Source organism: Schistocerca nitens, unplaced genomic scaffold (assembly GCF_023898315.1).
Source record: "Schistocerca nitens isolate TAMUIC-IGC-003100 unplaced genomic scaffold, iqSchNite1.1 HiC_scaffold_468, whole genome shotgun sequence".
Taxonomy (NCBI): Eukaryota; Metazoa; Arthropoda; class Insecta; order Orthoptera; family Acrididae; genus Schistocerca; species Schistocerca nitens.
Window position 1 is genome coordinate 8,210,295 of NW_026046001.1, and position 68,401 is coordinate 8,278,695.

At 61.6% G+C, this 68,401-nt stretch overlaps 1 protein-coding gene across 1 annotated transcript; it reads left to right on the forward strand.

Annotated features, from left to right (window-relative positions):
- Positions 1 to 36,902: 36,902 nt before the first annotated feature.
- On the forward strand, positions 36,903 to 49,010 carry LOC126232346 (uncharacterized). The gene is made up of 4 exons (XM_049942622.1): positions 36,903 to 40,780; positions 40,935 to 44,156; positions 44,361 to 48,146; positions 48,203 to 49,010. Exons 1-4 carry the CDS (start codon positions 36,903 to 36,905, stop codon positions 49,008 to 49,010), a joined length of 11,694 nt encoding a protein of 3,897 aa, XP_049798579.1.
- The last annotated feature ends 19,391 nt before the right edge of the window (positions 49,011 to 68,401 follow it).

A 68,401-nucleotide genomic window follows, 5' to 3' on the forward strand; every position in this document is an offset into this window, starting at 1 on the left:
AACAGCTGCGCAGGAACAGCTGCGCAGAAACAGCTGCGCAGAAACAGCTGCGCAGAAACAGCTGCGCAGAAACAGCTTCGCAGAAACAGCTGCGCAGGAACAGCTACGCAGAAACAGCTGCGCAGAAACAGCTGCGCAGAAACAGCTGCGCAGAAACAGCTGCGCAGAAACAGCTGCGCAGAAACAGCTGCGCAGAAACAGCTGCGCAGAAACAGCTGCGCAGAGACAGCTGCGCAGAGACAGCTGCGCAGAAACAGCTGCGAAGAAACAGCTGCGCAGAAACAGCTGCGCAGAAACAGCTGCGCAGAAAAAGCTGCGCAGAAACAGCTGCGCAGAAACAGCTGCGCAGAAACAGCTGCGCAGAAACAGCTGCGCAGAAACAGCTGCGCAGAAACAGCTGCGCAGAAACAGCTGCGCAGAAACAGCGGCGCAGAAACAGCGGCGCAGAAACACTCTATAGCCTCCGGTTACAGGAGCGTACCTCCATGTTCAATGTTTTTTGGGCAGTTGAACATGTAAAGTTGAATCCCGTACGCGCGTGGTAGGATCTCTAGGCCACGCGCGCGTACGGAGTTCGTCACCCATGCTGTTGCAGTGAGTCTCATCAGAAAATCAGAAACAGCTGCGCGGAGACGGCTGCGCAGAAGCGGCTGCGCGGAAGCGGCTGCGCGGAAACGGCTGCGCGGAAACGGCTGCGCGGAAACGGCTGCGCGGAAACGGCTGCGCGAGAACAGCTGCGCGAGAACAGGTGCGCGGGAACAGCTGCGCGGGAACAGCTGCGCAGGAACAGCTGCGCAGGAACAGCTGCGCAGGAACAGCTGCGCAGGAACAGGTGCGCAAAAACAGGTGCGCAGGAACAGGTGCGCAGGAACAGCTGCGCAGGAACAGCTGCGCAGAAACAGCTGCGCAGAAACAGCTGCGCAGAAACAGCTTCGCAGAAACGGCTGCGCTGGAACGGCTGCGCAGAAACGGCTGCGCAGAAACGGCTGCGCAGAAACGGCTGCGCAGAAACGGCTGCGCAGAAACGGCTGCGCAGAAACGGCTGCGCAGAAACGGCTGCGCAGAAAAGGCTGCGCAGAAACGGCTGCGCAGAAACAGCTGCGCAGAAACAGCTGCGCAGAAGCAGCTGCGCAGAAGCAGCTGCGCAGAAGCAGCTGCGCAGAGGCAGCTGCGCAGAAGCAGCTGCGCAGAAGCAGCTGCGCAGAAGCAGCTGCGCAGAAGCAGCTGCGCAGAAGCAGCTGCGCAGAAGCAGCTGCGCAGAAGCAGCTGCGCAGAAGCAGCTGCGCAGAAGCAGCTGCGCAGAGGCAGCTGCGCAGAGGCAGCTGCGCAGAAGCAGCTGCGCAGAAGCAGCTGCGCAGAAGCAGCTGCGCAGAAGCAGCTGCGCAGAAGCAGCTGCGCAGAAACAGCTGCGCAGAAACAGCTGCGCAGATACAGCTGCGCAGATACAGCTGCGCAGAAACAGCTGCGCAGAAACAGCTGCGCAGAAACAGCTGCGCAGGAACAGCTGCGCAGGAACAGCTGCGCAGGAACAGCTGCGCAGGAACAGCTGCGCAGGAACAGCTGCGCAGGAACAGCTGCGCAGGAACAGCTGCGCAGGAACAGCTGCGCAGGAACAGCTGCGCAGGAACAGCTGCGCAGGTACAGCTGCGCAGGAACAGCTGCGCAGGAACAGCTGCGCAGAAACAGCTGCGCAGGAACAGCTGCGCAGGAACAGCTGCGCAGGAACAGCTGCGCAGGAACAGCTGCGCAGGTACAACTGCGCAGGAACAGCTGCGCAGAAACAGCTGCGCAGAAACAGCTGCGCAGAAACAGCTGCGCAGAAACAGCTGCGCAGGAACAGCTGCGCAGAAACAGCTGCGCAGGAACAGCTGCGCAGGAACAGCTGCGCAGGAACAGCTGCGCAGGAACAGGTGCGCAGGAACAGGTGCGCAGGAACAGGTGCGGAGGAACAGGTGCGCAGGAACAGCTGCGCAGGAACAGGTGCGCAGGAACAGCTGCGCAGGAACAGCTGCGCAGGAACAGCTGCGCAGGAACAGCTGCGCAGAAACTGCTGCGCAGAAACTGCTGCGCAGAAACAGCTGCGCAGAAACAGCTGCGCAGGAACAGCTGCGCAGGAACAGCTGCGCAGAAACTGCTGCGCAGAAACTGCTGCGCAGAAACTGCTGCGCAGAAACTGCTGCGCAGAAACTGCTGCGCAGAAACAGCTGCGCAGGAACAGCTGCGCAGGAACAGCTGCGCAGAAACTGCTGCGCAGAAACTGCTGCGCAGAAACTGCTGCGCAGAAACTGCTGCGCAGAAACTGCTGCGCAGAAACAGCTGCGCAGGAACAGCTGCGCAGGAACAGCTGCGCAGGAACAGCTGCGCAGAAACAGCTGCGCAGGAACAGCTGCGCAGGAACAGCTGCGCAGGAACAGCTGCGCAGGAACAGCTGCGCAGAAACAGCTGCGCAGGAACAGCTGCGCAGAAACAGCTGCGCAGAAACTGCTGCGCAGAAACAGCTGCGCAGAAACAGCTGCGCAGAAACAGCTGCGCAGGAACAGCTGCGCAGAAACAGCTGCGCAGGAACAGCTGCGCAGGAACAGCTGCGCAGGAACAGCTGCGCAGGAACAGGTGCGCAGGAACAGGTGCGCAGGAACAGGTGCGGAGGAACAGGTGCGCAGGAACAGCTGCGCAGGAACAGGTGCGCAGGAACAGCTGCGCAGGAACAGCTGCGCAGGAACAGCTGCGCAGGAACAGAAGCGCAGAAACTGCTGCGCAGAAACTGCTGCGCAGAAACTGCTGCGCAGAAACAGCTGCGCAGGAACAGCTGCGCAGGAACAGCTGCGCAGAAACTGCTGCGCAGAAACTGCTGCGCAGAAACTGCTGCGCAGAAACTGCTGCGCAGAAACAGCTGCGCAGGAACAGCTGCGCAGGAACAGCTGCGCAGGAACAGCTGCGCAGGAACAGTTGCGCAGGAGCAGCTGCGCAGGAACAGCTGCGCAGGAACAGCTGCGCAGAAACAGCTGCGCAGGAACAGCTGCGCAGAAACAGCTGCGCAGAAACAGCTGCGCAGGAACAGCTGCGCAGGAACAGCTGCGCAGGAACAGCTGCGCAGGAACAGCTGCGCAGAAACAGCTGCGCAGAAACAGCTGCGCAGAAACAGCTGCGCAGGAACAGCTGCGCAGGAACAGCTGCGCAGGAACAGCTGCGCAGGAACAGCTGCGCAGAAACTGCTGCGCAGAAACAGCTGCGCAGAAACAGCTGCGCAGGAACAGCTGCGCAGAAACAGCTGCGCAGAAACAGCTGCGCAGAAACAGCTTCGCAGAAACAGCTGCGCAGAAACAGCTGCGCAGAAACAGCTGCGCAGGAACAGCTGCGCAGAAACAGCTGCGCAGAAACTGCTGCGCAGAAACAGCTGCGCAGAAACAGCTGCGCAGAAACAGCTGCGCAGGAACAGCTGCGCAGAAACAGCTGCGCAGGAACAGCTGCGCAGGAACAGCTGCGCAGGAACAGCTGCGCAGGAACAGCTGCGCAGGAACAGCTGCGCAGGAACAGCTGCGCAGAAACAGCTGCGCAGGAACAGCTGCGCAGAAACAGCTGCGCAGAAACTGCTGCGCAGAAACAGCTGCGCAGAAACAGCTGCGCAGAAACAGCTGCGCAGGAACAGCTGCGCAGAAACAGCTGCGCAGGAACAGCTGCGCAGGAACAGCTGCGCAGGAACAGCTGCGCAGGAACAGGTGCGCAGGAACAGGTGCGCAGGAACAGGTGCGGAGGAACAGGTGCGCAGGAACAGCTGCGCAGGAACAGGTGCGCAGGAACAGCTGCGCAGGAACAGCTGCGCAGGAACAGCTGCGCAGGAACAGAAGCGCAGAAACTGCTGCGCAGAAACTGCTGCGCAGAAACTGCTGCGCAGAAACAGCTGCGCAGGAACAGCTGCGCAGGAACAGCTGCGCAGAAACTGCTGCGCAGAAACTGCTGCGCAGAAACTGCTGCGCAGAAACTGCTGCGCAGAAACAGCTGCGCAGGAACAGCTGCGCAGGAACAGCTGCGCAGGAACAGCTGCGCAGGAACAGCTGCGCAGGAGCAGCTGCGCAGGAACAGCTGCGCAGGAACAGCTGCGCAGAAACAGCTGCGCAGGAACAGCTGCGCAGAAACAGCTGCGCAGAAACAGCTGCGCAGGAACAGCTGCGCAGGAACAGCTGCGCAGGAACAGCTGCGCAGGAACAGCTGCGCAGAAACAGCTGCGCAGAAACAGCTGCGCAGAAACAGCTGCGCAGGAACAGCTGCGCAGGAACAGCTGCGCAGGAACAGCTGCGCAGGAACAGCTGCGCAGAAACTGCTGCGCAGAAACTGCTGCGCAGAAACAGCTGCGCAGAAACAGCTGCGCAGGAACAGCTGCGCAGAAACAGCTGCGCAGAAACAGCTGCGCAGAAACAGCTTCGCAGAAACAGCTGCGCAGAAACAGCTGCGCAGAAACAGCTGCGCAGGAACAGCTGCGCAGAAACAGCTGCGCAGAAACAGCTGCGCAGGAACAGCTGCGCAGGAACAGCTGCGCAGGAACAGCTGCGCAGAAACAGCTGCGCAGGAACAGCTGCGCAGAAACAGCTGCGCAGGAACAGCTGCGCAGGAACAGCTGCGCAGGAACAGCTGCGCAGGAACAGCTGCGCAGGAACAGCTGCGCAGAAACAGCTGCGCAGAAACAGCTGCGCAGAAACAGCTGCGCAGAAACAGCTGCGCAGAAACAGCTGCGCAGGAACAGCTGCGCAGGAACAGCTGCGCAGGAACAGCTGCGCAGGAACAGCTGCGCAGGAACAGCTGCGCAGGAACAGCTGCGCAGGAACAGCTGCGCAGGTACAGCTGCGCAGGAACAGCTGCGCAGGAACAGCTGCGCAGGAACAGCTGCGCAGGAACAGCTGCGCAGGTACAGCTGCGCAGGAACAGTTGCGCAGGAGCAGCTGCGCAGGAACAGCTGCGCAGGAACAGCTGCGCAGAAACAGCTGCGCAGGAACAGCTGCGCAGAAACAGCTGCGCAGAAACAGCTGCGCAGGAACAGCTGCGCAGGAACAGCTGCGCAGGAGCAGCTGTGCAGGAACAGCTGCGCAGGAACAGCTGCGCAGAAACAGCTGCGCAGAAACAGCTGCGCAGAAACAGCTGCGCGGGAACAGCTGCGCAGGAACAGCTGCGCAGGAACAGCTGTGCAGGAACAGCTGCGCAGGAACAGCTGTGCAGAAACTGCTGCGCAGAAACTGCTGCGCAGAAACAGCTGCGCAGAAACAGCTGCGCAGGAACAGCTGCGCAGGAACAGCTGCGCAGGAACAGCTGCGCAGGAACAGCTGCGCAGGAACAGCTGCGCAGGAACAGCTGCGCAGGAACAGCTGCGCTGGAACAGCTGCGCAGAAACAGCTGCGCAGGAACAGCTGCGCAGAAACAGCTGCGCAGGAACAGCTGCGCAGAAACAACTGCGCAGAAACAACTGCGCAGAAACAGCTGCGCAGAAACAGCTGCGCAGAAACAGCTGCGCAGAAACAGCTTCGCAGAAACAGCTTCGCAGAAACAGCTGCGCAGAAACAGCTGCGCAGGAACAGCTGCGCAGAAACAGCTGCGCAGAAACAGCTGCGCAGAAACAGCTGCGCAGAAACAGCTGCGCAGAAACAGCTGCGCAGAAACAGCTGCGCAGAAACAGCTGCGCAGGAACAGCTGCGCAGAAACAGCTGCGCAGGAGCAGCTGCGCATGAACAGCTGCGCAGGAACAGCTGCGCAGGAACAGCTGCGCAGGAACAGCTGCGCAGGAACAGGTGCGCAGGAACAGGTGCGCAGGAACAGGTGCGGAGGAACAGGTGCGCAGGAACAGCTGCGCAGGAACAGGTGCGCAGGAGCAGGTGCGCAGGAACAGCTGCGCAGGAACAGCTGCGCAGGAACAGCTGCGCAGGAACAGGTGCGCAGGAACAGGTGCGCAGGAACAGGTGCGCAGGAACAGGTGCGCAGGAACAGGTGCGCAGAAACAGCTGCGCAGAAACAGCTGCGCAGAAACAGCTGCGCAGAAACAGCTGCGCAGAAACAGCTGCGCAGAAACAGCTGTGCAGAAACAGCTGCGCAGAAACAGCTGCGCAGAAACAGCTCCGCAGAAACAGCTGCGCAGAGACAGCTGCGCAGAGACAGCTGCGCAGAGACATCTGCGCAGTTACAGCTGCGCATAAACAGCTGCGCAGAAACAGCTGCGCAGAAACAGCTGCGCAGAAACAGCTGCGCAGAAACAGCTGCGCAGAAACAGCTGCGCAGAAACAGCTGCGCAGAAACAGCTGCGCAGAAACAGATGCGAAGAAACAGCTGCGCAGAAACAGCTGCGCAGAAACAGCGGCGCAGAAACAGCGGCGCAGAAACAGCTGCGCAGGAACAGCTGCGCAGGAACAGCTGCGCAGAAACAGCTGCGCAGAAACAGCTGCGCAGGAACAGCTGCGCAGAAACAGCTGCGCAGAAACAGCTGCGCAGAAACAGCTGCGCAGGAACAGCTGCGCAGGAACAGCTGCGCAGAAACAGCTGCGCAGAAACAGCTGCGCAGAAACAGCTGCGCAGAAACAGCTGCGCAGAAACAGCTGCGCAGGAACAGCTACGCAGAAACAGCTGCGCAGAAACAGCTGCGCAGAAACAGCTGCGCAGAAACAGCTGCGCAGAAACAGCTGCGCAGAAACAGCTGCGCAGAAACAGCTGCGCAGAAACAGCTGCGCAGAGACAGCTGCGCAGAAACAGCTGCGAAGAAACAGGTTCGCAGAAACAGCTGCGCAGAAACAGCTGCGCAGAAAAAGCTGCGCAGAAACAGCTGCGCAGAAACAGCTGCGCAGAAACAGCTGCGCAGAAACAGCTGCGCAGAAACAGCTGCGCAGAAACAGCTGCGCAGAAACAGCGGCGCAGAAACAGCGGCGCAGAAACACTCTATAGCCTCCGGTTACAGGAGCGTACCTCCATGTTCAATGTTTTTTGGGCAGTTGAACATGTAAAGTTGAATCCCGTACGCGCGTGGTAGGATCTCTAGACCACGCGCGCGTACGGAGTTCGTCACCCATGCTGTTGCAGTGAAGTCTCATCAGAAAATCAGAAACAGCTGCGCGGAGACGGCTGCGCCGAAGCGGCTGCGCGGAAGCGGCTGCGCGGAAACGGCTGCGCGGAAACGGCTGCGCGGAAACGGCTGCGCGGAAACGGCTGCGCGAGAACAGCTGCGCGAGAATAGGTGCGCGGGAACAGCTGCGCAGGAACAGCTGCGCAGGAACAGCTGCGCAGGAACAGCTGCGCAAAAACAGGTGCGCAGGAACAGCTGCGCAGGAACAGCTGCGCAGAAACAGCTGCGCAGAAACAGCTGCGCAGGAACAGCTGCGCAGAAACAGCTGCGCAGAAACAGCTGCGCAGAAACAGCTTCGCAGAAACAGCTGCGCAGGAACAGCTGCGCAGAAACAGCTGCGCAGAAACAGCTGCGCAGGAACAGCTGCGCAGAAAAAGCTGCGCAGAAACAGCTGCGCAGAAACAGCTGCGCAGGAACAGCTGCGCAGAAACAGCTGCGCAGAAACAGCTGCGCAGGAACAGCTGCGCAGAAACAGCTGCGCAGAAGCAGCTGCGCAGAAGCAGCTGCGCAGAAGCAGCTGCGCAGAAGCAGCTGCGCAGAAGCAGCTGCGCAGAAACAGCTGCGCAGAAACAGCTGCGCAGATACAGCTGCGCAGATACAGCTGCGCTGAAACAGCTGCGCAGGAACAGCTGCGCAGGAACAGCTGCGCAGGAACAGCTGCGCAGGAACAGCTGCGCAGGAACAGCTGCGCAGGAACAGCTGCGCAGGAACAGCTGCGCAGGAACAGCTGCGCAGGAACAGCTGCGCAGGAACAGCTGCGCAGAAACAGCTGCGCAGAAACAGCTGCGCAGAAACAGCTGCGCAGGAACAGCTGCGCAGGAACAGCTGCGCAGGAACAGCTGCGCATGAACAGCTGCGCAGGAACAGCTGCGCAGGAACAGCTGCGCAGGAACAGCTGCGCAGGTACAGCTGCGCAGGAACAGCTGCGCAGGAACAGCTGCGCAGGAACAGCTGCGCAGGAACAGCTGCGCAGGAACAGCTGCGCAGGTACAGCTGCGCAGGAACAGCTGCGCAGGAACAGCTGCGCAGGAACAGCTGCGCAGAAACAGCTGCGCAGGAACAGCTGCGCAGAAACAGCTGCGCAGAAACAGCTGCGCAGGAACAGCTGCGCAGGAACAGCTGCGCAGGAACAGCTGCGCAGGAACAGCTGCGCAGGAACAGCTGCGCAGGAACAGCTGCGCAGAAACAGCTGCGCAGAAACAGCTGCGCAGGAACAGCTGCGCAGAAACAGCTGCGCAGAAACAGCTGCGCAGAAACAGCTGCGCAGGAACAGCTGCGCAGGAACAGCTGCGCAGGAACAGCTGCGCAGGAACAGCTGCGCAGAAACTGCTGCGCAGAAACTGCTGCGCAGAAACAGCTGCGCAGAAACAGCTGCGAAGGAACAGCTGCGCAGAAACAGCTGCGCAGAAACAGCTGCGCAGAAACAGCTGCGCAGAAACAGCTGCGCAGAAACAGCTGCGCAGAAACAGCTGCGCAGGAACAGCTGCGCTGAAACAGCTGCGCAGAAACAGCTGCGCAGGAACAGCTGCGCAGGAACAGCTGCGCAGGAACAGCTGCGCAGGAACAGCTGCGCAGGAACAGCTGCGCAGGAACAGCTGCGCAGAAACAGCTGCGCAGGAACAGCTGCGCAGAAACAACTGCGCAGAAACAACTGCGCAGAAACAGCTGCGCAGAAACAGCTGCGCAGAAACAGCTTCGCAGAAACAGCTGCGCAGAAACAGCTGCGCAGAAACAGCTGCGCAGGAACAGCTGCGCAGGAACAGCTGCGCAGAAACAGCTGCGCAGAAACAGCTGCGCAGGAACAGCTGCGCAGAAACAGCTGCGCAGAAACAGCTGCGCAGGAACAGCTGCGCAGAAACAGCTGCGCAGAAACAGCTGCGCAGAAACAGCTGCGCAGAAACAGCTGCGCAGAAACAGCTGCGCAGAAACAGCTGCGCAGGAACAGCTGCGCAGAAACAGCTGCGCAGGAGCAGCTGCGCAGGAACAGCTGCGCAGGAACAGCTGCGCAGGTACAGCTGCGCAGGAACAGCTGCGCAGGAACAGCTGCGCAGGAACAGGTGCGCAGGAACAGGTGCGCAGGAACAGGTGCGGAGGAACAGGTGCGCAGGAACAGCTGCGCAGGAACAGGTGCGCAGGAACAGCTGCGCAGGAACAGCTGCGCAGGAACAGCTGCGCAGGAACAGCTGCGCAGGAACAGGTGCGCAGGAACAGGTGCGCAGGAACAGGTGCGCAGGAACAGCTGCGCAGAAACAGCTGCGCAGAAACAGCTGCGCAGAAACAGCTGCGCAGAAACAGCTGCGCAGAAACAGCTGCGCAGAAACAGCTGCGCAGAAACAGCTGCGCAGAAACAGCTGCGCAGAAACAGCTGCGCAGAAACAGCTCCGCAGAAACAGCTGCGCAGAGACAGCTGCGCAGAGACAGCTGCGCAGAGACATCTGCGCAGTTACAGCTGCGCAGAAACAGCTGCGCAGAAACAGCTGCGCAGAAACAGCTGCGCAGAAACAGCTGCGCAGAAACAGCTGCGCAGAAACAGCTGCGCAGAAACAGCTGCGCAGAAACAGCTGCGCAGAAACAGCTGCGCAGAAACAGATGCGAAGAAACAGCTGCGCAGAAACAGCTGCGCAGAAACAGCTGCGCAGAAACAGCGGCGCAGAAACAGCGGCGCAGAAACAGCTGCGCAGGAACAGCTGCGCAGGAACAGCTGCGCAGAAACAGCTGCGCAGAAACAGCTGCGCAGGAACAGCTGCGCAGAAACAGCTGCGCAGAAACAGCTGCGCAGAAACAGCTACGCAGGAACAGCTGCGCAGGAACAGCTGCGCAGGAACAGCTGCGCAGAAACAGCTGCGCAGAAACAGCTGCGCAGAAACAGCTGCGCAGAAACAGCTTCGCAGAAACAGCTGCGCAGGAACAGCTACGCAGAAACAGCTGCGCAGAAACAGCTGCGCAGAAACAGCTGCGCAGAAACAGCTGCGCAGAAACAGCTGCGCAGAAACAGCTGCGCAGAAACAGCTGCGCAGAGACAGCTGCGCAGAGACAGCTGCGCAGAAACAGCTGCGAAGAAACAGCTGCGCAGAAACAGCTGCGCAGAAACAGCTGCGCAGAAAAAGCTGCGCAGAAACAGCTGCGCAGAAACAGCTGCGCAGAAACAGCTGCGCAGAAACAGCTGCGCAGAAACAGCTGCGCAGAAACAGCTGCGCAGAAACAGCGGCGCAGAAACAGCGGCGCAGAAACACTCTATAGCCTCCGGTTACAGGAGCGTACCTCCATGTTCAATGTTTTTTGGGCAGTTGAACATGTAAAGTTGAATCCCGTACGCGCGTGGTAGGATCTCTAGACCACGCGCGCGTACGGAGTTCGTCACCCATGCTGTTGCAGTGAAGTCTCATCAGAAAATCAGAAACAGCTGCGCGGAGACGGCTGCGCAGAAGCGGCTGCGCGGAAGCGGCTGCGCGGAAACGGCTGCGCGGAAACGGCTGCGCGGAAACGGCTGCGCGAGAACAGCTGCGCGAGAACAGGTGCGCGGGAACAGCTGCGCGGGAACAGCTGCGCAGGAACAGCTGCGCAGGAACAGCTGCGCAGGAACAGCTGCGCAAAAACAGGTGCGCAGGAACAGGTGCGCAGGAACAGCTGCGCAGGAACAGCTGCGCAGGAACAGCTGCGCAGGAACAGCTGCGCAGGAACAGCTGCGCAGGAACAGCTGCGCAGGAACAGCTGCGCAGGAACAGCTGCGCAGAAACAGCTGCGCAGAAACAGCTGCGCAGAAACAGCTTCGCAGAAACAGCTGCGCTGGAACAGCTGCGCAGAAACGGCTGCGCAGAAACGGCTGCGCAGAAACGACTGCGCAGAAACGGCTGCGCAGAAACGGCTGCGCAGAAACGGCTGCGCAGAAACGGCTGCGCAGAAAAGGCTGCGCAGAAACGGCTGCGCAGAAACAGCTGCGCAGAAACGGCTGCGCAGAAGCGGCTGCGCAGAAGCAGCTGCGCAGAAACAGCTGCGCAGAAGCAGCTGCGCAGAAGCAGCTGCGCAGAAGCAGCTGCGCAGAAGCAGCTGCGCAGAAGCAGCTGCGCAGAAGCAGCTGCGCAGAAACAGCTGCGCAGAAACAGCTGCGCGGATACAGCTGCGCAGATACAGCTGCGCAGAAACAGCTGCGCAGAAACAGCTGCGCAGAAACAGCTGCGCAGAAACAGCTGCGCAGGAACAGCTGCGCAGGAACAGCTGCGCAGGAACAGCTGCGCAGGAACAGCTGCGCAGGAACAGCTGCGCAGGAACAGCTGCGCAGGACCAGCTGCGCAGGAACAGCTGCGCAGGAACAGCTGCGCAGGTACAGCTGCGCAGGAACAGCTGCGCAGAAACAGCTGCGCAGGAACAGCTGCGCAGGAACAGCTGCGCAGGAACAGCTGCGCAGGAACAGCTGCGCAGGTACAGCTGCGCAGGAACAGCTGCGCAGGAACAGCTGCGCAGGAACAGCTGCGCAGGAACAGCTGCGCAGAAACAGCTGCGCAGGAACAGCTGCGCAGAAACAGCTGCGCAGGAACAGCTGCGCAGAAACAGCTGCGCAGGAACAGCAGCGCAGGAACAGCTGCGCAGGAACAGCTGCGCAGGAACAGCTGCGCAGAAACAGCTGCGCAGAAACAGCTGCGCAGGAACAGCTGCGCAGAAACAGCTGCGCAGAAACAGCTGCGCAGGAACAGCTGCGCAGGAACAGCTGCGCAGGAACAGCTGCGCAGGAACAGCTGCGCAGAAACAGCTGCGCAGGAACAGCTGCGCAGAAACAGCTGCGCAGAAACAGCTGCGCAGAAACAGCTGCACAGAAACAGCTGCGCAGAAACAGCTGCACAGAAACAGCTTCGCAGAAACAGCTGCGCAGGAACAGCTGCGCAGAAACAGCTGCGCAGAAACAGCTGCGCAGGAACAGCTGCGCAGAAAAAGCTGCGCAGAAACAGCTGCGCAGAAACAGCTGCGCAGGAACAGCTGCGCAGAAACAGCTGCGCAGAAACAGCTGCGCAGGAACAGCTGCGCAGAAACAGCTGCGCAGAAACAGCTGCGCAGAAACAGCTGCGCAGAAACAGCTGCGCAGAAACAGCTGCGCAGAAACAGCTGCGCAGAAACAGCTGCGCAGGAACAGCTGCGCAGAAACAGCTGCGCAGGAGCAGCTGCGCAGGAACAGCTGCGCAGGAACAGCTGCGTAGGAACAGCTGCGCAGGAACAGCTGCGCAGGAACAGGTGCGCAGGAACAGCTGCGCAGGAACAGGTGCGGAGGAACAGGTGCGCAGGAACAGCTGCGCAGGAACAGGTGCGCAGGAGCAGGTGCGCAGGAACAGCTGCGCAGGAACAGCTGCGCAGGAACAGCTGCGCAGGAACAGGTGCGCAGGAACAGGTGCGCAGGAACAGCTGCGCAGAAACAGCTGCGCAGAAACAGCTGCGCAGAAACAGCTGCGCAGGAACAGCTGCGCAGAAACAGCTGCGCAGAAACAGCTGCGCAGAAACAGCTGCGCAGAAACAGCTGCGCAGAAACAGCTGCGCAGAAACAGCTGCGCAGAAACAGCTGCGCAGAGACAGCTGCGCAGAGACAGCTGCACAGAGACAGCTGCGCAGAAACAGCTGCGCAGATACAGCTGCGCAGAAACAGCTGCGCAGAAACAGCTGCGCAGAAACAGCTGCGCAGAAACAGCTGCGCAGAAACAGCTGCGCAGAAACAGCTGCGCAGAAACAGCTGCGCAGAAACAGATGCGCAGAAACAGCTGCGCAGAAACAGCTGCACAGAAACAGCTGCGCAGAAACAGCTGCGCAGAAACAGCTGCGCAGAAACAGCTGCGCAGAAACAGCTGCGCAGAAACAGCTGCGCAGAAACATCTGCGCAGAAACAGCTGCGCAGAAACAGCTGCGCAGAAACAGCTGCGCAGAAACAGCTGCGCAGAAACAGCGGCGCAGAAACAGCGGCGCAGAAACACTCTATAGCCTCCGGTTACAGGAGCGTACCTCCATGTTCAATGATTTTTGGGCAGTTGAACATGTAAAGTTGAATCCCGTACGCGCGTGGTAGGATCTCTAGACCACGCGCGCGTACGGAGTTCGTCACCCATGCTGTTGCAGTGAAGTCTCTTCAGAAAATCAGAAACAGCTGCGCGGAGACGGCTGCGCAGAAGCGGCTGCGCGGAAGCGGCTGCGCGGAAGCGGCTGCCCGGAAGCGGCTGCGCGGAAACGGCTGCGCGGAAACGGCTGCGCGGAAACGGCTGCGCGGAAACGGCTGCGCGGAAACGGCCGCGCGGGAACAGGTGCGGGGGAACAGGTGCGCAGGAACAGCTGCGCAGGAACAGCTGCGCAGGAACAGCTGCGCAGGAACAGGTGCGCAGGAGCAGGTGCGCAAAAACAGGTGCGCAAAAACAGGTGCGCAGGAATAGGTGCGCAGGAACAGCTGCGCAGGAACAGCTGCGCAGGAACAGCTGCGCAGGAACAGCTGCGCAGGAACAGCTGCGCAGGAACAGCTGCGCAGGGACAGCTGCGCAGGAACAGGTGCGCAGGAACAGCTGCGCAGGAACAGCTGCGCAGGAACAGCTGCGCAGGAACAGCTGCGCAGAAACAGCTGCGCAGAAACAGCAGCGCAGAAACAGCTGCGCAGAAACAGCCGCGCAGAAACAGCCTCGCAGAAACAGCCGCGCAGAAACAGCCGCGCAGAAACAGCCGCGCAGCAACAGCCGCGCAGCAACAGCCGCGCAGGAACAGCCATGCAGGAACAGCCGCGCAGGAACAGCCGCGCAGGAACAGCTGCGCAGGAACAGCTGCGCAGAAACAGCTGCGCAGAAACAGCTGCGCAGGAACAGCTGCGCAGGAACAGCTGCGCAGGATCAGCTGCGCAGAAACAGCTGCGCAGAAACAGCTGCGCAGGAACAGCTGCGCAGGAACAGCTGCGCAGAAACAGCTGCGCAGAAACAGCTGCGCAGAAACAGCTGCGCAGAAACAGCTGCGCAGGAACAGCTGCGCAGAAACAGCTGCAAAGAAACAGCTGCGCAGAAACAGCTGCGCAGAAACAGCTGCGCAGAAACGGCTGCGCAGAAACAGCTGCGCAGAAACAGCTGCGCAGAAACAGCTTCGCAGAAACAGCTGCGCAGGAACAGCTGCGCAGAAACAGCTGCGCAGAAGCAGCTGCGCAGAAACAGCTGCGCAGAAACAGCTGCGCAGAAACAGCTGCGCAGAAACAGCTGCGCAGAAACAGCTGCGCAGGAACAGCTGCGCAGAAACAGCTGCGCAGGAGCTGCTGCGCAGGAACAGCTGTGCAGGAGCAGCTGCGCAGGAACAGCTGCGCAGGAACAGCTGCGCAGGAACAGCTGCGCAGGAACAGCTGCGCAGGAACAGCTGCGCAGGAACAGGTGCGCAGGAACAGGTGCGCAGGAACAGCTGCGCAGGAACAGCTGCGCAGGAACAGGTGCGCACGAACAGCTGCGCAGGAACAGGTGCGCAGGAACAGGTGCGCAGGAACAGGTGCGCAGGAACAGCTGCGCAGGAACAGGTGCGCAGGAACAGCTGCGCAGGAACAGCTGCGCAGGGACAGCTGCGCAGGAACAGGTGCGCAGGAACAGGTGCGCAGGAACAGCTGCGCAGTAACAGCTGCGCAGAAACAGCTGCGCAGAAACAGCCGCGCAGAAACAGCTGCGCAGAAACAGCTGCGCAGAAACAGCTGCGCAGAAACAGCTGCGCAGAAACAGCTGCGCAGAAACAGCTGCGCAGAAACAGCTGCGCAGAAACAGCGGCGCAGAAACAGCGGCGCAGAAACAGCGGCGCAGAAACAGCGGCGCAGAAACACTCTATAGCCTCCGGTTACAGGAGCGTACCTCCATGTTCAATGTTTTTTGGGCAGTTGAACATGTAAAGTTGAATCCCGTACGCGCGTGGTAGGATCTCTAGACCACGGGCGCGTACGGAGTTCGTCACCCATGCTGTTGCAGTGAAGTCTCATCAGAAAATCAGAAACAGCTGCGCGGAGACGGCTGCGCAGAAGCGGCTGCGCAGAAGCGGCTGCGCAGAAGCGGCTGCGCGGAAGCGGCTGCGCGGAAGCGGCTGCGCGAAAGCGGCTGCGCGGAAACGGCTGCGCGGAAACGGCTGCGCGGAAACGGCTGCGAGGGAACGGCTGCGCGGGAACAGGTGCGCGGGAACAGGTGCGCGGGAACAGGTGCGCGGGAACAGGTGCGCGGGAACAGCTGCGCAGGAACAGCTGCGCAGGAACAGCTGCGCAGGAACAGGTGCGCAGGAACAGCTGCGCAGGAACAGCTGCGCAGGAACAGGTGCGCAGGAACAGGTGCGCAGGAACAGGTGCGCAGAAACAGCTGCGCAGAAACAGCTGCGCAGAAACAGCGGCGCAGAAACAGCGGCGCAGAAACAGCGGCGCAGAAACACTCTATAGCCTCCGGTTACAGGAGCGTACCTCCATGTTCAATGTTTTTTGGGCAGTTGAACATGTAAAGTTGAATCCCGTACGCGCGTGGTAGGATCTCTAGACCACGCGCGCGTACGGAGTTCGTCACCCATGCTGTTGCAGTGAAGTCTCATCAGAAAATTAGAAACAGCTGCGCAGAAGCGGCTGCGCAGAAGCGGCTGCGCGGAAGCGGCTGCGCGGAAGCGGCTGCGCGTAAGCGGCTGCGCGGAAGCAGCTGCGCGGAAGCGGCTGCGCGGAAGCGGCTGCGCGGAAGCGGCTGCGCGGAAGCGGCTGCGCGGAAGCGGCTGCGCGGAAACGGCTGCGCGGAAACGGCTGCGCAGAAACGGCTGCGCAGAAACGGCTGCGCAGAAACGGCTGCGCAGAAACGGCTGCGCAGAAACGGCTGCGCAGAAACGGCTGCGCAGAAACGGCTGCGCAGAAACGGCTGCGCAGAAACGGCTGCGCAGAAACGGCTGCGCAGAAACGGCAGCGCAGAAACGGCTGCGCAGAAACGGCTGCGCAGAAACAGCTGCGCAGAAACAGCTGCGCAGAAACAGCTGCGCAGAAACAGCTGCGCAGAAACAGCTGCGCAGAAGCAGCTGCGCAGAAGCAGCTGCGCAGAAACAGCTGCGCAGAAACAGCTGCGCAGAAACAGCTGCGCAGAAACAGTGCGCAGAAACAGCTGCGCAGAAACAGCTGCGCAGATACAGCTGCGCAGATACAGCTGCGCAGATACAGCTGCGCAGATACAGCTGCGCAGAAACAGCTGCGCAGATACAGCTGCGCAGAAACAGCTGCGCAGAAACAGCTGCGCAGAAACAGCTGCGCAGAAACAGCTGCGCAGAAACAGCTGCGCAGAAACAGCTGCGCAGGAACAGCTGCGCAGAAACAGCTGCGCAGAAACAGCTGCGCAGGAACAGCTGCGCAGGAACAGCTGCGCAGAAACAGCTGCGCAGAAACAGCTGCGCAGAAACAGCTGCGCAGGAACAGCTGCGCAGGAACAGCTGCGCAGGAACAGCTGCGCAGGAACAGCTGCGCAGAAACAGCTGCACAGGAACAGCTGCGCAGGAACAGCTGCGCAGGAACAGCTGCGCAGCAACAGCTGCGCAGAAACAGCTGCGCAGAAACAGCTGCGCAGAAACAGCTGCGCAGAAACAGCTGCGCAGAAACAGCGGCGCAGAAACAGCGGCGCAGAAACAGCGGCGCAGAAACACTCTATAGCCTCCGGTTACAGGAGCGTACCTCCATGTTCAATGTTTTTTGGGCAGTTGAACATGTAAAGTTGAATCCCGTACGCACGTGGTAGGATCTCTAGACCACGCGCGCGTACGGAGTTCGTCACCCATGCTGTTGCAGTGAAATCTCATCAGAAAATCAGAAACAGCTGCGCAGAAGCGGCTGCGCAGAAGCGGCTGCGCAGAAACGGCTTCGCAGAAACGGCTGCGCAGGAACAGCTGCGCAGGAACAGCTGCGCATAAGCGGCTGCGCAGAAGCGGCTGCGCAGAAGCGGCTGCGCAGAAGCGGCTGCGCAGAAGCGGCTGCGCAGAAGCGGCTGCGCAGAAGCGGCTGCGCAGAAGCGGCTGCGCAGAAGCGGCTGCGCAGAAGCGGCTGCGCAGAAGCGGCTGCGCAGAAGCGGCTGCGCAGAAACGGCTGCGCAGAAACGGATGCGCAGAAACGGATGCGCAGATACGGCTGCGCAGAAACGGCTGCGCAGAAACGGCTGCGCAGGAACGGCTGCGCAGGAACGGCTGCGCAGGAACGGCTGCGCAGGAACGGCTGCGCAGGAACGGCTGCGCAGGAACGGCTGCGCAGGAACGGCTGCGCAGGAACGGCTTCGCAGGAACGGCTGCGCAGAAGCGGCTGCGCAGAAGCGGCTGCGCAGAAGCGGCTGCGCAGAAGCGGCTGCGCAGAAGCGGCTGCGCAGAAGCGGCTGCGCAGAAGCGGCTGCGCAGAAGCGGCTGCGCAGAAGCGGCTGCGCAGAAGCGGCTGCGCAGAAGCGGCTGCGCAGAAGCGGCTGCGCAGAAGCGGCTGCGCAGAAGCGGCTGCGCAGAAGCGGCTGCGCAGAAGCGGCTGCGCAGAAGCGGCTGCGCAGAAGCGGCTGCGCAGAAGCGGCTGCGCAGAAGCGGCTGCGCAGAAACGGCTGCGCAGGAACGGCTGCGCAGAAACGGCTGCGCAGAAACGGCTGCGCAGAAACGGCTGCGCAGAAACGGCTGCGCAGAAACGGCTGCGCAGAAACGGCTGCGCAGAAACGGCTGCGCAGAAACGACTGCGCAGAAACAGCTGCGCAGAAACAGCTGCGCAGAAACAGCTGCGCAGAAACGGCTGCGCAGAAACGGCTGCGCAGAAGCGGCTGCGCAGAAGCGGCTGCGCAGAAACGGCTGCGCAGAAACGGCTGCGCAGAAGCGGCTGCGCAGAAGCGGCTGCGCAGAAGCGGCTGCGCAGAAGCGGCTGCGCAGAAGCGGCTGCGCAGAAGCGGCTGCGCAGAAGCGGCTGCGCAGAAGCGGCTGCGCAGAAGCGGCTGCGCAGAAACGGCTGCGCAGAAACGGCTGCGCAGTAACGGCTGCGCAGAAACGGCTGCGCAGAAACGGCTGCGCAGAAACGGCTGCGCAGATACGGCTGCGCAGAAACGGCTGCGCAGAAGCGGCTGCGCAGAAGCGGCTGCGCAGAAGCGGCTGCGCAGAAGCGGCTGCGCACAAGCGGCTGCGCAGAAGCGGCTGCGCAGAAGCGGCTGCGCAGAAGCGACTGCGCAGAAGCGGCTGCGCAGAAGCGGCTGCGCAGAAGCGGCTGCGCAGAAGCGGCTGCGCAGAAGCGGCTGCGCAGAAGCGGCTGCGCAGAAGCGGCTGCGCAGAAGCGGCTGCGCAGAAGCGGCTGCGCAGAAGCGGCTGCGCAGAAACGGCTGCGCAGAAACGGCTGCGCAGGAACGGCTGCGCAGCAGCAGCTGCGCAGAAGCAGCTGCGCAGAAACAGCTGCGCAGATGCAGCTGCGCAGAAACAGCTGCGCAGAAACAGCTGCGCAGAAACGGCTGCGCAGAAGCGGCTGCGCAGAAGCGGCTGCGCAGAAGCGGCTGCGCAGAAGCGGCTGCGCGGAAGCGGCTGCGCGGAAGCGGCTGCGCGGAAGCGGCTGCGCGGAAACGGCTGCGCAGAAGCGGCTGCGCAGAAGCGGCTGCGCAGAAGCGGCTGCGCAGAAGCGGCTGCGCAGAAGCGGCTGCGCAGAAACGGCTGCGCAGAAACGGCTGCGCAGAAACGGCTGCCCAGAAACGGCTGCGCAGAAACGTATGCGCAGAAACGGCTGCGCAGAAACGGCTGCGCAGAAACGGCTGCGCAGAAACGGCTGCGCAGAAACGGCTGCGCAGAAACGGCTGCGCAGAAACGGCTGCGCAGAAACGGCTGCGCAGAAACGGCTGCGCAGAAACGGCTGCGCAGAAACGGCTGCGCAGAAACGGCTGCGCAGAAACGGCTGCGCAGAAACGGCTGCGCAGAAACAGCTGCGCAGAAACAGCTGCGCAGAAACAGCTGCGCAGAAACAGCTGCGCAGAAACAGCTGCGCAGAAACAGCTGCGCAGAAGCAGCTGCGCAGAAGCAGCTGCGCAGAAACAGCTGCGCAGAAACAGCTGCGCAGAAACAGCTGCGCAGAAACAGGGCGCAGAAACAGCTGCGCAGAAACAGCTGCGCAGAAACAGCTGGGCAGATACAGCTGCGCAGATACAGCTGCGCAGATACAGCTGCGCAGATACAGCTGCGCAGATACAGCTGCGCAGAAACAGCTGCGCAGATACAGCTGCGCAGAAACAGCTGCGCAGAAACAGCTGCGCAGAAACAGCTGCGCAGAAACAGCTGCGCAGAAACAGCTGCGCAGGAACAGCTGCGCAGAAACAGCTGCGCAGAAACAGCTGCGCAGGAACAGCTGCGCAGGAACAGCTGCGCAGAAACAGCTGCGCAGAAACAGCTGCGCAGAAACAGCTGCGCAGGAACAGCTGCGCAGGAACAGCTGCGCAGGAACAGCTGCGCAGGAACAGCTGCGCAGAAACAGCTGCGCAGGAACAGCTGCGCAGGAACAGCTGCGCAGCAACAGCTGCGCAGAAACAGCTGCGCAGAAACAGCTGCGCAGAAACAGCTGCAGAAACAGCTGCGCAGAAACAGCGGCGCAGAAACAGCGGCGCAGATACAGCGGCGCAGAAACACTCTATAGCCTCCGGTTACAGGAGCGTACCTCCATGTTCAATGTTTTTTGGGCAGTTGAACATGTAAAGTTGAATCCCGTACGCACGTGGTAGGATCTCTAGACCACGCGCGCGTACGGAGTTCGTCACCCATGCTGTTGCAGTGAAGTCTCATCAGAAAATCAGAAACAGCTGCGCAGAAGCGGCTGCGCAAGAAACGGCCTGCGCAGGAACAGCTGCGCAGGAACAGCTGCGCATAAGCGGCTGCGCATAAGCGGCTGCGCAGAAGCGGCTGCGCAGAAGCGGCTGCGCAGAAGCGGCTGCGCAGAAGCGGCTGCGCAGAAGCGGCTGCGCAGAAGCGGCTGCGCAGAAGCGGCTGCGCAGAAGCGGCTGCGCAGAAGCGGCTGCGCAGAAGTGGCTGCGCAGAAGCGGCTGCGCAGAAGCGGCTGCGCAGTAGCGGCTGCGCAGTAGCGGCTGCGCAGTAGCGGCTGCGCAGAAGCGGCTGCGCAGAAGCGGCTGCGCAGAAACGGCTGCGCAGAAACGGCTGCGCAGAAACGGCTGCGCAGAAACCGCTGCGCAGAAACGGCTGCGCAGAAACGGCTGCGCAGAAGCGGCTGCGCAGAAGCGGCTGCGCAGAAGCGGCTGCGCAGAAGCGGCTGCGCAGAAGCGGCTGCGCAGAAGCGGCTGCGCAGAAGCGGCTGCGCAGAAGCGGCTGCGCAGAAGCGGCTGCGCAGAAGCGGCTGCGCAGAAGCGGCTGCGCAGAACCGGCTGCGCAGAAACGGCTGCGCAGAAACGGCTGCGCAGAAACGGCTGCGCAGATACGGCTGCGCAGGAACGGCTGCGCAGGAACGGCTGCGCAGGAACGGCTGCGCAGGAACGGCTGCGCAGGAACGGCTGCGCAGGAACGGCTGCGCAGGAACGGCTGCGCAGGAACGGCTTCGCAGGAACGGCTGCGCAGCAGCGGCTGCGCAGAAGCGGCTGCGCAGAAGCGGCTGCGCAGAAGCGGCTGCTTAGTAGCGGCTGCGCAGAAGCGGCTGCGCAGAAGCGGCTGCGCAGAAGCGGCTGCGCAGAAGCGGCTGCGCAGAAGCGGCTGCGCAGAAGCGGCTGCGCAGAAGCGGCTGCGCAGAAGCGGCTGCGCAGAAGCGGCTGCGCAGAAGCGGCTGCGCAGAAACGGCTGCGCAGAAACGGCTGCGCAGAAACGGCTGCGCAGGAACGGCTGCGCAGAAACGGCTGCGCAGAAACGGCTGCGCAGAAACGGCTGCGCAGAAACGGCTGCGCAGAAACGGCTGCGCAGAAACGACTGCGCAGAAACAGCTGCGCAGAAGCAGCTGCGCAGAATCAGCTGCGCAGAAGCAGCTGCGCAGAAGCAGCTGCGCAGAAGCAGCTGCGCAGAAGCAGCTGCGCAGAAACAGCTGCGCAGAAACAGCTGCGCAGATACAGCTGCGCAGATACGGCTGCGCAGATACGGCTGCGCAGAAACGGCTGCGCAGAAACGGCTGCGCAGAAACGGCTGCGCAGAAACGGCTGCGCAGAAACGGCTGCGCTGATACGGCTGCGCAGAAACGGCTGCGCAGAAACGGCTGCGCAGAAACGGCTGCGCAGAAACGGCTGCGCAGAAACGAATGCGCAGAAGCGGCTGCGCAGAAGCGGCTGCGCAGAAGCGGCTGCGCAGAAGCGGCTGCGCAGAAGCGGCTGCGCAGAAGCGGCTGCGCAGAAACGGCTGCGCAGATACGGCTGCGCAGAAACGGCTGCGCAGAAACGGCTGCGCAGAAACGGCTGCGCAGAAACGGCTGCGCAGAAACGGCTGCGCAGAAACGGCTGCGCAGTAACGGCTGCGCAGAAACGGCTGCGCAGAAACGGCTGCGCAGAAACGTATGCGCAAAAACGGCTGCGCAGAAACGGCTGCGCAGAAACGGCTGCGCAGAAACGGCTGCGCAGAAACGGCTGCGCAGAAACGGCTGCGCAGAAACGGCTGCGCAGAAACGGCTGCGCAGAAACGGCTGCGCAGAAACGGCTGCGCAGAAACGGCTGCGCAGAAGCGGCTGCGCAGAAGCAGCTGCGCAGAATCAGCTGCGCAGAATCAGCTGCGCAGAAGCAGCTGCGCAGAAGCAGCTGCGCAGAAGCAGCTGCGCAGAAACAGCTGCGCAGAAGCAGCTGCGCAGATACAGCTGCGCAGATACAGCTGCGCAGAAACGGCTGCGCAGAAACGGCTGCGCAGAAACGGCTGCGCTGATACGGCTGCGCAGAAACGGCTGCGCAGAAACGGCTGCGCAGAAACGGCTGCGCAGAAGCGGCTGCGCAGAAGCGGCTGCGCAGAAGCGGCTGCGCAGAAGCGGCTGCGCAGAAGCGGCTGCGCAGAAACGGCTGCGCAGATACGGCTGCGCAGAAACGGCTGCGCAGAAACGGCTGCGCAGAAACGGCTGCGCAGAAACGGCTGCGCAGAAACGGCTGCGCAGAAACGGCTGCGCAGAAACGTATGCGCAGAAACGGCTGCGCAGAAACGGCTGCGCAGAAACGGCTGCGCAGAAACGGCTGCGCAGAAACGGCTGCGCAGAAACGGCTGCGCAGAAACGGCTGCGCAGAAACGGCTGCGCAGAAACGGCTGCGCAGAAACGGCTGCGCAGAAACGGCTGCGCAGAAACGGCTGCGCAGAAACGGCTGCGCAGAAACGGCTGCGCAGAAACAGCTGCGCAGAAACAGCTGCGCAGAAACAGCTGCGCAGAAACAGTGCGCAGAAACAGCTGCGCAGAAACAGCTGCGCAGAAACAGCTGCGCAGATACAGCTGCGCAGATACAGCTGCGCAGATACAGCTGCGCAGAAACAGCTGCGCAGAAACAGCTGCGCAGATACAGCTGCGCAGATACAGCTGCGCAGAAACAGCTGCGCAGAAACAGCTGCGCAGAAACAGCTGCGCAGAAACAGCTGCGCAGAAACAGCTGCGCAGAAACAGCTGCGCAGGAACAGCTGCTCAGAAACAGCTGTGCAGAAACAGCTGCGCAGAAACAGCTGCGCAGGAACAGCTGCGCAGGAACAGCTGCGCAGAAACAGCTGCGCAGGAACAGCTGCGCAGGAACAGCTGCGCAGGAACAGCTACGCAGGAACAGCTGCGCAGGAACAGCTGCGCAGGAACAGCTGCGCAGGAACAGCTGCGCAGGAACAGCTGCGCAGGAACAGCTGCGCAGGAACAGCTGCGCAGAAACAGCTGCGCAGAAACAGCTGCGCAGAAACAGCGGCGCAGAAACAGCGGCGCAGAAACACTCTATAGCCTCCGGTTACAGGAGCGTACCTCCATGTTCAATGTTTTTTGGGCAGTTGAACATGTAAAGTTGAATCCCGTACGCGCATGGTAGGATCTCTAGACCACGCGCGCGTACGGAGTTCGTCACCCATGCTGTTGCAGTGAAGTCTCATCAGAAAATCAGAAACAGCTGCGCAGAAGCGGCTGCGCAGGAACAGCTGCGCAGAAGCGGCTGCGCAGAAGCGGCTGCGCAGAAGCGGCTGCGCAGAAGCGGCTGCGCAGAAGCGGCTGCGCAGAAGCGGCTGCGCAGAAGCGGCTGCGCAGAAACGGCTGCGCAGAAACGGCTGCGCAGAAGCGGCTGCGCAGAAGCGGCTGCGCAGAAGCGGCTGCGCAGAAGCGGCTGCGCAGAAGCGGCTGCGCAGAAGCGGCTGCGCAGAAGCGGCTGCGCAGAAGCGGCTGCGCAGAAACGGCTGCGCAGAAACGGCTGCGCAGTAACGGCTGCGCAGAAACGGCTGCGCAGAAACGGCTGCGCAGAAACGGCTGCGCAGATACGGCTGCGCAGAAACGGCTGCGCAGAAGCGGCTGCGCAGAAGCGGCTGCGCAGAAGCGGCTGCGCAGAAGCGGCTGCGCACAAGCGGCTGCGCAGAAGCGGCTGCGCAGAAGCGGCTGCGCAGAAGCGGCTGCGCAGAAGCGGCTGCGCAGAAGCGGCTGCGCAGAAGCGGCTGCGCAGAAGCGGCTGCGCAGAAGCGGCTGCGCAGAAGCGGCTGCGCAGAAACGGCTGCGCAGAAACGGCTGCGCAGAAACGGCTGCGCAGCAGCAGCTGCGCAGAAGCAGCTGCGCAGAAGCAGCTGCGCAGAAACAGCTGCGCAGATGCAGCTGCGCAGAAACAGCTGCGCAGAAACAGCTGCGCAGAAACAGCTGCGCAGAAACAGCTGCGCAGAAGCGGCTGCGCAGAAGCGGCTGCGCAGAAGCGGCTGCGCAGAAGCGGCTGCGCAGAAGCGGCTGCGCAGAAGCGGCTGCGCGGAAGCGGCTGCGCGGAAGCGGCTGCGCGGAAACGGCTGCGCAGAAGCGGCTGCGCAGAAGCGGCTGCGCAGAAGCGGCTGCGCAGAAGCGGCTGCGCAGAAGCGGCTGCGCAGAAGCGGCTGCGCAGAAACGGCTGCGCAGAAACGGCTGCGCAGAAACGGCTGCGCAGAAACGGCTGCGCAGAAACGTATGCGCAGAAACGGCTGCGCAGAAACGGCTGCGCAGAAACGGCTGCGCAGAAACGGCTGCGCAGAAACGGCTGCGCAGAAACGGCTGTGCAGAAACGGCTGCGCAGAAACGGCTGCGCAGATACGGCTGCGCAGATACAGCTGCGCAGATACAGCTGCGCAGAAACAGCTGCGCAGATACAGCTGCGCAGAAACAGCTGCGCAGGAACAGCTGCGCAGAAACAGCTGCGCAGAAACAGCTGCGCAGAAACAGCTGCGCAGGAACAGCTGCGCAGGAACAGCTGCGCAGGAACAGCTGCGCAGGAACAGCTGCGCAGAAACAGCTGCGCAGGAACAGCTGCGCAGGAACAGCTGCGCAGGAACAGCTGCGCAGCAACAGCTGCGCAGAAACAGCTGCGCAGAAACAGCTGCGCAGAAACAGCTGCAGAAACAGCTGCGCAGAAACAGCGGCGCAGAAACAGCGGCGCAGAAACAGCGGCGCAGAAACAGCGGCGCAGAAACACTCTATAGCCTCCGGTTACAGGAGCGTACCTCCATGTTCAATGTTTTTTGGGCAGTTGAACATGTAAAGTTGAATCCCGTACGCACGTGGTAGGATCTCTAGACCACGCGCGCGTACGGAGTTCGTCACCCATGCTGTTGCAGTGAAGTCTCATCAGAAAATCAGAAACAGCTGCGCAGAAGCGGCTGCGCAGAAACGGCTGCGCAGGAACAGCTGCGCAGGAACAGCTGCGCATAAGCGGCTGCGCAGAAGCGGCTGCGCAGAAGCGGCTGCGCAGAAGCGGCTGCGCAGAAGCGGCTGCGCAGAAGCGGCTGCGCAGAAGCGGCTGCGCAGAAGCGGCTGCGCAGAAGCGGCTGCGCAGAAGCGGCTGCGCAGAAGCGGCTGCGCAGTAGCGGCTGCGCAGTAGCGGCTGCGCAGAAGCGGCTGCGCAGAAGCGGCTGCGCAGAAACGGCTGCGCAGAAACGGCTGCGCAGAAACGGCTGCGCAGAAACGGCTGCGCAGAAACGGCTGCGCAGAAGCGGCTGCGCAGAAGCGGCTGCGCAGAAGCGGCTGCGCAGAAGCGGCTGCGCAGAAGCGGCTGCGCAGAAGCGGCTGCGCAGAAGCGGCTGCGCAGAAGCGGCTGCGCAGAAGCGGCTGCGCAGAAGCGGCTGCGCAGAAGCGGCTGCGCAGAAGCGGCTGCGCAGAAGCGGCTGCGCAGAAACGGCTGCGCAGAAACGGCTGCGCAGAAACGGCTGCGCAGAAACGGCTGCGCAGAAACGGCTGCGCAGAAACGGCTGCGCAGATACGGCTGCGCAGGAACGGCTGCGCAGGAACGGCTGCGCAGGAACGGCTGCGCAGGAACGGCTGCGCAGGAACGGCTGCGCAGGAACGGCTGCGCAGGAACGGCTTCGCAGGAACGGCTGCGCAGCAGCGGCTGCGCAGAAGCGGCTGCGCAGAAGCGGCTGCGCAGAAGCGGCTGCGCAGTAGCGGCTGCGCAGAAGCGGCTGCGCAGAAGCGGCTGCGCAGAAGCGGCTGCGCAGAAGCGGCTGCGCAGAAGCGGCTGCGCAGAAGCGGCTGCGCAGAAGCGGCTGCGCGGAAGCGGCTGCGCAGAAGCGGCTGCGCAGAAGCGGCTGCGCAGAAGCGGCTGCGCAGAAACGGCTGCGCAGAAACGGCTGCGCAGAAACGGCTGCGCAGAAACGGCTGCGCAGGAACGGCTGCGCAGAAACGGCTGCGCAGAAACGGCTGCGCAGAAACGGCTGCGCAGAAACGGCTGCGCAGAAACGACTGCGCAGAAACAGCTGCGCAGAAGCAGCTGCGCAGAAGCAGCTGCGCAGAATCAGCTGCGCAGAAGCAGCTGCGCAGAAGCAGCTGCGCAGAAGCAGCTGCGCAGAAGCAGCTGCGCAGAAACAGCTGCGCAGAAACAGCTGCGCAGATACAGCTGCGCAGATACAGCTGCGCAGAAACGGCTGCGCAGAAACGGCTGCGCAGAAACGGCTGCGCAGAAACGGCTGCGCAGAAACGGCTGCGCAGAAACGGCTGCGCTGATACGGCTGCGCAGAAACGGCTGCGCAGAAACGGCTGCGCAGAAACGAATGCGCAGAAGCGGCTGCGCAGAAGCGGCTGCGCAGAAGCGGCTGCGCAGAAGCGGCTGCGCAGAAGCGGCTGCGCAGAAGCGGCTGCGCAGAAACGGCTGCGCAGATACGGCTGCGCAGAAACGGCTGCGCAGAAACGGCTGCGCAGAAACGGCTGCGCAGAAACGGCTGCGCAGAAACGGCTGCGCAGAAACGGCTGCGCAGTAACGGCTGCGCAGAAACGGCTGCGCAGAAACGGCTGCGCAGAAACGTATGCGCAAAAACGGCTGCGCAGAAACGGCTGCGCAGAAACGGCTGCGCAGAAACGGCTGCGCAGAAACGGCTGCGCAGAAACGGCTGCGCAGAAACGGCTGCGCAGAAACGGCTGCGCAGAAACGGCTGCGCAGAAACGGCTGCGCAGAAACGGCTGCGCAGAAACGGCTGCGCAGAAACGGCTGCGCAGAAACGGCTGCGCAGAAACAGCTGCGCAGAAACAGCTGCGCAGAAACAGCTGCGCAGAAACAGCTGCGCAGAAGCAGCTGCGCAGAAACAGCTGCGCAGAAGCAGCTGCGCAGAAACAGCTGCGCAGAAACAGCTGCGCAGAAACAGCTGCGCAGAAACAGTGCGCAGAAACAGCTGCGCAGAAACAGCTGCGCAGAAACAGCTGCGCAGATACAGCTGCGCAGATACAGCTGCGCAGATACAGCTGCGCAGAAACAGCTGCGCAGAAACAGCTGCGCAGATACAGCTGCGCAGATACAGCTGCGCAGAAACAGCTGCGCAGAAACAGCTGCGCAGAAACAGCTGCGCAGAAACAGCTGCGCAGAAACAGCTGCGCAGGAACAGCTGCACAGAAACAGCTGCGCAGAAACAGCTGCGCAGAAACAGCTGCGCAGGAACAGCTGCGCAGGAACAGCTGCGCAGAAACAGCTGCGCAGGAACAGCTGCGCAGGAACAGCTACGCAGGAACAGCTGCGCAGGAACAGCTGCGCAGGAACAGCTGCACAGGAACAGCTGCGCAGGAACAGCTGCGCAGGAACAGCTGCGCAGGAACAGCTGCGCAGAAACAGCTGCGCAGAAACAGCTGCGCAGAAACAGCGGCGCAGAAACAGCGGCGCAGAAACACTCTATAGCCTCCGGTTACAGGAGCGTACCTCCATGTTCAATGTTTTTTGGGCAGTTGAACATGTAAAGTTGAATCCCGTACGCGCGTGGTAGGATCTCTAGACCACGCGCGCGTACGGAGTTCGTCACCCATGCTGTTGCAGTGGAGTCTCATCAGAAAATCAGAAACAGCTGCGCAGAAGCGGCTGCGCAGGAACAGCTGCGCAGAAGCGGCTGCGCAGAAGCGGCTGCGCAGAAGCGGCTGCGCACAAGCGGCTGCGCACAAGCGGCTGCGCAGAAGCGGCTGCGCAGAAGCGGCTGCGCAGAAGCGGCTGCGCAGAAGCGGCTGCGCAGAAGCGGCTGCGCAGAAGCGGCTGCGCAGAAACGGCTGCGCAGAAACGGCTGCGCAGAAACGGCTGCGCAGAAACGGCTGCGCAGAAACGGCTGCGCAGAAACGGCTGCGCAGAAGCGGCTGCGCAGAAGCGGCTGCGCAGAAGCGGCTGCGCAGAAGCGGCTGCGCACAAGCGGCTGCGCAGAAGCGGCTGCGCAGAAGCGGCTGCGCAGAAGCGGCTGCGCAGAAGCGGCTGCGCAGAAGCGGCTGCGCAGAAGCGGCTGCGCAGAAGCGGCAGCGCAGAAGCGGCTGCGCAGAAGCGGCTGCGCAGAAGCGGCTGCGCAGAAACGGCTGCGCAGAAACAGCTGCGCAGGAACAGCTGCGCAGGAACAGCTGCGCAGGAACAGCTGCGCAGAAACAGCTGCGCAGGAACAGCTGCGCAGGAACAGCTGCGCAGGAACAGCTGCGCAGGAACAGTTGCGCAGGAACAGCTGCGCAGGAACAGCTGCGCAGGAACAGCTGCGCAGGAACAGCTGCGCAGGAACAGCTGCGCAGGTACAGCTGCGCAGAAACAGCTGCGCAGAAACAGCTGCGCAGGAACAGCTGCGCAGGAACAGCTGCGCAAGAACAGCTGCGCAGGTACAGCTGCGCAGGAGCAGCTGCGCAGGAACAACTGCGCAGAAACAACTGCGCAGAAACAGCTGCGCTGGAACAGCTGCGCAGAAACAGCTGCGCAGAAACAGCTGCGCAGAAACAGCTTCGCAGAAACAGCTGCGCAGAAACAGCTGCGCAGAAACAGCTGCGCAGGAACAGCTGCGCAGGAACAGCTGCGCAGAAGCAGCTGCGCAGAAACAGCTGCGCAGAAACAGCTGCGCAGAAACAGCTGCGCAGAAACAGCTGCGCAGAAACAGCTGCGCAGAAACAGCTGCGCAGAAACAGCTGCGCAGAAACAGCTGCGCAGAAACAGCTGCGCAGAAACAGCTGCGCAGAAACAGCTGCGCAGAAACAGCTGCGCAGGAACAGCTGCGCAGGAACAGCTGCGCAGGAACAGGTGCGCAGGAACAGGTGCGCAGGAACAGGTGCGCAGGAACAGGTGCGGAGGAACAGGTGCGCAGGAACAGCTGCGCAGGAACAGGTGCGCAGGAGCAGGTGCGCAGGAACAGCTGCGCAGGAACAGCTGCGCAGGAACAGCTGCGCAGGAACAGCTGCGCAGGAACAGGTGCGCAGGAAAAGCTGCGCAGAAACAGCTGCACAGAAACAGCTGCGCAGAAACAGCTGCGCAGAAACAGCTGCGCAGAAACAGCTGCGCAGAAACAGCTGCGCAGAAACAGCTGCGCAGAAACAGCTCCGCAGAAACAGCTGCGCAGAGACAGCTGCGCAGAGACAGCTGCGCAGAAACAGCTGCGCAGAAACAGCAGCGCAGAAACAGCTGCGCAGAAACAGCTGCGCAGAAACAGCTGCGCAGAAACAGCTGCGCAGAAACAGCTGCGCAGAAACAGCTGCGCAGAAACAGATGCGAAGAAACAGCTGCGCAGAAACAGCTGCGCAGAAACAGCTGCGCAGAAACAGCGGCGCAGAAACAGCGGCGCAGAAACAGCTGCGCAGGAACAGCTGCGCAGAAACAGCTGCGCAGAAACAGCTGCGCAGGAACAGCTGCGCAGGAACAGCTGCTTAGAAACAGCTGCGCAGAAACAGCTGCGCAGAAACAGCTGCGCAGGAACAGCTGCGCAGGAACAGCTGCGCAGAAACAGCTGCGCAGAAACAGCTGCGCAGAAACAGCTGCGCAGAAACAGCTGCGCAGGAACAGCTACGCAGAAACAGCTGCGCAGAAACAGCTGCGCAGAAACAGCTGCGCAGAAACAGCTGCGCAGAAACAGCTGCGCAGAAACAGCTGCGCAGAAACAGCTGCGCAGAGACAGCTGCGCAGAAACAGCTGCGCAGAGACAGCTGCGCAGAAACAGCTGCGCAGAAACAGCTGCGCAGAAACAGCTGCGCAGAAACAGCTGCGCAGAAACAGCTGCGCAGAAACAGCTGCGCAGAAACAGCTGCGCAGATACAGCGGCGCAGAAACAGCGGCGCAGAAACACTCTATAGCCTCTGGTTACAGGAGCGTACCTCCATGTTCAATGTTTTTTGGGCAGTTGAACATGTAAAGTTGAATCCCGTACGCGCGTGGTAGGATCTCTAGACCACGCGCGCGTACGGAGTTCGTCACCCATGCTGTTGCAGTGAAGTCTCATCAGAAAATCAGAAACAGCTGCGCGGAGACGGCTGCGCAGAAGCGGCTGCGCGGAAGCGGCTGCGCGGAAACGGCTGCGCGGAAACGGCTGCGCGGAAACGGCTGCGCGAGAACAGCTGCGCGAGAACAGGTGCGCGGGAACAGGTGCGCGGGAACAGCTGCGCAGGAACAGCTGCGCAGGAACAGCTGCGCAGGAACAGGTGCGCAAAAACAGGTGCGCAAAAACAGGTGCGCAGGAACAGCTGCGCAGGAACAGCTGCGCAGGAACAGCTGCGCAGGAACAGCTGCGCAGGAACAGCTGCGCAGGAACAGCTGCGCAGAAACAGCTGCGCAGGAACAGCTGCGCAGGAACAGCTGCGCAGAAACAGCTGCGCAGAAACAGCTGCGCAGAAACAGCTGCGCAGAAACAGCTGCGCAGAAACAGCTTCGCAGAAACAGCTGCGCAGAAACAGCAGCGCAGGAACGGCTGCGCAGAAACGGCTGCGCAGAAACGGCTGCGCAGAAACGGCTGCGCAGAAACGGCTGCGCAGAAACGGCTGCGCAGAAACGGCTGCGCAGAAACGGCTGCGCAGAAGCGGCTGCGCGGAAGCGGCTGCGCGGAAACGGCTGCGCGGAAACGGCTGCGCGGAAACGGCTGCGCGAGAACAGCTGCGCGAGAACAGGTGCGCGGGAACAGCTGCGCGGGAACAGCTGCGCGGGAACAGCTGCGCAGGAACAGCTGCGCAGGAACAGGTGCGCAAAAACAGGTGCGCAGGAACAGGTGCGCAGGAACAGCTGCGCAGGAACAGCTGCGCAGGAACAGCTGCGCAGTAACAGCTGCGCAGGAACAGCTGCGCAGAAACAGCTGCACAGAAACAGCTGCGCAGAAACAGCTGCGCAGAAACAGCTTCGCAGAAACGGCTGCGCTGGAACGGCTGCGCAGAAACGGCTGCGCAGAAACGGCTGCGCAGAAACGGCTGCGCAGAAACGGCTGCGCAGAAACGGCTGCGCAGAAACGGCTGCGCAGAAAAGGCTGCGCAGAAACGGCTGCGCAGAAACAGCTGCACAGAAACAGCTGCGCAGAAGCAGCTGCGCAGAAGCAGCTGCGCAGAAGCAGCTGCGCAGAAGCAGCTGCGCAGAAGCAGCTGCGCAGAAGCAGCTGCGCAGAAGCAGCTGCGCAGAAGCAGCTGCGCAGAAACAGCTGCGCAGATACAGCTGCGCAGATACAGCTGCGCAGAAACAGCTGCGCAGAAACAGCTGCGCAGAAACAGCTGCGCAGGAACAGCTGCGCAGGAACAGCTGCGCAGGAACAGCTGCGCAGGAACAGCTGCGCAGGAACAGCTGCGCAGGAACAGCTGCGCAGGAACAGCTGCGCAGGAACAGCTGCGCAGGAACAGCTGCGCAGGTACAGCTGCGCAGGAACAGCTGCGCAGGAACAGCTGCGCAGGAACAGCTGCGCAGGAACAGCTGCGCAGGAACAGCTGCGCAGGAACAGCTGCGCAGGTACAGCTGCGCAGGAACAGCTGCGCAGGAACAGCTGCGCAGGAACAGCTGCGCAGGAACAGCTGCGCAGAAACAGCTGCGCAGGAACAGCTGCGCAGAAACAGCTGCGCAGGAACAGCTGCGCAGAAACAGCTGCGCAGGAACAGCAGCGCAGGAACAGCTGCGCAGGAACAGCTGCGCAGGAACAGCTGCGCAGGAACAGCTGCGCAGGAACAGCTGCGCAGAAACAGCTGCGCAGAAACAGCTGCGCAGGAACAGCTGCGCAGAAACAGCTGCGCAGAAACAGCTGCGCAGGAACAGCTGCGCAGAAACAGCTGCGCAGAAACAGCTGCGCAGGAACAGCTGCGCAGGAACAGCTGCGCAGGAACAGCTGCGCAGGAACAGCTGCGCAGAAACAGCTGCGCAGGAACAGCTGCGCAGAAACAGCTGCGCAGAAACAGCTGCGCAGAAACAGCTTCGCAGAAACAGCTGCGCAGGAACAGCTGCGCAGAAACAGCTGCGCAGAAACAGCTGCGCAGGAACAGCTGCGCAGAAAAAGCTGCGCAGAAACAGCTGCGCAGAAACAGCTGCGCAGGAACAGCTGCGCAGAAACAGCTGCGCAGGAACAGCTGCGCAGAAACCGCTGCGCAGAAGCAGCTGCGCAGAAGCAGCTGCGCAGAAGCAGCTGCGCAGAAGCAGCTGCGCAGAAGCAGCTGCGCAGAAACAGCTGCGCAGAAACAGCTGCGCAGATACAGCTGCGCAGATACAGCTGCGCTGAAACAGCTGCGCAGAAACAGCTGCGCAGAAACAGCTGCGCAGAAACAGCTGCGCAGGAACAGCTGCGCAGGAACAGCTGCGCAGGAACAGCTGCGCAGGAACAGCTGCGCAGGAACAGCTGCGCAGGAACAGCTGCGCAGAAACAGCTGCGCAGAAACAGCTGCGCAGAAACAGCGGCGCAGAAACAGCGGCGCAGAAACACTCTATAGCCTCCGGTTACAGGAGCGTACCTCCATGTTCAATGTTTTTTGGGCAGTTGAACATGTAAAGTTGAATCCCGTACGCGCGTGGTAGGATCTCTAGACCACGCGCGCGTACGGAGTTCGTCACCCATGCTGTTGCAGTGAAGTCTCATCAGAAAATCAGAAACAGCTGCGCAGAAGCGGCTGCGCAGGAACAGCTGCGCAGAAGCGGCTGCGCAGAAGCGGCTGCGCAGAAGCGGCTGCGCAGAAGCGGCTGCGCAGAAGCGGCTGCGCAGAAGCGGCTGCGCAGAAGCGGCTGCGCAGAAACGGCTGCGCAGAAACGGCTGCGCAGAAGCGGCTGCGCAGAAGCGGCTGCGCAGAAGCGGCTGCGCAGAAGCGGCTGCGCAGAAGCGGCTGCGCAGAAGCGGCTGCGCAGAAGCGGCTGCGCAGAAACGGCTGCGCAGAAACGGCTGCGCAGAAACGGCTGCGCAGAAACGGCTGCGCAGAAACGGCTGCGCAGAAACGGCTGCGCAGATACGGCTGCGCAGAAACGGCTGCGCAGAAGCGGCTGCGCAGAAGCGGCTGCGCAGAAGCGGCTGCGCAGAAGCGGCTGCGCACAAGCGGCTGCGCAGAAGCGGCTGCGCAGAAGCGGCTGCGCAGAAGCGGCTGCGCAGAAGCGGCTGCGCAGAAGCGGCGGCGCAGAAGCGGCTGCGCAGAAGCGGCTGCGCAGAAGCGGCTGCGCAGAAGCGGCTGCGCAGAAGCGGCTGCGCAGAAGCGGCTGCGCAGAAGCGGCTGCGCAGAAGCGGCTGCGCAGAAGCGGCTGCGCAGAAGCGGCTGCGCAGAAGCGGCTGCGCAGAAACGGCTGCGCAGAAACGGCTGCGCAGAAACGGCTGCGCAGAAACGGCTGCGCAGCAGCAGCTGCGCAGAAGCAGCTGCGCAGAAGCAGCTGCGCAGAAACAGCTGCGCAGATGCAGCTGCGCAGAAACAGCTGCGCAGAAACAGCTGCGCAGAAGCGGCTGCGCAGAAGCGGCTGCGCAGAAGCGGCTGCGCAGAAGCGGCTGCGCAGAAGCGGCTGCGCAGAAGCGGCTGCGCAGAAGCGGCTGCGCGGAAGCGGCTGCGCGGAAGCGGCTGCGCGGAAACGGCTGCGCAGAAGCGGCTGCGCAGAAGCGGCTGCGCAGAAGCGGCTGCGCAGAAGCGGCTGCGCAGAAACGGCTGCGCAGAAACGGCTGCGCAGAAACGGCTGCGCAGAAACGGCTGCGCAGAAACGGCTGCGCAGAAACGTATGCGCAGAAACGGCTGCGCAGAAACGGCTGCGCAGAAACGGCTGCGCAGAAACGGCTGCGCAGAAACGGCTGCGCAGAAACGGCTGCGCAGAAACGGCTGCGCAGAAACGGCTGCGCAGAAACGGCTGCGCAGAAACGGCTGCGCAGAAACGGCTGCGCAGAAACGGCTGCGCAGAAACGGCTGCGCAGAAACGGCTGCGCAGAAACGGCTGCGCAGAAACAGCTGCGCAGAAACAGCTGCGCAGAAACAGCTGCGCAGAAACAGCTGCGCAGAAACAGCTGCGCAGAAGCAGCTGCGCAGAAGCAGCTGCGCAGAAACAGCTGCGCAGAAACAGCTGCGCAGAAACAGCTGCGCAGAAACAGGGCGCAGAAACAGCTGCGCAGAAACAGCTGCGCAGAAACAGCTGCGCAGATACAGCTGCGCAGATACAGCTGCGCAGATACAGCTGCGCAGATACAGCTGCGCAGAAACAGCTGCGCAGATACAGCTGCGCAGAAAGAGCTGCGCAGAAACAGCTGCGCAGAAACAGCTGCGCAGAAACAGCTGCGCAGAAACAGCTGCACAGAAACAGCTGCGCAGGAACAGCTGCGCAGAAACAGCTGCGCAGAAACAGCTGCGCAGGAACAGCTGCGCAGGAACAGCTGCGCAGAAACAGGTGCGCAGAAACAGCTGCGCAGAAACAGCTGCGCAGGAACAGCTGCGCAGGAACAGCTGCGCAGGAACAGCTGCGCAGGAACAGCTGCGCAGAAACAGCTGCGCAGGAACAGCTGCGCAGGAACAGCTGCGCAGGAACAGCTGCGCAGCAACAGCTGCGCAGAAACAGCTGCGCAGAAACAGCTGCGCAGAAACAGCTGCAGAAACAGCTGCGCAGAAACAGCGGCGCAGAAACAGCGGCGCAGAAACAGCGGCGCAGAAACACTCTATAGCCTCCGGTTACAGGAGCGTACCTCCATGTTCAATGTTTTTTGGGCAGTTGAACATGTAAAGTTAAATCCCGTACGCACGTGGTAGGATCTCTAGACCACGCGCGCGTACGGAGTTCGTCACCCATGCTGTTGCAGTGAAGTCTCATCAGAAAATCAGAAACAGCTGCGCAGAAGCGGCTGCGCAGAAACGGCTTCGCAGAAACGGCTGCGCAGGAACGGCTGCGCAGGAACAGCTGCGCATAAGCGGCTGCGCAGAAGCGGCTGCGCAGAAGCGGCTGCGCAGAAGCGGCTGCGCAGAAGCGGCTGCGCAGAAGCGGCTGCGCAGAAGCGGCTGCGCAGAAGCGGCTGCGCAGAAGCGGCTGCGCAGAAGCGGCTGCGCAGAAGCGGCTGCGCAGAAGCGGCTGCGCAGAAGCGGCTGCGCAGAAGCGGCTGCGCAGTAGCGGCTGCGCAGTAGCGGCTGCGCAGAAGCGGCTGCGCAGAAGCGGCTGCGCAGAAACGGCTGCGCAGTAACGGCTGCGCAGAAACGGCTGCGCAGAAACGGCTGCGCAGAAACGGCTGCGCAGAAGCGGCTGCGCAGAAGCGGCTGCGCAGAAGCGGCTGCGCAGAAGCGGCTGCGCAGAAGCGGCTGCGCAGAAGCGGCTGCGCAGAAGCGGCTGCGCAGAAGCGGCTGCGCAGAAGCGGCTGCGCAGAAACGGCTGCGCAGAAACGGCTGCGCAGAAACGGCTGCGCAGAAACGGCTGCGCAGAAACGTCTGCGCAGATACGGCTGCGCAGGAACGGCTGCGCAGGAACGGCTGCGCAGGAACGGCTGCGCAGGAACGGCTGCGCAGGAACGGCTGCGCAGGAACGGCTGCGCAGGAACGGCTGCGCAGGAACGGCTTCGCAGGAACGGCTGCGCAGAAGCGGCTGCGCAGAAGCGGCTGCGCAGAAGCGGCTGCGCAGAAGCGGCTGCGCAGAAGCGGCTGCGCAGAAGCGGCTGCGCAGAAGCGGCTGCGCAGAAGCGGCTGCGCAGAAGCGGCTGCGCAGAAGCGGCTGCGCAGAAGCGGCTGCGCAGAAGCGGCTGCGCAGAAACGGCTGCGCAGAAACGGCTGCGCAGAAACGGCTGCGCAGGAACGGCTGCGCAGAAACGGCTGCGCAGAAACGGCTGCGCAGAAACGGCTGCGCAGAAACGGCTGCGCAGAAACGGCTGCGCAGAAACGACTGCGCAGAAACAGCTGCGCAGAAGCAGCTGCGCAGAAGCAGCTGCGCAGAATCAGCTGCGCAGAAGCAGCTGCGCAGAAGCAGCTGCGCAGAAGCAGCTGCGCAGAAGCAGCTGCGCAGAAACAGCTGCGCAGAAACAGCTGCGCAGATACAGCTGCGCAGATACAGCTGCGCAGATACAGCTGCGCAGAAACGGCTGCGCAGAAACGGCTGCGGAGAAACGGCTGCGCAGAAACGGCTGCGCAGAAACGTATGCGCAGAAACGGCTGCGCAGAAACGGCTGCGCAGAAACGGCTGCGCAGAAACGGCTGCGCAGAAACGGCTGCGCAGAAACGGCTGCGCAGAAACGGCTGCGCAGAAACGGCTGCGCAGAAACGGCTGCGCAGAAACGGCTGCGCAGAAACGGCTGCGCAGAAACGGCTGCGCAGAAACGGCTGCGCAGAAACAGCTGCGCAGAAACAGCTGCGCAGAAACAGCTGCGCAGAAACAGCTGCGCAGAAACAGCTGCGCAGAAGCAGCTGCGCAGAAACAGCTGCGCTGAAGCAGCTGCGCAGAAACAGCTGCGCAGAAACAGCTGCGCAGAAACAGCTGCGCAGAAACAGTGCGCAGAAACAGCTGCGCAGAAACAGCTGCGCAGAAACAGCTGCGCAGAAACAGCTGCGCAGATACAGCTGCGCAGATACAGCTGCGCAGAAACAGCTGCGCAGAAACAGCTGCGCAGATACAGCTGCGCAGATACAGCTGCGCAGAAACAGCTGCGCAGAAACAGCTGCGCAGAAACAGCTGCGCAGAAACAGCTGCGCAGAAACAGCTGCGCAGGAACAGCTGCACAGAAACAGCTGCGCAGAAACAGCTGCGCAGAAACAGCTGCGCAGGAACAGCTGCGCAGGAACAGCTGCGCAGAAACAGCTGCGCAGGAACAGCTGCGCAGGAACAGCTACGCAGGAACAGCTGCGCAGGAACAGCTGCGCAGGAACAGCTGCACAGGAACAGCTGCGCAGGAACAGCTGCGCAGGAACAGCTGCGCAGGAACAGCTGCGCAGGAACAGCTGCGCAGAAACAGCTGCGCAGAAACAGCGGCGCAGAAACAGCGGCGCAGAAACACTCTATAGCCTCCGGTTACAGGAGCGTACCTCCATGTTCAATGTTTTTTGGGCAGTTGAACATGTAAAGTTGAATCCCGTACGCGCGTGGTAGGATCTCTAGACCACGCGCGCGTACGGAGTTCGTCACCCATGCTGTTGCAGTGGAGTCTCATCAGAAAATCAGAAACAGCTGCGCAGAAGCGGCTGCGCAGGAACAGCTGCGCAGAAGCGGCTGCGCAGAAGCGGCTGCGCAGAAGCGGCTGCGCAGAAGCGGCTGCGCAGAAGCGGCTGCGCAGAAGCGGCTGCGCAGAAGCGGCTGCGCAGAAGCGGCTGCGCAGAAGCGGCTGCGCAGAAGCGGCTGCGCAGAAGCGGCTGCGCAGAAGCGGCTGCGCAGAAACGGCTGCGCAGAAACGGCTGCGCAGAAACGGCTGCGCAGAAGCGGCTGCGCAGAAGCGGCTGCGCAGAAGCGGCTGCGCAGAAGCGGCTGCGCAGAAGCGGCTGCGCAGAAGCGGCTGCGCAGAAGCGGCTGCGCAGAAGCGGCTGCGCAGAAGCGGCTGCGCAGAAGCGGCTGCGCAGAAGCGGCTGCGCAGAAGCGGCTGCGCAGAAGCGGCTGCGCAGAAGCGGCTGCGCAGAAACGGCTGCGCAGAAACGGCTGCGCAGGAACGGCTGCGCAGGAACAGCTGCGCAGAAACAGCTGCGCAGGAACAGCTGCGCAGGAACAGCTGCGCAGGAACAGCTGCGCAGGAACAGTTGCGCAGGAACAGCTGCGCAGGAACAGCTGCGCAGGAACAGCTGCGCAGGAACAGCTGCGCAGGAACAGCTGCGCAGGAACAGCTGCGCAGGTACAGCTGCGCAGGAACAGCTGCGCAGAAACAGCTGCGCAGGAACAGCTGCGCAGGAACAGCTGCGCAGGAACAGCTGCGCAGGAACAGCTGCGCAGAAACAGCTGCGCAGAAACAGCTGCGCAGGAACAGCTGCGCAGGAACAGCTGCGCAGGAACAGCTGCGCAGAAACTGCTGCGCAGAAACTGCTGCGCAGAAACTGCTGCGCAGAAACAGCTGCGCAGGAACAGCTGCGCAGGAACAGCTGCGCAGGAACAGCTGCGCAGGAACAGCTGCGCAGGAACAGCTGCGCAGGAACAGCTGCGCAGGAACAGCTGCGCAGAAACAGCTGCGCAGGAACAGCTGCGCAGAAACAGCTGCGCAGGAACAGCTGCGCAGAAACAACTGCGCAGAAACAACTGTTCAGAAACAGCTGCGCAGGAACAGCTGCGCAGAAACAGCTGCGCAGAAACAGCTGCGCAGAAACAGCTTCGCAGAAACAGCTGCGCAGAAACAGCTGCGCAGAAACAGCTGCGCAGAAACAGCTGCGCAGGAACAGCTGCGCAGAAACAGCTGCGCAGAAACAGCTGCGCAGAAACAGCTGCGCAGAAACAGCTGCGCAGAAACAGCTGCGCAGAAACAGCTGCGCAGAAACAGCTGCGCAGAAACAGCTGCGCAGAAACAGCTGCGCAGAAACAGCTGCGCAGAAACAGCTGCGCAGAAACAGCTGCGCAGGAACAGCTGCGCAGGAACAGCTGCGCAGGAACAGCTGCGCAGAAACTGCTGCGCAGAAACTGCTGCGCAGAAACTGCTGCGCAGAAACTGCTGCGCAGAAACAGCTGCGCAGGAACAGCTGCGCAGGAACAGCTGCGCAGGAACAGCTGCGCAGGAACAGCTGCGCAGGAACAGCTGCGCAGGAACAGCTGCGCAGGAACAGCTGCGCAGAAACAGCTGCGCAGGAACAGCTGCGCAGAAACAGCTGCGCAGGAACAGCTGCGCAGAAACAACTGCGCAGAAACAACTGTTCAGAAACAGCTGCGCAGGAACAGCTGCGCAGAAACAGCTGCGCAGAAACAGCTGCGCAGAAACAGCTTCGCAGAAACAGCTGCGCAGAAACAGCTGCGCAGAAACAGCTGCGCAGAAACAGCTGCGCAGGAACAGCTGCGCAGAAACAGCTGCGCAGAAACAGCTGCGCAGAAACAGCTGCGCAGAAACAGCTGCGCAGAAACAGCTGCGCAGAAACAGCTGCGCAGAAACAGCTGCGCAGAAACAGCTGCGCAGAAACAGCTGCGCAGAAACAGCTGCGCAGAAACAGCTGCGCAGAAACAGCTGCGCAGAAACAGCTGCGCAGAAACAGCTGCGCAGGAGCAGCTGCGCAGGAACAGCTGCGCAGGAACAGCTGCGCAGGAACAGCTGCGCAGGAACAGCTGCACAGGAACAGGTGCGCAGGAACAGGTGCGCAGGAACAGGTGCGGAGGAACAGGTGCGCAGGAACAGCTGCGCAGGAACAGGTGCGCAGGAGCAGGTGCGCAGGAACAGCTGCGCAGGAACAGCTGCGCAGGAACAGCTGCGCAGGAACAGCTGCGCAGGAACAGCTGCGCAGGAACAGCTGCGCAGGAACAGCTGCGCAGGAACAGGTGCGCAGGAACAGCTGCGCAGGAACAGCTGCGCAGAAACAGCTGCGCAGAAACAGCTGCGCAGGAACAGCTGCGCAGAAACAGCTGCGCAGAAACAGCTGCGCAGAAACAGCTTCGCAGAAACAGCTGCGCAGAAACAGCTGCGCAGAAACAGCTGCGCAGAAACAGCTGCGCAGGAACAGCTGCGCAGAAACAGCTGCGCAGAAACAGCTGCGCAGAAACAGCTGCGCAGAAACAGCTGCGCAGAAACAGCTGCGCAGAAACAGCTGCGCAGAAACAGCTGCGCAGAAACAGCTGCGCAGAAACAGCTGCGCAGAAACAGCTGCGCAGAAACAGCTGCGCAGAAACAGCTGCGCAGAAACAGCTGCGCAGAAACAGCTGCGCAGAAACAGCTGCGCAGGAGCAGCTGCGCAGGAACAGCTGCACAGGAACAGCTGCACAGGAACAGCTGCGCAGGAACAGCTGCGCAGGAACAGGTGCGCAGGAACAGGTGCGCAGGAACAGGTGCGGAGGAACAGGTGCGCAGGAACAGCTGCGCAGGAACAGGTGCGCAGGAGCAGGTGCGCAGGAACAGCTGCGCAGGAACAGCTGCGCAGGAACAGCTGCGCAGGAACAGCTGCGCAGGAACAGCTGCGCAGGAACAGCTGCGCAGGAACAGCTGCGCAGGAACAGGTGCGCAGGAACAGCTGCGCAGGAACAGCTGCGCAGAAACAGCTGCGCAGAAACAGCTGCGCAGAAACAGCTGCGCAGAAACAGCTGCGCAGAAACAGCTGCGCAGAAACAGCTGCGCAGAAACAGCTCCGCAGAAACAGCTGCGCAGAGACAGCTGCGCAGAGACAGCTGCGCAGATACAGCTGCGCAGAAACAGCTGCGCAGAAACAGCTGCGCAGAAACAGCTGCGCAGAAACAGTTGCGCAGAAACAGCTGCGCAGAAACAGCTGCGCAGAAACAGCTGCGCAGAAACAGCTGCGCAGAAACAGATGCGAAGAAACAGCTGCGCAGAAACAGCTGCGCAGAAACAGCTGCGCAGAAACAGCGGCGCAGAAACAGCGGCGCAGAAACAGCTGCGCAGGAACAGCTGCGCAGAAACAGCTGCGCAGAAACAGCTGCGCAGGAACAGCTGCGCAGGAACAGCTGCGCAGAAACAGCTGCGCAGAAACAGCTGCGCAGAAACAGCTGCGCAGAAACAGCTGCGCAGGAACAGCTGCGCAGGAACAGCTGCGCAGAAACAGCTGCGCAGAAACAGCTGCACAGAAACAGCTGCGCAGAAACAGCTGCGCAGGAACAGCTACGCAGAAACAGCTGCGCAGAAACAGCCGCGCAGAAACAGCTGCGCAGAAACAGCTGCGCAGAAACAGCTGCGCAGAAACAGCTGCGCAGAGACAGCTGCGCAGAAACAGCTGCGCAGAGACAGCTGCGCAGAAACAGCTGCGCAGAAACAGCTGCGCAGAAACAGCTGCGCAGAAACAGCTGCGCAGAAACAGCTGCGCAGAAACAGCTGCGCAGAAACAGCTGCGCAGAAACAGCTGCGCAGAAACAGCGGCGCAGAAACAGCGGCGCAGAAACAGCGGCGCAGAAACACTCTATAGCCTCTGGTTACAGGAGCGTACCTCCATGTTCAATGTTTTTTGGGCAGTTGAACATGTAAAGTTGAATCCCGTACGCGCGTGGTAGGATCTCTAGACCACGCGCGCGTACGGAGTTCGTCACCCATGCTGTTGCAGTGAAGTCTCATCAGAAAATCAGAAACAGCTGCGCGGAGACGGCTGCGCAGAAGCGGCTGCGCGGAAGCGGCTGCGCGGAAACGGCTGCGCGGAAACGGCTGCGCGGAAACGGCTGCGCGAGAACAGCTGCGCGAGAACAGGTGCGCGGGAACAGGTGCGCGGGAACAGCTGCGCAGGAACAGCTGCGCAGGAACAGCTGCGCAGGAACAGCTGCGCAGGAACAGGTGCGCAGGAACAGGTGCGCAAAAACAGGTGCGCAAAAACAGGTGCGCAGGAACAGGTGCGCAGGAACAGCTGCGCAGGAACAGCTGCGCAGGAACAGCTGCGCAGGAACAGCTGCGCAGGAACAGCTGCGCAGAAACAGCTGCGCAGGAACAGCTGCGCAGAAACAGCTGCGCAGAAACAGCTTCGCAGAAACAGCTGCGCAGAAACAGCAGCGCAGGAACGGCTGCGCAGAAACGGCTGCGCAGAAACGGCTGCGCAGAAACGGCTGCGCAGAAACGGCTGCGCAGAAACGGCTGCGCAGAAACGGCTGCGCAGAAACGGCTGCGCAGAAACGGCTGCGCAGAAACGGCTGCGCAGAAACGGCTGCGCAGAAACGGCTGCGCAGAAACGGCTGCGCAGAAACAGCTGCGCAGAAACAGCTGCGCAGAAACAGCTGCGCAGAAACAGCTGCGCAGAAGCAGCTGCGCAGAAGCAGCTGCGCAGAAGCAGCTGCGCAGAAGCAGCTGCGCAGAAGCAGCTGCGCAGAAACAGCTGCGCAGAGACAGCTGCGCAGAAACAGCTGCGCAGGAACAGCTGCGCAGGAACAGCTGCGCAGGAACAGCTGCGCAGGAACAGCTGCGCAGGAACAGCTGCGCAGGAACAGCTGAACAGGAACAGCTGCGCAGGAACAGCTGCGCAGGAACAGCTGCGCAGAAACAGCTGCGCAGGAACAGCTGCGCAGGAACAGCTGCGCAGGAACAGCTGCGCAGAAACAGCTGCGCAGAAACAGCTTCGCAGAAACAGCTGCGCAGAAACAGCTGCGCAGGAACAGCTGCGCAGGAACAGCTGCGCAGGAACAGCTGCGCAGGAACAGCTGCGCAGGAACAGCTGCGCAGGTACAGCTGCGCAGGAACAGCTGCGCAGGAACAGCTGCGCAGGAACAGCTGCGCAGGTACAGCTGCGCAGGAACAGTTGCGCAGGAGCAGCTGCGCAGGAACAGCTGCGCAGGAACAGCTGCGCAGAAACAGCTGCGCAGGAACAGCTGCGCAGAAACAGCTGCGCAGAAACAGCTGCGCAGGAACAGCTGCGCAGGAACAGCTGTGCAGGAACAGCTGCGCAGGAACAGCTGCGCAGGAACAGCTGCGCAGAAACAGCTGCGCAGAAACAGCTGCGCAGGAACAGCTGCGCAGGAACAGCTGCGCAGGAACAGCTGCGCAGGAACAGCTGCGCAGAAACTGCTGCGCAGAAACTGCTGCGCAGAAACAGCTGCGCAATAACAGCTGCGCAGGAACAGCTGCGCAGGAACAGCTGCGCAGGAACAGCTGCGCAGGAACAGCTGCGCAGGAACAGCTGCGCAGGAACAGCTGCGCAGGAACAGCTGCGCAGGAACAGCTGCGCAGAAACAGCTGCGCAGGAACAGCTGCGCAGAAACAGCTGCGCAGGAACAGCTGCACAGAAACAACTGCACAGAAACAACTGCGCAGAAACAGCTGCGCAGGAACAGCTGCGCAGAAACAGCTGCGCAGAAACAGCTGCGCAGAAACAGCTTCGCAGAAACAGCTGCGCAGAAACAGCTGCGCAGAAACAGCTGCGCAGGAACAGCTGCGCAGGAACAGCTGCGCAGAAACAGCTGCGCAGAAACAGCTGCGCAGGAACAGCTGCGCAGAAACAGCTGCGCAGAAACAGCTGCGCAGGAACAGCTGCGCAGAAACAGCTGCGCAGAAACAGCTGCGCAGAAACAGCTGCGCAGAAACAGCTGCGCAGAAACAGCTGCGCAGAAACAGCTGCGCAGGAACAGCTGCGCAGGAACAGCTGCGCAGAAACAGCTGCGCAGGAGCAGCTGCGCAGGAACGGCTGCGCAGGAACAGCTGCGCAGGAACAGCTGCGCAGGAACAGCTGCGCAGGAACAGGTGCGCAGGAACAGGTGCGCAGGAACAGGTGCGGAGGAACAGGTGCGCAGGAACAGCTGCGCAGGAACAGGTGCGCAGGAGCAGGTGCGCAGGAACAGCTGCGCAGGAACAGCTGCGCAGGAACAGCTGCGCAGGAACAGGTGCGCAGGAACAGGTGCGCAGGAACAGGTGCGCAGGAACAGCTGCGCAGAAACAGCTGCGCAGAAACAGCTGCGCAGAAACAGCTGCGCAGAAACAGCTGCGCAGAAACAGCTGCCCAGAAACAGCTGCGCAGAAACAGCTGCGCAGAAACAGCTGCGCAGAAACAGCTCCGCAGAGACAGCTGCGCAGAGACAGCTGCGCAGAGACAGCTGCGCAGAGACATCTGCGCAGTTACAGCTGCGCAGAAACAGCTGCGCAGAAACAGCTGCGCAGAAACAGCTGCGCAGAAACAGCTGCGCAGAAACAGCTGCGCAGAAACAGCTGCGCAGAAACAGCTGCGCAGAAACAGCTGCGCAGAAACAGCTGCGCAGAAACAGCTGCGCAGAAACAGATGCGAAGAAACAGCTGCGCAGAAACAGCTGCGCAGAAACAGCGGTGCAGAAACAGCGGCGCAGAAACAGCTGCGCAGGAACAGCTGCGCAGGAACAGCTGCGCAGAAACAGCTGCGCAGAAACAGCTGCGCAGGAACAGCTGCGCAGAAACAGCTGCGCAGAAACAGCTGCGCAGAAACAGCTGCGCAGGAACAGCTGCGCAGGAACAGCTGCGCAGAAACAGCTGCGCAGAAACAGCTGCGCAGAAACAGCTGCGCAGAAACAGCTTCGCAGAAACAGCTGCGCAGGAACAGCTACGCAGAAACAGCTGCGCAGAAACAGCTGCGCAGAAACAGCTGCGCAGAAACAGCTGCGCAGAAACAGCTGCGCAGAAACAGCTGCGAAGAAACAGCTGCGCAGAGACAGCTGCGCAGAGACAGCTGCGCAGAAACAGCTGCGAAGAAACAGCTGCGCAGAAACAGCTGCGCAGAAACAGCTGCGCAGAAACAGCTGCGCAGAAACAGCTGCGCAGAAACAGCTGCGCAGAAACAGCTGCGCAGAAACAGCTGCGCAGAAACAGCGGCGCAGAAACAGCGGCGCAGAAACACTCTATAGCCTCCGGTTACAGGAGCGTACCTCCATGTTCAATGTTTTTTGGGCAGTTGAACATGTAAAGTTGAATCCCGTACGCGCGTGGTAGGATCTCTAGACCACGCGCGCGTACGGAGTTCGTCACCCATGCTGTTGCAGTGAAGTCTCATCAGAAAATCAGAAACAGCTGCGCGGAGACGGCTGCGCAGAAGCGGCTGCGCGGAAGCGGCTGCGCGGAAACGGCTGCGCGGAAACGGCTGCGCGGAAACGGCTGCGCGAGAACAGCTGCGCGAGAACAGGTGCGCGGGAACAGCTGCGCGGGAACAGCTGCGCAGGAACAGCTGCGCAGGAACAGCTGCGCAGGAACAGGTGCGCAAAAACAGGTGCGCAGGAACAGCTGCGCAGGAACAGCTGCGCAGGAACAGCTGCGCAGGAACAGCTGCGCAGAAACAGCTGCGCAGAAGCAGCTGCGCAGAAGCAGCTGCGCAGAAGCAGCTGCGCAGAAACAGCTGCGCAGAAACAGCTGCGCAGATACAGCTGCGCAGATACAGCTGCGCTGAAACAGCTGCGCAGAAACAGCTGCGCAGGAACAGCTGCGCAGAAACAGCTGCGCAGGAACAGCTGCGCAGGAACAGCTGCGCAGGAACAGCTGCGCAGGAACAGCTGCGCAGGAACAGCTGCGCAGGAACAGCTGCGCAGAAACAGCTGCGCAGGAACAGCTGCACAGGAACAGCTGCGCAGGAACAGCTGCGCAGGAACAGCTGCGCAGGAACAGCTGCGCAGGAACAGCTGCGCAGAAACAGCTGCGCAGAAACAGCTGCGCAGAAACAGCTGCGCAGAAACAGCTGCGCAGAAACAGCTGCGCAGGAACAGCTGCGCAGGAACAGCTGCGCAGGAACAGCTGCGCAGGAACAGCTGCGCAGGAACAGCTGCGCAGGTACAGCTGCGCAGGAACAGCTGCGCAGGAACAGCTGCGCAGGAACAGCTGCGCAGGAACAGCTGCGCAGGAACAGTTGCGCAGGAGCAGCTGCGCAGGAACAGCTGCGCAGGAACAGCTGCGCAGAAACAGCTGTGCAGGAACAGCTGCGCAGAAACAGCTGCGCAGAAACAGCTGCGCAGGAACAGCTGCGCAGGAACAGCTGCGCAGGAACAGCTGCGCAGGAACAGCTGCGCAGAAACAGCTGCGCAGAAACAGCTGCGCAGAAACAGCTGCGCAGGAACAGCTGCGCAGGAACAGCTGCGCAGGAACAGCTGCGCAGGAACAGCTGCGCAGAAACTGCTGCGCAGAAACTGCTGCGCAGAAACAGCTGCGCAGAAACAGCTGCGCAGGAACAGCTGCGCAGAAACAGCTGCGCAGAAACAGCTGCGCAGAAACAGCTTCGCAGAAACAGCTGCGCAGAAACAGCTGCGCAGAAACAGCTGCGCAGGAACAGCTGCGCAGAAACAGCTGCGCAGAAACAGCTGCGCAGGAACAGCTGCGCAGGAACAGCTGCGCAGAAACAGCTGCGCAGGAACAGCTGCGCAGAAACAGCTGCGCAGGAACAGCTGCGCAGGAACAGCTGCGCAGGAACAGCTGCGCAGGAACAGCTGCGCAGGAACAGCTGCGCAGGAACAGCTGCGCAGAAACAGCTGCGCAGAAACAGCTGCGCAGAAACAGCTGCGCAGAAACAGCTGCGCAGGAACAGCTGCGCAGGAACAGCTGCGCAGGAACAGCTGCGCAGGAACAGCTGCGCAGGAACAGCTGCGCAGGAACAGCTGCGCAGGTACAGCTGCGCAGGAACAGCTGCGCAGGAACAGCTGCGCAGGAACAGCTGCGCAGGAACAGCTGCGCAGGTACAGCTGCGCAGGAACAGTTGCGCAGGAGCAGCTGCGCAGGAACAGCTGCGCAGGAACAGCTGCGCAGAAACAGCTGCGCAGGAACAGCTGCGCAGAAACAGCTGCGCAGAAACAGCTGCGCAGGAACAGCTGCGCAGGAACAGCTGCGCAGGAGCAGCTGTGCAGGAACAGCTGCGCAGGAACAGCTGCGCAGAAACAGCTGCGCAGAAACAGCTGCGCAGAAACAGCTGCGCAGAAACAGCTGCGCGGGAACAGCTGCGCAGGAACAGCTGCGCAGGAACAGCTGCGCAGGAACAGCTGCGCAGGAACAGCTGCGCAGAAACTGCTGCGCAGAAACTGCTGCGCAGAAACAGCTGCGCAGAAACAGCTGCGCAGGAACAGCTGCGCAGGAACAGCTGCGCAGGAACAGCTGCGCAGGAACAGCTGCGCAGGAACAGCTGCGCAGGAACAGCTGCGCAGGAACAGCTGCGCTGGAACAGCTGCGCAGAAACAGCTGCGCAGAAACAGCTGCGCAGAAACAGCTGCGCAGAAACAGCTGCGCAGAAACAGCTGCGCAGGAACAGCTGCGCAGGAACAGCTGCGCAGGAACAGCTGCGCAGGAACAGCTGCGCAGCAACAGCTGCGCAGGTACAGCTGCGCAGGAACAGCTGCGCAGGAACAGCTGCGCAGGAACAGCTGCGCAGGAACAGCTGCGCAGGAACAGTTGCGCAGGAGCAGCTGCGCAGGAACAGCTGCGCAGGAACAGCTGCGCAGAAACAGCTGCGCAGGAACAGCTGCGCAGAAACAGCTGCGCAGAAACAGCTGCGCAGGAACAGCTGCGCAGGAACAGCTGCGCAGGAACAGCTGCGCAGGAACAGCTGCGCAGAAACAGCTGCGCAGAAACAGCTGCGCAGAAACAGCTGCGCAGGAACAGCTGCGCAGGAACAGCTGCGCAGGAACAGCTGCGCAGGAACAGCTGCGCAGGAACAGCTGCGCAGGAACAGCTGCGCAGAAACAGCTGCGCAGAAACAGCTGCGCAGAAACAGCTGCGCAGGAACAGCTGCGCAGGAACAGCTGCGCAGGAACAGCTGCGCAGGAACAGCTGCGCAGGAACAGCTGCGCAGGAACAGCTGCGCAGGTACAGCTGCGCAGGAACAGTTGCGCAGGAGCAGCTGCGCAGGAACAGCTGCGCAGGAACAGCTGCGCAGAAACAGCTGCGCAGGAACAGCTGCGCAGAAACAGCTGCGCAGAAACAGCTGCGCAGGAACAGCTGCGCAGGAACAGCTGCGCAGGAGCAGCTGTGCAGGAACAGCTGCGCAGGAACAGCTGCGCAGAAACAGCTGCGCAGAAACAGCTGCGCAGAAACAGCTGCGCAGAAACAGCTGCGCGGGAACAGCTGCGCAGGAACAGCTGCGCAGGAACAGCTGCGCAGGAACAGCTGCGCAGGAACAGCTGCGCAGAAACTGCTGCGCAGAAACTGCTGCGCAGAAACAGCTGCGCAGAAACAGCTGCGCAGGAACAGCTGCGCAGGAACAGCTGCGCAGGAACAGCTGCGCAGGAACAGCTGCGCAGGAACAGCTGCGCAGGAACAGCTGCGCAGGAACAGCTGCGCTGGAACAGCTGCGCAGAAACAGCTGCGCAGGAACAGCTGCGCAGAAACAGCTGCGCAGGAACAGCTGCGCAGAAACAACTGCGCAGAAACAACTGCGCAGAAACAGCTGCGCAGAAACAGCTGCGCAGAAACAGCTGCGCAGAAACAGCTTCGCAGAAACAGCTGCGCAGAAACAGCTGCGCAGAAACAGCTGCGCAGGAACAGCTGCGCAGAAACAGCTGCGCAGAAACAGCTGCGCAGAAACAGCTGCGCAGAAACAGCTGCGCAGAAACAGCTGCGCAGAAACAGCTGCGCAGAAACAGCTGCGCAGGAACAGCTGCGCAGAAACAGCTGCGCAGGAGCAGCTGCGCATGAACAGCTGCGCAGGAACAGCTGCGCAGGAACAGCTGCGCAGGAACAGCTGCGCAGGAACAGGTGCGCAGGAACAGGTGCGCAGGAACAGGTGCGGAGGAACAGGTGCGCAGGAACAGCTGCGCAGGAACAGGTGCGCAGGAGCAGGTGCGCAGGAACAGCTGCGCAGGAACAGCTGCGCAGGAACAGCTGCGCAGGAACAGGTGCGCAGGAACAGGTGCGCAGGAACAGGTGCGCAGGAACAGGTGCGCAGAAACAGCTGCGCAGAAACAGCTGCGCAGAAACAGCTGCGCAGAAACAGCTGCGCAGAAACAGCTGCGCAGAAACAGCTGCGCAGAAACAGCTGCGCAGAAACAGCTGCGCAGAAACAGCTGCGCAGAAACAGCTCCGCAGAAACAGCTGCGCAGAGACAGCTGCGCAGAGACAGCTGCGCAGAGACATCTGCGCAGTTACAGCTGCGCAGAAACAGCTGCGCAGAAACAGCTGCATAGAAACAGCTGCGCAGAAACAGCTGCGCAGGAACAGCTGCGCAGAAACAGCTGCGCAGAAACAGCTGCGCAGAAACAGCTGCGCAGGAACAGCTGCGCAGGAACAGCTGCGCAGAAACAGCTGCGCAGAAACAGCTGCGCAGAAACAGCTGCGCAGAAACAGCTGCGCAGAAACAGCTGCGCAGGAACAGCTACGCAGAAACAGCTGCGCAGAAACAGCTGCGCAGAAACAGCTGCGCAGAAACAGCTGCGCAGAAACAGCTGCGCAGAAACAGCTGCGCAGAAACAGCTGCGCAGAAACAGCTGCGCAGAAACAGCTGCGCAGAGACAGCTGCGCAGAAACAGCTGCGAAGAAACAGGTTCGCAGAAACAGCTGCGCAGAAACAGCTGCGCAGAAAAAGCTGCGCAGAAACAGCTGCGCAGAAACAGCTGCGCAGAAACAGCTGCGCAGAAACAGCTGCGCAGAAACAGCTGCGCAGAAACAGCTGCGCAGAAACAGCGGCGCAGAAACAGCGGCGCAGAAACACTCTATAGCCTCCGGTTACAGGAGCGTACCTCCATGTTCAATGTTTTTTGGGCAGTTGAACATGTAAAGTTGAATCCCGTACGCGCGTGGTAGGATCTCTAGACCACGCGCGCGTACGGAGTTCGTCACCCATGCTGTTGCAGTGAAGTCTCATCAGAAAATCAGAAACAGCTGCGCGGAGACGGCTGCGCAGAAGCGGCTGCGCGGAAGCGGCTATGCGGAAACGGCTGCGCGGAAACGGCTGCGCGGAAACGGCTGCGCGGAAACGGCTGCGCGAGAACAGCTGCGCGAGAATAGGTGCGCGGGAACAGCTGCGCAGGAACAGCTGCGCAGGAACAGCTGCGCAGGAACAGCTGCGCAAAAACAGGTGCGCAGGAACAGCTGCGCAGGAACAGCTGCGCAGGAACAGCTGCGCAGAAACAGCTGCGCAGAAACAGCTGCGCAGAAACAGCTTCGCAGAAACAGCTGCGCAGGAACAGCTGCGCAGAAACAGCTGCGCAGAAACAGCTGCGCAGGAACAGCTGCGCAGAAAAAGCTGCGCAGAAACAGCTGCGCAGAAACAGCTGCGCAGGAACAGCTGCGCAGAAACAGCTGCGCAGAAACAGCTGCGCAGGAACAGCTGCGCAGAAACAGCTGCGCAGAAGCAGCTGCGCAGAAGCAGCTGCGCAGAAGCAGCTGCGCAGAAGCAGCTGCGCAGAAACAGCTGCGCAGAAACAGCTGCGCAGATACAGCTGCGCAGATACAGCTGCGCTGAAACAGCTGCGCAGAAACAGCTGCGCAGAAACAGCTACGCAGAAACAGCTGCGCAGGAACAGCTGCGCAGGAACAGCTGCGCAGGAACAGCTGCGCAGGAACAGCTGCGCAGGAACAGCTGCGCAGGAACAGCTGCGCAGGAACAGCTGCGCAGGAACAGCTGCGCAGGAACAGCTGCGCAGAAACAGCTGCGCAGAAACAGCTGCGCAGAAACAGCTGCGCAGGAACAGCTGCGCAGGAACAGCTGCGCAGGAACAGCTGCGCAGGAACAGCTGCGCAGGAACAGCTGCGCAGGAACAGCTGCGCAGGAACAGCTGCGCAGGAACAGCTGCGCAGGAACAGCTGCGCAGGTACAGCTGCGCAGGAACAGCTGCGCAGGAACAGCTGCGCAGGAACAGCTGCGCAGGAACAGCTGCGCAGGAACAGCTGCGCAGGTACAGCTGCGCAGGAACAGTTGCGCAGGAACAGCTGCGCAGGAACAGCTGCGCAGAAACAGCTGCGCAGGAACAGCTGCGCAGAAACAGCTGCGCAGAAACAGCTGCGCAGGAACAGCTGCGCAGGAACAGCTGCGCAGGAACAGCTGCGCAGGAACAGCTGCGCAGGAACAGCTGCGCAGGAACAGCTGCGCAGAAACAGCTGCGCAGAAACAGCTGCGCAGGAACAGCTGCGCAGAAACAGCTGCGCAGAAACAGCTGCGCAGAAACAGCTGCGCAGGAACAGCTGCGCAGGAACAGCTGCGCAGGAACAGCTGCGCAGGAACAGCTGCGCAGAAACTGCTGCGCAGAAACTGCTGCGCAGAAACAGCTGCGCAGAAACAGCTGCGAAGGAACAGCTGCGCAGAAACAGCTGCGCAGAAACAGCTGCGCAGAAACAGCTGCGCAGAAACAGCTGCGCAGAAACAGCTGCGCAGAAACAGCTGCGCAGGAACAGCTGCGCTGAAACAGCTGCGCAGAAACAGCTGCGCAGAAACAGCTGCGCAGGAACAGCTGCGCAGGAACAGCTGCGCAGGAACAGCTGCGCAGGAACAGCTGCGCAGGAACAGCTGCGCAGAAACAGCTGCGCAGGAACAGCTGCGCAGGAACAGCTGCGCAGGAACAGCTGCGCAGGAACAGCTGCGCAGAAACTGCTGCGCAGAAACTGCTGCGCAGAAACTGCTGCGCAGAAACAGCTGCGCAGAAACAGCTGCGCAGGAACAGCTGCGCAGGAACAGCTGCGCAGGAACAGCTGCGCAGGAACAGCTGCGCAGGAACAGCTGCGCAGGAACAGCTGCGCAGAAACAGCTGCGCAGGAACAGCTGCGCAGAAACAGCTGCGCAGGAACAGCTGCGCAGGAACAACTGCGCAGAAACAACTGCGCAGAAACAGCTGCGCAGAAACAGCTGCGCAGAAACAGCTTCGCAGAAACAGCTGCGCAGAAACAGCGGCGCAGAAACAGCTGCGCAGGAACAGCTGCGCAGGAACAGCTGCGCAGAAACAGCTGCGCAGAAACAGCTGCGCAGGAACAGCTGCGCAGAAACAGCTGCGCAGAAACAGCTGCGCAGGAACAGCTGCGCAGAAACAGCTGCGCAGAAACAGCTGCGCAGAAACAGCTGCGCAGAAACAGCTGCGCAGAAACAGCTGCGCAGAAACAGCTGCGCAGAAACAGCTGCGCAGGAACAGCTGCGCAGAAACAGCTGCGCAGGAGCAGCTGCGCAGGAACAGCTGCGCAGGAACAGCTGCGCAGGAACAGCTGCGCAGGAACAGCTGCGCAGGAACAGCTGCGCAGGAACAGCTGCGCAGGAACAGGTGCGCAGGAACAGGTGCGGAGGAACAGGTGCGCAGGAACAGCTGCGCAGGAACAGGTGCGCAGGAGCAGGTGCGCAGGAACAGCTGCGCAGGAACAGCTGCGCAGGAACAGCTGCGCAGGAACAGGTGCGCAGGAACAGGTGCGCAGGAACAGGTGCGCAGGAACAGCTGCGCAGAAACAGCTACGCAGAAACAGCTGCGCAGAAACAGCTGCGCAGAAACAGCTGCGCAGAAACAGCTGCGCAGAAACAGCTGCGCAGAAACAGCTGCGCAGAAACAGCTGCGCAGAAACAGCTCCGCAGAAACAGCTGCGCAGAGACAGCTGCGCAGAGACAGCTGCGCAGAGACATCTGCGCAGTTACAGCTGCGCAGAAACAGCTGCGCAGAAACAGCTGCGCAGAAACAGCTGCGCAGAAACAGCTGCGCAGAAACAGCTGCGCAGAAACAGCTGCGCAGAAACAGCTGCGCAGAAACAGCTGCGCAGAAACAGCTGCGCAGGAACAGATGCGAAGAAACAGCTGCGCAGAAACAGCTGCGCAGAAACAGCTGCGCAGAAACAGCGGCGCAGAAACAGCGGCGCAGAAACAGCTGCGCAGGAACAGCTGCGCAGGAACAGCTGCGCAGGAACAGCTGCGCAGAAACAGCTGCGCAGGAACAGCTGCGCAGAAACAGCTGCGCAGAAACAGCTGCGCAGAAACAGCTACGCAGGAACAGCTGCGCAGGAACAGCTGCGCAGGAACAGCTGCGCAGAAACAGCTGCGCAGAAACAGCTGCGCAGAAACAGCTGCGCAGAAACAGCTTCGCAGAAACAGCTGCGCAGGAACAGCTACGCAGAAACAGCTGCGCAGAAACAGCTGCGCAGAAACAGCTGCGCAGAAACAGCTGCGCAGAAACAGCTGCGCAGAAACAGCTGCGCAGAAACAGCTGCGCAGAGACAGCTGCGCAGAGACAGCTGCGCAGAAACAGCTGCGAAGAAACAGCTGCGCAGAAACAGCTGCGCAGAAACAGCTGCGCAGAAAAAGCTGCGCAGAAACAGCTGCGCAGAAACAGCTGCACAGAAACAGCTGCGCAGAAACAGCTGCGCAGAAACAGCTGCGCAGAAACAGCTGCGCAGAAACAGCGGCGCAGAAACAGCGGCGCAGAAACACTCTATAGCCTCCGGTTACAGGAGCGTACCTCCATGTTCAATGTTTTTTGGGCAGTTGAACATGTAAAGTTGAATCCCGTACGCGCGTGGTAGGATCTCTAGACCACGCGCGCGTACGGAGTTCGTCACCCATGCTGTTGCAGTGAAGTCTCATCAGAAAATCAGAAACAGCTGCGCGGAGACGGCTGCGCAGAAGCGGCTGCGCGGAAGCGGCTGCGCGGAAACGGCTGCGCGGAAACGGCTGCGCGAGAACAGCTGCGCGAGAACAGGTGCGCGGGAACAGCTGCGCGGGAACAGCTGCGCAGGAACAGCTGCGCAGGAACAGCTGCGCAGGAACAGGTGCGCAAAAACAGGTGCGCAGGAACAGGTGCGCAGGAACAGCTGCGCAGGAACAGCTGCGCAGGAACAGCTGCGCAGGAACAGCTGCGCAGGAACAGCTGCGCAGAAACAGCTGCGCAGGAACAGCTGCGCAGGAACAGCTTCGCAGAAACAGCTGCGCTGGAACAGCTGCGCAGAAACGGCTGCGCAGAAACGGCTGCGCAGAAACGGCTGCGCAGAAACGGCTGCGCAGAAACGGCTGCGCAGAAACGGCTGCGCAGAAACGGCTGCGCAGAAACGGCTGCGCAGAAAAGGCTGCGCAGAAACGGCTGCGCAGAAACAGCTGCGCAGAAACGGCTGCGCAGAAGCAGCTGCGCAGAAACAGCTGCGCAGAAGCAGCTGCGCAGAAGCAGCTGCGCAGAAGCAGCTGCGCAGAAGCAGCTGCGCAGAAGCAGCTGCGCAGAAGCAGCTGCGCAGAAGCAGCTGCACAGAAGCAGCTGCGCAGAAGCAGCTGCGCAGAAACAGCTGCGCAGAAACAGCTGCGCGGATACAGCTGCGCAGATACAGCTGCGCAGAAACAGCTGCGCAGAAACAGCTGCGCAGAAACAGCTGCGCAGAAACAGCTGCGCAGAAACAGCTGCGCAGGAACAGCTGCGCAGGAACAGCTGCGCAGGAACAGCTGCGCAGGAACAGCTGCGCAGGAACAGCTGCGCAGGAACAGCTGCGCAGGAACAGCTGCGCAGGAACAGCTGCGCAGGAACAGCTGCGCAGGTACAGCTGCGCAGGAACAGCTGCGCAGAAACAGCTGCGCAGGAACAGCTGCGCAGGAACAGCTGCGCAGGAACAGCTGCGCAGGAACAGCTGTGCAGGTACAGCTGCGCAGGAACAGCTGCGCAGGAACAGCTGCGCAGGAACAGCTGCGCAGGAACAGCTGCGCAGAAACAGCTGCGCAGGAACAGCTGCGCAGAAACAGCTGCGCAGGAACAGCTGCGCAGAAACAGCTGCGCAGGAACAGCAGCGCAGGAACAGCTGCGCAGGAACAGCTGCGCAGGAACAGCTGCGCAGAAACAGCTGCGCAGAAACAGCTGCGCAGGAACAGCTGCGCAGAAACAGCTGCGCAGAATCAGCTGCGCAGGAACAGCTGCGCAGGAACAGCTGCGCAGGAACAGCTGCGCAGGAACAGCTGCGCAGAAACAGCTGCGCAGGAACAGCTGCGCAGAAACAGCTGCGCAGAAACAGCTGCGCAGAAACAGCTGCACAGAAACAGCTTCGCAGAAACAGCTGCGCAGGAACAGCTGCGCAGAAACAGCTGCGCAGAAACAGCTGCGCAGGAACAGCTGCGCAGAAAAAGCTGCGCAGAAACAGCTGCGCAGAAACAGCTGCGCAGGAACAGCTGCGCAGAAACAGCTGCGCAGAAACAGCTGCGCAGGAACAGCTGCGCAGAAACAGCTGCGCAGAAACAGCTGCGCAGAAACAGCTGCGCAGAAACAGCTGCGCAGAAACAGCTGCGCAGAAACAGCTGCGCAGGAACAGCTGCGCAGAAACAGCTGCGCAGGAGCAGCTGCGCAGGAACAGCTGCGCAGGAACAGCTGCGTAGGAACAGCTGCGCAGGAACAGCTGCGCAGGAACAGGTGCGCAGGAACAGCTGCGCAGGAACAGGTGCGGAGGAACAGGTGCGCAGGAACAGCTGCGCAGGAACAGGTGCGCAGGAGCAGGTGCGCAGGAACAGCTGCGCAGGAACAGCTGCGCAGGAACAGCTGCGCAGGAACAGGTGCGCAGGAACAGGTGCGCAGGAACAGCTGCGCAGAAACAGCTGCGCAGAAACAGCTGCGCAGAAACAGCTGCGCAGGAACAGCTGCGCAGAAACAGCTGCGCAGAAACAGCTGCGCAGAAACAGCTGCGCAGAAACAGCTGCGCAGAAACAGCTGCGCAGAAACAGCTGCGCAGAAACAGCTGCGCAGAGACAGCTGCGCAGAGACAGCTGCACAGAGACAGCTGCGCAGAAACAGCTGCGCAGATACAGCTGCGCAGAAACAGCTGCGCAGAAACAGCTGCGCAGAAACAGCTGCGCAGAAACAGCTGCGCAGAAACAGCTGCGCAGAAACAGCTGCGCAGAAACAGATGCGCAGAAACAGCTGCGCAGAAACAGCTGCACAGAAACAGCTGCGCAGAAACAGCTGCGCAGAAACAGCTGCGCAGAAACAGCTGCGCAGAAACAGCTGCGCAGAAACATCTGCGCAGAAACAGCTGCGCAGAAACAGATGCGCAGAAACAGCTGCGCAGAAACAGCTGCGCAGAAACAGCGGCGCAGAAACAGCGGCGCAGAAACACTCTATAGCCTCCGGTTACAGGAGCGTACCTCCATGTTCAATGATTTTTGGGCAGTTGAACATGTAAAGTTGAATCCCGTACGCGCGTGGTAGGATCTCTAGACCACGCGCGCGTACGGAGTTCGTCACCCATGCTGTTGCAGTGAAGTCTCTTCAGAAAATCAGAAACAGCTGCGCGGAGACGGCTGCGCAGAAGCGGCTGCGCGGAAGCGGCTGCGCGGAAGCGGCTGCCCGGAAGCGGCTGCGCGGAAACGGCTGCGCGGAAACGGCTGCGCGGAAACGGCTGCGCGGAAACGGCTGCGCGGAAACGGCCGCGCGGGAACAGGTGCGGGGGAACAGGTGCGCAGGAACAGCTGCGCAGGAACAGCTGCGCAGGAACAGCTGCGCAGGAACAGCTGCGCAGGAACAGGTGCGCAGGAGCAGGTGCGCAAAAACAGGTGCGCAAAAACAGGTGCGCAGGAATAGGTGCGCAGGAACAGGTGCGCAGGAACAGCTGCGCAGGAACAGCTGCGCAGGAACAGCTGCGCAGGAACAGCTGCGCAGGAACAGCTGCGCAGGAACAGCTGCGCAGGAACAGCTGCGCAGAAACAGCTGCGCAGAAACAGCTGCGCAGAAACAGCTGCGCAGGAACAGCTGCGCAGAAACAGCTGCGCAGAAACAGCTGCGCAGAAACAGCTGCGCAGGAACAGCTGCGCAGAAACAGCTGCGCAGAAACAGCTGCGCAGAAACAGCTGCGCAGAAACAGCTTCGCAGAAACAGCTGCGCAGAAACAGCTGCGCAGAAACAGCTGCGCAGAAACAGCTGCGCAGGAACAGCTGCGCAGAAACAGCTGCGCAGAAACAGCTGCGCAGAAACAGCTGCGCAGGAACAGCTGCGCAGAAACAGCTGCGCAGAAACAGCTGCGCAGGAACAGCTGCGCAGAAACGGCTGCGCAGAAACAGCTGCGCAGAAACAGCTGCGCAGAAACAGCTTCGCAGAAACAGCTGCGCAGGAACAGCTGCGCAGAAACAGCTGCGCAGAAGCAGCTGCGCAGAAACAGCTGCGCAGAAACAGCTGCGCAGAAACAGCTGCGCAGAAACAGCTGCGCAGAAACAGCTGCGCAGGAACAGCTGCGCAGAAACAGCTGCGCAGGAGCTGCTGCGCAGGAACAGCTGCGCAGGAGCAGCTGCGCAGGAACAGCTGCGCAGGAACAGCTGCGCAGGAACAGCTGCGCAGGAACAGCTGCGCAGGAACAGCTGCGCAGGAACAGCTGCGCAGGAACAGGTGCGCAGGAACAGGTGCGCAGGAACAGCTGCGCAGGAACAGCTGCGCAGGAACAGGTGCGCACGAACAGCTGCGCAGGAACAGGTGCGCAGGAACAGGTGCGCAGGAACAGGTGCGCAGGAACAGCTGCGCAGGAACAGGTGCGCAGGAACAGCTGCGCAGGAACAGCTGCGCAGGGACAGCTGCGCAGGAACAGGTGCGCAGGAACAGGTGCGCAGGAACAGCTGCGCAGTAACAGCTGCGCAGAAACAGCCGCGCAGAAACAGCCGCGCAGAAACAGCTGCGCAGAAACAGCTGCGCAGAAACAGCTGCGCAGAAACAGCTGCGCAGAAACAGCTGCGCAGAAACAGCTGCGCAGAGACAGCTGCGCAGAGACAGCTGCGCAGAGACAGCTGCGCAGAGACAGCTGCGCAGAAACAGCTGCGCAGAAACAGCTGCGCAGAAACAGCTGCGCAGAAACAGCTGCGCAGAAACAGCTGCGCAGAAACAGCTGCGCAGAAACAGCTGCGCAGAAACAGCGGCGCAGAAACACTCTATAGCCTCCGGTTACAGGAGCGTACCTCCATGTTCAATGTTTTTTGGGCAGTTGAACATGTAAAGTTGAATCCCGTACGCGCGTGGTAGGATCTCTAGACCACGCGCGCGTACGGAGTTCGTCACCCATGCTGTTGCAGTGAAGTCTCATCAGAAAATCAGAAACAGCTGCGCGGAGACGGCTGCGCAGAAGCGGCTGCGCGGAAGCGGCTGCGCGGAAACGGCTGCGCGGAAACGGCTGCGCGGAAACGGCTGCGCGGAAACGGCTGCGCGGGAACGGCTGCGCGGGAACGGCTGCGCGGGAACAGGTGCGCGGGAACAGGTGCGCGGGAACAGGTGCGCGGGAACAGCTGCGCAGGAACAGCTGCGCAGGAACAGGTGCGCAGGAACAGGTGCGCAGAAACAGCTGCGCAGAAACAGCTGCGCAGAAACAGCTGCGCAGAAACAGCGGCGCAGAAACAGCGGCGCAGAAACACTCTATAGCCTCCGGTTACAGGAGCGTACCTCCATGTTCAATGTTTTTTGGGCAGTTGAACATGTAAAGTTGAATCCCGTACGCGCGTGGTAGGATCTCTAGACCACGCGCGCGTACGGAGTTCGTCACCCATGCTGTTGCAGTGAAGTCTCATCAGAAAATCAGAAACAGCTGCGCGGAGACGGCTGCGCAGAAGCGGCTGCGCGGAAGCGGCTGCGCGGAAACGGCTGCGCGGAAACGGCTGCGCGGAAACGGCTGCGCGAGAACAGCTGCGCGAGAACAGGTGCGCGGGAACAGCTGCGCGGGAACAGCTGCGCAGGAACAGCTGCGCAGGAACAGCTGCGCAGGAACAGCTGCGCAGGAACAGGTGCGCAAAAACAGGTGCGCAGGAACAGGTGCGCAGGAACAGCTGCGCAGGAACAGCTGCGCAGGAACAGCTGCGCAGGAACAGCTGCGCAGAAACAGCTGCGCAGGAACAGCTGCGCAGGAACAGCTGCGCAGAAACAGCTGCGCAGAAACAGCTGCGCAGAAACAGCTTCGCAGAAACAGCTGCGCTGGAACAGCTGCGCAGAAACGGCTGCGCAGAAACGGCTGCGCAGAAACGGCTGCGCAGAAACGGCTGCGCAGAAACGGCTGCGCAGAAACGGCTGCGCAGAAACGGCTGCGCAGAAACGGCTGCGCAGAAAAGGCTGCGCAGAAACGGCTGCGCAGAAACAGCTGCGCAGAAACGGCTGCGCAGAAGCAGCTGCGCAGAAACAGCTGCGCAGAAGCAGCTGCGCAGAAGCAGCTGCGCAGAAGCAGCTGCGCAGAAGCAGCTGCGCAGAAGCAGCTGCGCAGAAGCAGCTGCGCAGAAGCAGCTGCACAGAAGCAGCTGCGCAGAAGCAGCTGCGCAGAAACAGCTGCGCAGAAACAGCTGCGCGGATACAGCTGCGCAGATACAGCTGCGCAGAAACAGCTGCGCAGAAACAGCTGCGCAGAAACAGCTGCGCAGAAACAGCTGCGCAGAAACAGCTGCGCAGGAACAGCTGCGCAGGAACAGCTGCGCAGGAACAGCTGCGCAGGAACAGCTGCGCAGGAACAGCTGCGCAGGAACAGCTGCGCAGGAACAGCTGCGCAGGAACAGCTGCGCAGGAACAGCTGCGCAGGTACAGCTGCGCAGGAACAGCTGCGCAGAAACAGCTGCGCAGGAACAGCTGCGCAGGAACAGCTGCGCAGGAACAGCTGCGCAGGAACAGCTGTGCAGGTACAGCTGCGCAGGAACAGCTGCGCAGGAACAGCTGCGCAGGAACAGCTGCGCAGGAACAGCTGCGCAGAAACAGCTGCGCAGGAACAGCTGCGCAGAAACAGCTGCGCAGGAACAGCTGCGCAGAAACAGCTGCGCAGGAACAGCAGCGCAGGAACAGCTGCGCAGGAACAGCTGCGCAGGAACAGCTGCGCAGAAACAGCTGCGCAGAAACAGCTGCGCAGGAACAGCTGCGCAGAAACAGCTGCGCAGAATCAGCTGCGCAGGAACAGCTGCGCAGGAACAGCTGCGCAGGAACAGCTGCGCAGGAACAGCTGCGCAGAAACAGCTGCGCAGGAACTGCTGCGCAGAAACAGCTGCGCAGAAACAGCTGCACAGAAACAGCTTCGCAGAAACAGCTGCGCAGGAACAGCTGCGCAGAAACAGCTGCGCAGAAACAGCTGCGCAGGAACAGCTGCGCAGAAAAAGCTGCGCAGAAACAGCTGCGCAGAAACAGCTGCGCAGGAACAGCTGCGCAGAAACAGCTGCGCAGAAACAGCTGCGCAGGAACAGCTGCGCAGAAACAGCTGCGCAGAAACAGCTGCGCAGAAACAGCTGCGCAGAAACAGCTGCGCAGAAACAGCTGCGCAGAAACAGCTGCGCAGGAACAGCTGCGCAGAAACAGCTGCGCAGGAGCAGCTGCGCAGGAACAGCTGCGCAGGAACAGCTGCGCAGGAACAGCTGCGCAGGAACAGCTGCGCAGGAACAGGTGCGCAGGAACAGCTGCGCAGGAACAGGTGCGGAGGAACAGGTGCGCAGGAACAGCTGCGCAGGAACAGGTGCGCAGGAGCAGGTGCGCAGGAACAGCTGCGCAGGAACAGCTGCGCAGGAACAGCTGCGCAGGAACAGGTGCGCAGGAACAGGTGCGCAGGAACAGCTGCGCAGAAACAGCTGCGCAGAAACAGCTGCGCAGAAACAGCTGCGCAGGAACAGCTGCGCAGAAACAGCTGCGCAGAAACAGCTGCGCAGAAACAGCTGCGCAGAAACAGCTGCGCAGAAACAGCTGCGCAGAAACAGCTGCGCAGAAACAGCTGCGCAGAGACAGCTGCGCAGAGACAGCTGCACAGAGACAGCTGCGCAGAAACAGCTGCGCAGATACAGCTGCGCAGAAACAGCTGCGCAGAAACAGCTGCGCAGAAACAGCTGCGCAGAAACAGCTGCGCAGAAACAGCTGCGCAGAAACAGCTGCGCAGAAACAGATGCGCAGAAACAGCTGCGCAGAAACAGCTGCACAGAAACAGCTGCGCAGAAACAGCTGCGCAGAAACAGCTGCGCAGAAACAGCTGCGCAGAAACAGCTGCGCAGAAACATCTGCGCAGAAACAGCTGCGCAGAAACAGATGCGCAGAAACAGCTGCGCAGAAACAGCTGCGCAGAAACAGCGGCGCAGAAACAGCGGCGCAGAAACACTCTATAGCCTCCGGTTACAGGAGCGTACCTCCATGTTCAATGATTTTTGGGCAGTTGAACATGTAAAGTTGAATCCCGTACGCGCGTGGTAGGATCTCTAGACCACGCGCGCGTACGGAGTTCGTCACCCATGCTGTTGCAGTGAAGTCTCTTCAGAAAATCAGAAACAGCTGCGCGGAGACGGCTGCGCAGAAGCGGCTGCGCGGAAGCGGCTGCGCGGAAGCGGCTGCCCGGAAGCGGCTGCGCGGAAACGGCTGCGCGGAAACGGCTGCGCGGAAACGGCTGCGCGGAAACGGCTGCGCGGAAACGGCCGCGCGGGAACAGGTGCGGGGGAACAGGTGCGCAGGAACAGCTGCGCAGGAACAGCTGCGCAGGAACAGCTGCGCAGGAACAGCTGCGCAGGAACAGGTGCGCAGGAGCAGGTGCGCAAAAACAGGTGCGCAAAAACAGGTGCGCAGGAATAGGTGCGCAGGAACAGGTGCGCAGGAACAGCTGCGCAGGAACAGCTGCGCAGGAACAGCTGCGCAGGAACAGCTGCGCAGGAACAGCTGCGCAGGAACAGCTGCGCAGAAACAGCTGCGCAGGAACAGCTGCGCAGGAACAGCTGCGCAGGAACAGCTGCGCAGGAACAGCTGCGCAGAAACAGCTGCGCAGAAACAGCAGCGCAGAAACAGCCGCGCAGAAACAGCCGCGCAGAAACAGCCTCGCAGAAACAGCCGCGCAGAAACAGCCGCGCAGCAACAGCCGCGCAGCAACAGCCGCGCAGGAACAGCCGCGCAGGAACAGCCGCGCAGGAACAGCCGCGCAGGAACAGCCGCGCAGGAACAGCTGCGCAGGAACAGCTGCGCAGAAACAGCTGCGCAGAAACAGCTGCGCAGGAACAGCTGCGCAGGAACAGCTGCGCAGGATCAGCTGCGCAGAAACAGCTGCGCAGAAACAGCTGCGCAGGAACAGCTGCGCAGGAACAGCTGCGCAGAAACAGCTGCGCAGAAACAGCTGCGCAGAAACAGCTGCGCAGGAACAGCTGCGCAGAAACAGCTGCGCAGAAACAGCTGCGCAGAAACAGCTGCGCAGGAACAGCTGCGCAGAAACAGCTGCGCAGAAACAGCTGCGCAGAAACAGCTGCGCAGAAACAGCTTCGCAGAAACAGCTGCGCAGAAACAGCTGCGCAGAAACAGCTGCGCAGAAACAGCTGTGCAGGAACAGCTGCGCAGAAACAGCTGCGCAGAAACAGCTGCGCAGAAACAGCTGCGCAGGAACAGCTGCGCAGAAACAGCTGCGCAGAAACAGCTGCGCAGGAACAGCTGCGCAGAAACGGCTGCGCAGAAACAGCTGCGCAGAAACAGCTGCGCAGAAACAGCTTCGCAGAAACAGCTGCGCAGGAACAGCTGCGCAGAAACAGCTGCGCAGAAGCAGCTGCGCAGAAACAGCTGCGCAGAAACAGCTGCGCAGAAACAGCTGCGCAGAAACAGCTGCGCAGAAACAGCTGCGCAGGAACAGCTGCGCAGAAACAGCTGCGCAGGAGCTGCTGCGCAGGAACAGCTGTGCAGGAGCAGCTGCGCAGGAACAGCTGCGCAGGAACAGCTGCGCAGGAACAGCTGCGCAGGAACAGCTGCGCAGGAACAGCTGCGCAGGAACAGCTGCGCAGGAACAGGTGCGCAGGAACAGGTGCGCAGGAACAGCTGCGCAGGAACAGCTGCGCAGGAACAGGTGCGCACGAACAGCTGCGCAGGAACAGGTGCGCAGGAACAGGTGCGCAGGAACAGGTGCGCAGGAACAGCTGCGCAGGAACAGGTGCGCAGGAACAGCTGCGCAGGAACAGCTGCGCAGGGACAGCTGCGCAGGAACAGGTGCGCAGGAACAGGTGCGCAGGAACAGCTGCGCAGTAACAGCTGCGCAGAAACAGCTGCGCAGAAACAGCCGCGCAGAAACAGCTGCGCAGAAACAGCTGCGCAGAAACAGCTGCGCAGAAACAGCTGCGCAGAAACAGCTGCGCAGAAACAGCTGCGCAGAAACAGCTGCGCAGAGACAGCTGCGCAGAGACAGCTGCGCAGAGACAGCTGCGCAGAGACAGCTGCGCAGAAACAGCTGCGCAGAAACAGCTGCGCAGAAACAGCTGCGCAGAAACAGCTGCGCAGAAACAGCTGCGCAGAAACAGCTGCGCAGAAACAGCTGCGCAGAAACAGCTGCGCAGAAACAGCGGCGCAGAAACACTCTATAGCCTCCGGTTACAGGAGCGTACCTCCATGTTCAATGTTTTTTGGGCAGTTGAACATGTAAAGTTGAATCCCGTACGCGCGTGGTAGGATCTCTAGACCACGCGCGCGTACGGAGTTCGTCACCCATGCTGTTGCAGTGAAGTCTCATCAGAAAATCAGAAACAGCTGCGCGGAGACGGCTGCGCAGAAGCGGCTGCGCAGAAGCGGCTGCGCAGAAGCGGCTGCGCAGAAGCGGCTGCGCAGAAGCGGCTGCGCAGAAACGGCTGCGCAGATACGGCTGCGCAGAAACGGCTGCGCAGAAACGGCTGCGCAGAAACGGCTGCGCAGAAACGGCTGCGCAGAAACGGCTGCGCAGAAACGGCTGCGCAGAAACGTATGCGCAGAAACGGCTGCGCAGAAACGGCTGCGCAGAAACGGCTGCGCAGAAACGGCTGCGCAGAAACGGCTGCGCAGAAACGGCTGCGCAGAAACGGCTGCGCAGAAACGGCTGCGCAGAAACGGCTGCGCAGAAACGGCTGCGCAGAAACGGCTGCGCAGAAACGGCTGCGCAGAAACGGCTGCGCAGAAACGGCTGCGCAGAAACAGCTGCGCAGAAACAGCTGCGCAGAAACAGCTGCGCAGAAACAGTGCGCAGAAACAGCTGCGCAGAAACAGCTGCGCAGAAACAGCTGCGCAGATACAGCTGCGCAGATACAGCTGCGCAGATACAGCTGCGCAGAAACAGCTGCGCAGAAACAGCTGCGCAGATACAGCTGCGCAGATACAGCTGCGCAGAAACAGCTGCGCAGAAACAGCTGCGCAGAAACAGCTGCGCAGAAACAGCTGCGCAGAAACAGCTGCGCAGGAACAGCTGCTCAGAAACAGCTGCGCAGAAACAGCTGCGCAGAAACAGCTGCGCAGGAACAGCTGCGCAGGAACAGCTGCGCAGAAACAGCTGCGCAGGAACAGCTGCGCAGGAACAGCTGCGCAGGAACAGCTACGCAGGAACAGCTGCGCAGGAACAGCTGCGCAGGAACAGCTGCGCAGGAACAGCTGCGCAGGAACAGCTGCGCAGGAACAGCTGCGCAGGAACAGCTGCGCAGAAACAGCTGCGCAGAAACAGCTGCGCAGAAACAGCGGCGCAGAAACAGCGGCGCAGAAACACTCTATAGCCTCCGGTTACAGGAGCGTACCTCCATGTTCAATGTTTTTTGGGCAGTTGAACATGTAAAGTTGAATCCCGTACGCGCGTGGTAGGATCTCTAGACCACGCGCGCGTACGGAGTTCGTCACCCATGCTGTTGCAGTGAAGTCTCATCAGAAAATCAGAAACAGCTGCGCAGAAGCGGCTGCGCAGGAACAGCTGCGCAGAAGCGGCTGCGCAGAAGCGGCTGCGCAGAAGCGGCTGCGCAGAAGCGGCTGCGCAGAAGCGGCTGCGCAGAAGCGGCTGCGCAGAAACGGCTGCGCAGAAACGGCTGCGCAGAAGCGGCTGCGCAGAAGCGGCTGCGCAGAAGCGGCTGCGCAGAAGCGGCTGCGCAGAAGCGGCTGCGCAGAAGCGGCTGCGCAGAAGCGGCTGCGCAGAAGCGGCTGCGCAGAAACGGCTGCGCAGAAACGGCTGCGCAGTAACGGCTGCGCAGAAACGGCTGCGCAGAAACGGCTGCGCAGAAACGGCTGCGCAGATACGGCTGCGCAGAAACGGCTGCGCAGAAGCGGCTGCGCAGAAGCGGCTGCGCAGAAGCGGCTGCGCAGAAGCGGCTGCGCACAAGCGGCTGCGCAGAAGCGGCTGCGCAGAAGCGGCTGCGCAGAAGCGGCTGCGCAGAAGCGGCTGCGCAGAAGCGGCTGCGCAGAAGCGGCTGCGCAGAAGCGGCTGCGCAGAAGCGGCTGCGCAGAAGCGGCTGCGCAGAAACGGCTGCGCAGAAACGGCTGCGCAGAAACGGCTGCGCAGCAGCAGCTGCGCAGAAGCAGCTGCGCAGAAGCAGCTGCGCAGAAACAGCTGCGCAGATGCAGCTGCGCAGAAACAGCTGCGCAGAAACAGCTGCGCAGAAACAGCTGCGCAGAAACAGCTGCGCAGAAGCGGCTGCGCAGAAGCGGCTGCGCAGAAGCGGCTGCGCAGAAGCGGCTGCGCAGAAGCGGCTGCGCAGAAGCGGCTGCGCGGAAGCGGCTGCGCGGAAGCGGCTGCGCGGAAACGGCTGCGCAGAAGCGGCTGCGCAGAAGCGGCTGCGCAGAAGCGGCTGCGCAGAAGCGGCTGCGCAGAAGCGGCTGCGCAGAAGCGGCTGCGCAGAAACGGCTGCGCAGAAACGGCTGCGCAGAAACGGCTGCGCAGAAACGGCTGCGCAGAAACGTATGCGCAGAAACGGCTGCGCAGAAACGGCTGCGCAGAAACGGCTGCGCAGAAACGGCTGCGCAGAAACGGCTGCGCAGAAACGGCTGCGCAGAAACGGCTGCGCAGAAACGGCTGCGCAGATACGGCTGCGCAGATACAGCTGCGCAGATACAGCTGCGCAGAAACAGCTGCGCAGATACAGCTGCGCAGAAACAGCTGCGCAGGAACAGCTGCGCAGAAACAGCTGCGCAGAAACAGCTGCGCAGAAACAGCTGCGCAGGAACAGCTGCGCAGGAACAGCTGCGCAGGAACAGCTGCGCAGGAACAGCTGCGCAGAAACAGCTGCGCAGGAACAGCTGCGCAGGAACAGCTGCGCAGGAACAGCTGCGCAGCAACAGCTGCGCAGAAACAGCTGCGCAGAAACAGCTGCGCAGAAACAGCTGCAGAAACAGCTGCGCAGAAACAGCGGCGCAGAAACAGCGGCGCAGAAACAGCGGCGCAGAAACAGCGGCGCAGAAACACTCTATAGCCTCCGGTTACAGGAGCGTACCTCCATGTTCAATGTTTTTTGGGCAGTTGAACATGTAAAGTTGAATCCCGTACGCACGTGGTAGGATCTCTAGACCACGCGCGCGTACGGAGTTCGTCACCCATGCTGTTGCAGTGAAGTCTCATCAGAAAATCAGAAACAGCTGCGCAGAAGCGGCTGCGCAGAAACGGCTGCGCAGGAACAGCTGCGCAGGAACAGCTGCGCATAAGCGGCTGCGCATAAGCGGCTGCGCAGAAGCGGCTGCGCAGAAGCGGCTGCGCAGAAGCGGCTGCGCAGAAGCGGCTGCGCAGAAGCGGCTGCGCAGAAGCGGCTGCGCAGAAGCGGCTGCGCAGAAGCGGCTGCGCAGAAGCGGCTGCGCAGAAGCGGCTGCGCAGAAGCGGCTGCGCAGTAGCGGCTGCGCAGTAGCGGCTGCGCAGAAGCGGCTGCGCAGAAGCGGCTGCGCAGAAACGGCTGCGCAGAAACGGCTGCGCAGAAACGGCTGCGCAGAAACGGCTGCGCAGAAACGGCTGCGCAGAAGCGGCTGCGCAGAAGCGGCTGCGCAGAAGCGGCTGCGCAGAAGCGGCTGCGCAGAAGCGGCTGCGCAGAAGCGGCTGCGCAGAAGCGGCTGCGCAGAAGCGGCTGCGCAGAAGCGGCTGCGCAGAAGCGGCTGCGCAGAAGCGGCTGCGCAGAAGCGGCTGCGCAGAAGCGGCTGCGCAGAAGCGGCTGCGCAGAAACGGCTGCGCAGAAACGGCTGCGCAGAAACGGCTGCGCAGAAACGGCTGCGCAGAAACGGCTGCGCAGATACGGCTGCGCAGGAACGGCTGCGCAGGAACGGCTGCGCAGGAACGGCTGCGCAGGAACGGCTGCGCAGGAACGGCTGCGCAGGAACGGCTGCGCAGGAACGGCTTCGCAGGAACGGCTGCGCAGCAGCGGCTGCGCAGAAGCGGCTGCGCAGAAGCGGCTGCGCAGAAGCGGCTGCGCAGTAGCGGCTGCGCAGAAGCGGCTGCGCAGAAGCGGCTGCGCAGAAGCGGCTGCGCAGAAGCGGCTGCGCAGAAGCGGCTGCGCAGAAGCGGCTGCGCAGAAGCGGCTGCGCGGAAGCGGCTGCGCAGAAGCGGCTGCGCAGAAGCGGCTGCGCAGAAGCGGCTGCGCAGAAACGGCTGCGCAGAAACGGCTGCGCAGAAACGGCTGCGCAGAAACGGCTGCGCAGGAACGGCTGCGCAGAAACGGCTGCGCAGAAACGGCTGCGCAGAAACGGCTGCGCAGAAACGGCTGCGCAGAAACGACTGCGCAGAAACAGCTGCGCAGAAGCAGCTGCGCAGAAGCAGCTGCGCAGAATCAGCTGCGCAGAAGCAGCTGCGCAGAAGCAGCTGCGCAGAAGCAGCTGCGCAGAAGCAGCTGCGCAGAAACAGCTGCGCAGAAACAGCTGCGCAGATACAGCTGCGCAGATACAGCTGCGCAGAAACGGCTGCGCAGAAACGGCTGCGCAGAAACGGCTGCGCAGAAACGGCTGCGCAGAAACGGCTGCGCAGAAACGGCTGCGCTGATACGGCTGCGCAGAAACGGCTGCGCAGAAACGGCTGCGCAGAAACGAATGCGCAGAAGCGGCTGCGCAGAAGCGGCTGCGCAGAAGCGGCTGCGCAGAAGCGGCTGCGCAGAAGCGGCTGCGCAGAAGCGGCTGCGCAGAAACGGCTGCGCAGATACGGCTGCGCAGAAACGGCTGCGCAGAAACGGCTGCGCAGAAACGGCTGCGCAGAAACGGCTGCGCAGAAACGGCTGCGCAGAAACGGCTGCGCAGTAACGGCTGCGCAGAAACGGCTGCGCAGAAACGGCTGCGCAGAAACGTATGCGCAAAAACGGCTGCGCAGAAACGGCTGCGCAGAAACGGCTGCGCAGAAACGGCTGCGCAGAAACGGCTGCGCAGAAACGGCTGCGCAGAAACGGCTGCGCAGAAACGGCTGCGCAGAAACGGCTGCGCAGAAACGGCTGCGCAGAAACGGCTGCGCAGAAACGGCTGCGCAGAAACGGCTGCGCAGAAACGGCTGCGCAGAAACGGCTGCGCAGAAACAGCTGCGCAGAAACAGCTGCGCAGAAACAGCTGCGCAGAAACAGCTGCGCAGAAGCAGCTGCGCAGAAACAGCTGCGCAGAAGCAGCTGCGCAGAAACAGCTGCGCAGAAACAGCTGCGCAGAAACAGCTGCGCAGAAACAGTGCGCAGAAACAGCTGCGCAGAAACAGCTGCGCAGAAACAGCTGCGCAGATACAGCTGCGCAGATACAGCTGCGCAGATACAGCTGCGCAGAAACAGCTGCGCAGAAACAGCTGCGCAGATACAGCTGCGCAGATACAGCTGCGCAGAAACAGCTGCGCAGAAACAGCTGCGCAGAAACAGCTGCGCAGAAACAGCTGCGCAGAAACAGCTGCGCAGGAACAGCTGCACAGAAACAGCTGCGCAGAAACAGCTGCGCAGAAACAGCTGCGCAGGAACAGCTGCGCAGGAACAGCTGCGCAGAAACAGCTGCGCAGGAACAGCTGCGCAGGAACAGCTACGCAGGAACAGCTGCGCAGGAACAGCTGCGCAGGAACAGCTGCACAGGAACAGCTGCGCAGGAACAGCTGCGCAGGAACAGCTGCGCAGGAACAGCTGCGCAGGAACAGCTGCGCAGAAACAGCTGCGCAGAAACAGCTGCGCAGAAACAGCGGCGCAGAAACAGCGGCGCAGAAACACTCTATAGCCTCCGGTTACAGGAGCGTACCTCCATGTTCAATGTTTTTTGGGCAGTTGAACATGTAAAGTTGAATCCCGTACGCGCGTGGTAGGATCTCTAGACCACGCGCGCGTACGGAGTTCGTCACCCATGCTGTTGCAGTGGAGTCTCATCAGAAAATCAGAAACAGCTGCGCAGAAGCGGCTGCGCAGGAACAGCTGCGCAGAAGCGGCTGCGCAGAAGCGGCTGCGCAGAAGCGGCTGCGCACAAGCGGCTGCGCACAAGCGGCTGCGCAGAAGCGGCTGCGCAGAAGCGGCTGCGCAGAAGCGGCTGCGCAGAAGCGGCTGCGCAGAAGCGGCTGCGCAGAAGCGGCTGCGCAGAAACGGCTGCGCAGAAACGGCTGCGCAGA

Coding starts and splice junctions, on each gene's coding strand:
- LOC126232346 (XM_049942622.1), top strand. CDS start 36,903: ATGCTGTTGCAGTGGAGTCTCATCAGAAAATCAGAAACAGCTGCGCAG. Junction 44,157..44,360: donor ACAGCGGCGCAGAAACAGCG/GCGCAGAAACAC, acceptor ACGGCTGCGCAG/AAGCGGCTGCGCGGAAGCGG. Junction 48,147..48,202: donor GAACAGGTGCGCAGGAACAG/GTGCGCAGGAAC, acceptor GCGCAGAAACAG/CTGCGCAGAAACAGCTGCGC.